Consider the following 72,089-nt stretch of genomic DNA (forward strand, 5'->3'; position numbering starts at 1 on the left):
TGTGTGTGTTGGGGGGGAGTGTATGTTAGGGTGGTGGAAAGTGTGTGTGTGTTGGGGCAGCGCCGTCTCTTTAAGCAGAGCACTCAGGAGCCTGAACGCATTTTCAGCCAGCAGCAGTTGCTGTCGGCAGCACTCACTTTTGAGCCAGCACCAGACAGGCGTCCCCTGTTCCCTGACCCCAGATGAGCGGCAACTGGGTACACGGGTGGGCGAAGTGGGACTCCCCAACATTAGCCCCCTCACACCGCCTCTGCACAGCAGAGGGAGGCAGGCTCCCAGTCCAGAGCAACTTGGCCAGGGGCAGCTCCATGGGGTGGGGGAGGAGTACCAGTAAAGTTGCTATAAAAATCAAGACTTCTCACTATAGGATTATTTTCCACAAGCATCATAACTAGCCTCCTGGCATATTGCCAAAGAAATCCACATCAGCGGAGGGAGAAGGTTTTTTTTTTTTAAATGTTGACCTGACTGGCATCTGCTGAGCCACATGCAGCAGATGTTAGTAGAGTCAGCTTTTTAACTCTAAGACGTTTGCTACTCCAGCATTTTGTGGAGATCTTCATTTTGCCATAGCTTCCTTTACAACTCTAGTTAAACACCTCTAACTTTGATCCACTTTCCTTAATAGAGAAATTATCTGAAGCCACTCTCTATCAAACCAAATGACCACAGGAAGGCAAATGTATCTAATCCATAGTTGATTTGTTTCATAACAGAATAGAAATGTGAGATCCTGTTATTCACTCAATATGCTAAGAGGAACATCCCTACAATTGAGAGTAATTGTGTGCCCTCTTTATCAGTCAAGGGCTTTCACTGAAGGAATTTGTTAAGAGGAAGAATATTTCTGGGTTTAAAACTTTTTTGTAATTCAGTGACATCAACCTTAAGGGACAGATTTTCAAAAGTGGTCACAACCACCACAATTCGGGATGGATTTTCAAATAAACTCAGCTTCCATTACAGCACTTAATGATTTGGCCAGATTTTCAGAAATGTTCAGCACCCCGCAGGTTCTGGTGCTCTCAAGGACAGCTGCCGGATGCTGAGCTGTTTTGAAAATATGGTCCTAAAAATGTCAGAATGAGGCTGTTTGGAAAGCAGCATTTTGCAGTTTGCCTATATATATCACACAAGCCTTACCCCTTGAAATTCGTTCTCTTTCCCCACAGTTTACACAGGAGACTATTTCTAAGCAGGTTTCAGAGTAGCGGCCATGTTAGTCTGTATTCGCAAAAAGAAAAGGAGTACTAGTGGCACCTTAGAGACTAACAAATTTATTAGAGCATAAGCTTTCATGAGCTACAGCTCACTTCATCGGATGCATTTGGTGGAAAAAAAAACCATCACCAAATGCATCCAATGAAGTGAGCTGTAGCTCACGAAAGTTTATGCTCTAATAAATTTGTTAGTCTCTAAGGTGCCACTAGTACTCCTTTTCTTATTTCTAAGCAGTACATCAAAATCATTCCTATTCACCTTCCTCATGTTTTTTAAAATCAAATCTTCTCCCAACATCCATGAACCCTCCCAGCCATCGCAGTCATCACCAGCCTATAGGAAACACACTTCATGCATCCAGCATAAACCACCATATGCTGCAGTGCACAGTTTTGTTTGATACTTAATATACAAAGCTAGGGCCTTCTCTTGAGAAAACACAGTGTGAATCCATGATGCCTTCATATTTCTAATGATTTGCTTCCAGTCAACTTCTAAACGGCTCCATCTCCCACCTCTCCAAATATGACCAGATTATGCTTTCTCTGATCCCCACATCTATGCATTGTGTGGCAATTTTTCTTTGACATCATGTTGTCAATAGCAATGTCCATAATCACAGAGAGATAATGTGTCCTCTAGTCCTAACAACTTTCCAACCTTGTCTAACACATACAATACACACCTTGCTCAAGGTAGGGAACACTGCAGTGGGCCACAGTACTGCACAAGGCAGAGTAAGCAACAGATGAACATAATGAATAAGGATTTCACCACAATCTTACATAGAGAGCCCCAGCGACAAAAACGTGCATGTGCAAATCCATGTGTGAATGGGCAGACTAATTGACTGTGTGTGCAAATATCCATCTTGCAGATGAAGGTACTCAGATTTTAACGGATCTGTGTGTGCAAATGAAGGTTTGCATGGGCCTCATCCTTTATGTCTGAAACTATGTTTCTTTTTAAAGCATATGAATTAGCTACACTCTATATACAAAAATTTAAAGGCTAATTTAGGGCTCTCTTCACACCTAACTTGCTAGAACAGAGATGGGGAAACTACGGCCCAGGGGCCACATCTGGCCCGCAGGACCCTCCTGCCTGGCCCCTGAGCTCCTGGCGCCTCCCCTGCAGCCTCTCGCTGCCGGCACAATGCTCTGGGCTGCGGGGTGAGCTCCTGATCCGGTGCTCTGTGCTGGGCGGTGGCGTGGCTGGCTCCAGCTGGGCGGCACAGCTGCCTGTCCTGGTCCTCTGGGCTGCGCAGCTGTAGCGCCATCAGCCACCAGTGCTCCAGGCAGTGCGGTAAGGGGGCAGAGGGGTTGAATGGGGGCAGGGGAGTTCGGGGTGATGGTCAGGGGGTGTGGATGGGGTCAGGCAGTCAGAAGGCAGGGAACAGGGGGGTTGAATGGGAGTAGGGGTCCCTGGGAGGGGCAGTCAGAGGGGGTTGGATGGGATGGCGGGGGCAGTCTGGGGCAGGGGTTCTGGGGGCAGTCAGAGGACAGGGAGAAGGGGGGGTTGAATGGGGCAGGGGTTCTGGGGGGCAGTCAGGAAGGAGAGTGTGAGTTGGATAGAGTGGCGGAGGGCAGTCAGGGGCAGGGAGAAGGGGGGGTTGAATGGGGGCAGGGGTCGGGGGCAGTCAAGAAGGAGAGCGGGGTTGGATGGGGTGGCGGGGGGCAGTCAGGAGCAGAAGTTCCGGTGGTGGTCAGGAAGAAGGGGTGGTTGGATGGGGCGGGTGTCCCGGGGGGCAGTCAGGAATGAGAGGAGGGGTTGGATGGGGCGGCGGGGGTCCAGGGACAGTCAGGGGCAGGGAGTGGGGGTGTGTGGATGGGGTAGGGGTCCCGAGGGGGCCATCAGGGAACAGGAGGGGTTGGATGGAGCAGGATCCCGGGGGGAAGGTGGATAGAAAGTGGGGGCCGGGCCACCAACCCCTCCCCTAACCGGCCCTCCATACAAAACCCGATGCGGCCCTCAGGCCAAAAAGTTTGCCTGCCCCTGTGCTAGAAGATAATTCACATATTCATAACTGTCACAGTTTCAGGGTTAACTGCACTTTTGACCCCCTCCACTGGTCTTCCTAGAGGGCACCCATTTTAGGTTTTAGGATTCCCAACCATCTCTTCACTTGGGGCAGAGACCTCTGTCTCTCTCCCTTCAGACCAGGGGTTTAGGTTTCCACTGCGCCTCACTGCAATTTCCCAGCAGGTCTGACTGGGGTCCAGCACCTGTGGCTAACTCTTTTTCCAGGGGTCATGACAGTGTATACCAGTTACCAACCAACCTCCACAAAGCAAACTGTGTTTATTCTTAGGGCAAAAGTACTACAGAGAAAACATAAAAAAACAGTGAAGGAACATACACAGGTGCTAAAAGTTTACCAGAGGTCACCCCAGCTCCAGTGTAGGCTTTGGTAGACGTCAGTCTTTCAAACCCCACAACTGGGTTTTTCCCTTTGGTTACAAGTTCCTATCAGTTCTTAGATCAGGAACCAGAACCAACTGGACAGTTCAACTGTTTCTTTATACACCTTGGGCCTTTGATCTGCAGTCTTTGTGAACAGGTACTTACCAGTCAATGGCCCTCTCCTGAAGGTGTAGCTTCAAAAGACTGGGGGTTTGCATAACCACATTTGTGGAATTTGTATTACCCACTCCCCAGGGATTCCCCAAGAAACCCGTTTAACACGTATTGTCCCAAAAGTCCATGCCTTTCTGGCACATGTCAGTATAGTCATTTGACCTCATAAACCTTCCCAAGTCCCATATCTGTCATAACAACATCCATATCAGTTACTGTACTGTACATTTATTGTACAAATTTCAGAAAAGCCCAAAATATACATTGCAGCAAATTCTCCCCTCAGATATACATGCACAACTTCCACTAAACTCAGTGGAGTTTGCATATGCAAAACTATATATTTTTCCCTTGTTAAGCTAGCCCCTATTGAAGGCCCCTTGGATTATTACCAGGCCATACACTTCTCTGAGCACTCACTTGCTATGACACTTGGAGCCTTCTGAGCACATAATTATTTAGAAACGTTTATTGGCACCCACAGCCAAGCATTGACATTAATAAAACAAACACAAAATTATAAGCCTTCCAACATAAGAGACCCAATAATTAATCCTTCTGCCCTTGCCCCAAAACAAAAGCTCCAATCACATAAAACAAGCCAATAAGTTTTCTGTGTGACCATACTCTTAGATAGTTGTCCTGCAGATCATTTAGGGCTTCATGCAGAATACCAGTACCTTGACTTGTGCCCAGAAATTTTAGGGTGGTTATAATGCTGTCCATCACTGTAGTGGCTTTCTGCTTATTTCTCAGACACATAGAATATAGAGCACAGGCTTTTGAGAAAAGAGTCGCTGCACTTTGCACTAGCTAAACCACAGATCCTTTCCAAACACCTGTCCATCCACCTATCTATACTAGGCTGCGATTCACAAAGGCATCCTTATCCAGGAAAGCAGCTATGCTTGGACCAGATCCTCAGCTACTGTAAATTGGCATTGCTCCATTGACTTCAGTGGTGCTACACTGATTTATACCAGCTGAAGATCTGGTCCAGCATTCTTAACTTTAAGCAGATTCTTATCTCCCATTGAGTGTTACACATGAAGTCAGTGGGACTTGAAACACTTCCTTGAAGTTAAGCACCTGCTTATATGCTTTCCTGAATCAGGGGCCTATCTCTATACTCACTACCATGGTAATCAATGCTAAATCATAGCCCCGAGAAGAGCAGATTGCAGTAATCCTACTCTAAGGTTCAAAGGATGGATCGCTGGAGTAAGTGCCACATCAGGGAGGGATTCTCACAGCCATAGATTATATAATTTACTATATTCCATAACTGTCACTGTACCTGTGAATCCAGTTGAAACCAGTATTACCTCAATAGAAGTCACATTCACAACCCTCACATTATTTTTCCAAATGCTTCACATTACAGCACCTACTGGCATCAGTTCCATTTTATCTGGGCAGAGCTTAAGATAGTTTTCTCCCCTCCATTTTTTTATTTCTCTTAGGCATTGAAAGATTACAGAAACAACAGTATCCTCATTTGATGACAATGAGATACCATATATGTCCAAGTGTCTTGCAAACCAAGATGATTTACAATTTCCCCTACAGACTGCACATATAAAATGACCAGCAGGGGGGACAAGATGGAATCCTGCACACATGAGCATCCATGAAGATGAAGAATGAATGCACCAAACTAGGTGCCTTCAGGGACTGCGATGAGAGGAAGGAACAAATCCACTGAAGGGCCTCAACCCACCCATTCCTGCAAAACTTTGCAGTTCAGTCACAGAGTCACAGAATCATAGAAATGTAGGGCTGAAAGGGACTTCAGGAAGTCTTCTACTCCAGTCCCTTATGGATAGGCAGGACCAAGTAAACCTAGATCATCACTGACAGGTGTTTGTCCAGCCTGTTCTTAAAACCCTACAGTGATGGGGATTCCACAACCTCCATTGGAAGCCTATTCCAGAGCTTAACTACCCAAATAGTCAGAAAGTTTTTCCTAATATCTAACCTACATTTCCCTTGCTGTAGATTAAGTCCATTGCTTCTTGTCCTACCTTCAGCAGACATGGAGAACAACTGATCACCGTCCTCTTTATCACAGCCCTTAACGTATTTGAAGACTATCAGGACCTCCAGACCTGAGGAAGAGCTCTATGAAGCTCAAAAGCTTGTATCTTCCCCCAACAGAGATTGGTTCAATAAAAAACATTACCTCACCTACCTTTCTGTCTCTCATATCCTGAGACCAACATGGTGACAAAAACACTGCAAATATCAGGACATCCCCGCATCCATCTTCTTTTCTCAAGACTAAAGATTCCCAATTTTTTTAACCTGTCCTAAAGTGTGGTACCCCGCAGTGGACACAGTACTCCAGCTGAGCCCTCACCAGCTCAAAGTAGAGTGGGACAGTTACCTCCATAGTCTTCCATACAACACTCCTATTAATGCACCCAAGAATGATATTAGCTTTTTTCACAGCTGCATCACGTTGTTGATTTATCTTGAATCTCTGATCCATTGTAACCCACTGATCTTTTTTAGCAGTACTACTGCCAAGCCAGTTATTCCCCATTTTATAGTTGTGCATTTGATTTTGCTTCCTAAGTAAAGTATTTTGTATTTGTCTTTATTGAATTTCATCTTGTTGATTTCAGACAAATTCTCCAATCTGTCCAGGTTGTTTTGAATTTTAATCCTGTCCTCCAGTGCTTGAAACTCTTCCAGCTTGGTGTCATCCAACAAAACCTTGTGGTCAGTGATATCAAAGGCAGCTGATAATCTATTGCAGGGATTGGCAACCTTTGGCTCACAGCCCATCAGGGAAAGCCGCTGGCGGGCTAGGACAGTTTGTTTACCTGCAGTGTCCACAGGTTCAGCCGATCCCAGCTCCCACTGGCTGTGGGTCGCTGTCCTAGGCCAATGGGGGCTGTGGGAAGAGGTGGCCCAGCCCACACTGCTTCCTGCAGCCTCCATTGGCCTGGAACAGCGAACTGTGGCCAGTGGGAGCTGTGATCGGCCGAACCTGCGGACACTGCAGGTAAACAAACCGTCCCAGCCCGCCAGTGGCTTTTCCTGACGGGCTGTGTGCCAAAGGTTGTTGATCCCTGATCTATAGCAACAATAACTGAAAGGACATTTTATCAGTATTCATCTCTTAAAGGAGATAATCATCCACAGTAAGCTATAACATCTCCATACTGGAGCATACCCCATGTCTGAAGTTTGACTCAAGGTGTGATGACTGGAGCTGTCCAAGCACTATTCTCTCAGTAACTTCCCCCTACCTTTTAGGGTAGAGACTGGGTGAAAAATGGCAAAGTTGTTAATATCAAAAGGTGTCTCCTTGACCCCAGACCTGACTGTGCTGTATAACAAGATGCCCCCCACCGGTGGCCAGCATTAGGGACTCACATGACCTTAGCAGTATACTCAAGGGCACTGCAGAAGCATAGCAGAAGTAAGCATTTACATGGCAAAGCACATTGCCTAGCAACAGCTCAGGGGCTCTCCAATGGCTGCCAGCTCATGAAAATTTCTTGGAGCAAATGGAATTTGAAATGAAAATGCTTGGAATATTCTGTGTGCAGCACTTTCAAGTTTTAAAATAGGTTACACAAAAAGCCTTAATGTATATGATTCTCCCATAAAATAATTTACAGAAAACTAGAGTTCAGCAAGATGTATTATCTGGTTATTTAACAATAACGAAAAGAAACATACAGTGTAAGCACAATGAACATTTAAGTAACTAATATTAAATTTTGTTTCTTGATTGTTAAAGCAGTAGTAGAGGAGGGTGGAAATTGATTTACAACCTTTGGGCCAACCCCTAAAGATCTTACTCGCAATTTAATATGTTGTTATTGAAACAAAACTCCATTGAGTTCAGCGGGAGTACTGCCTGAATAAGAACTATAAAAACTTACCATGGACTTCCATATTTGTCTCTTTCCCATTAGGCTCCAAAGTGAATTGTTTAAAAAATGATGGTACTTTATAGCAAGAAGGTAGAAGTCGGTTTTGGTGGTCCTTGTAAATAGCAAGAGTTTCTCTCTATACAAATGGTAATCATTTAGAAAGATGGACTTAGGCAAATGCATGCACCTTTATTTTGTAAGTCCTCCCTACTTGTTCCTCCCCTGAATTCATGTTGTTGCACCATGAACTTAAACCTAACAACTGGAGATGTGTAAAATGCTATTGTCATGGAGTCCCTCGCACATTGGTAAGGTCCCACAAACATTTACACAGACCAATAAAGAAATCTTTACCAGCCTTGGCAAAAAAAAAAAGTGAGAACACTAAAGTAAGACAAATATTACGCTTGGCCTGTAGCCATACTACCTCAGGATGTGATCTCAGAACCTAAGCAGGTTCAGTGCTGGCTAGTTAGCTCCAAGGAAAATCCAGCTGCTGAAAGAAGTTGTATTGTTGATGGACAGAATTTGTAGCATGAACCAATATTAATATGTAATGTACATTGAAAGATGTAACATCTTTCTTATAATTTTCTAAAAGAGTTCCTGCCCCAAAATATCTAGTTACTATTAATGGACATGATTCCATATTGCATCCCTCAGGAGGCACCTCTCTGGAGTCAACAAAAAGGTGGCTTTATATCACAAAGAAGCCAGTTGCTAAGGGAGATGGCACAGCTCGTGGTCATAAGCTAGGGGAGGCTTAGGAGGCGTTCTCCAATGAGTCATTGTGATCACTTTACAATCAATCTGTGCTGCCAGAGCAGTGTAAAGAGGCCGTGTGGGGGCCTAGAATGTGGCCCAGTGTTGCTAAGTGCAATTTAGGAGAAAACTCACCATTGAATACATCAATATCAAACCCCAAACATCAACACAAGCCATTATTACAAACAGCTCTCACCACCCAATTTACATATGCATTCCCACCCGCATTAAACAGGAGCATTTTTAGTGACCCTGTATCAAAACACTCATACTAAACACAAAATGCGGATGAACTTCATTGATTTATTCTCTCAGAACTCTACAAAAAAAACAACAACATAGACTCTACAAAACAAAACAAACCTAGATTTTCCACTGGGATTGGTGATATTGGAAGCCCAACTTGAGACATCTTGAAGGGGCTTGATTTTCAGAGTCCGGAGTGCCTACCCTCACAAAATCAGGATCCACTGAGGTATCTCAAACTGGGCACCCAAAAATTGATGAACCCAAAATCACACAGGTAAATCATTCTTCATTAATCTTTACATACATTGTAAAAAGTTCACTCACACATCCTCATAAATGGGTTGTAAACATCTGGCCTCTCACAAAACCCTATATAAGCCACAAAATCAAAAATGCTTTAACAATTCAGGACCACTAATTGTAGCCTATATAGGGTGATCAGATAGCAAATGTGAAAAATCGGGATGGGGGTGGGTGGTAATAGGCGCATATATAAGTAAAAGCCCAGAATATCGGAACTGTCCCTATAAAATCGGGACATCTGGTCACCCTAAACCTATACATATAGGTATTTGCTAGGTAAGGAATAGGTATAGGTATACGTTAAGGCAGTGACGCAATGGGACTACAAGCCTCAAGGCTATAAGACAGTAGCTTAGCTAAACTAATCAAGGCATAAGGCCCAAAAAATCTTACCATAAGCAGCAAATAAGAAGTAACCCTAGATCATAAAATATTACAAGATAGAGTGTTGTAATAAATGGGTATGACTAAACTGCTTACAGGTAACTACAAGATACCAATTTATACCAACTTGAGATATTTTAAGTTAGGAACATTAGCAGATATCCAGCCACAAGAATACCATGATAACTAATGGATACCTATGCTAATGAACTTGCGATAAAAGGTCTAGTAACCTGTGGGAGAAGAGCACCCCAACATTAGTAGGATGAGGAAATACGCATAAGGAAAAGGGGCTGAAACCCCTACTGGATACTTAATAGGCATAGTGGGCATCACCGTAACACATTATGAAAGCTGAATACTGGCATGCATGCCTTGGGAAATGCCAGGAAAATGATGACTGATGGTGGTGATGATGGATGAGGATGATGATGAAGATGATGACTAACACTTTGGGATTTTCCACAAAGAATGGTTGTGAGTATATAGAGACTCAGACACACATTTTATATGATCCCTACCTCCCTTGCTGGGTTGAAGTGTTTGTGATTTTGATAACTGTGCTAATAAAAATATTACAAGGACAAAACGTCTTTCCTAAATGTAAATGCCTCTCTTGTATACACTGGGGTCTTCATAATAACTCAAACACTTTTGGATCTGGTCATGAGATAGAACCCTGCCAAACTACAGAGTGTTAATTGACATATATATTTAATCAGTATAACTAATACACAATCAATAGACCAGGCAACAACAATATCTAATCAAATCTATCTCTATGTACAGAGAATATAAATACATGCAAATTGCAAGCCTCTTATTTTCTGAGAAAAATAATTCCATGTACCCTAATTAGACAAACATGATCTGAGACAAAGGTAGTATGAACACAGACTCTTATTCCAGGTGATAAAACGATGTCCATTATATTAAAATAGGAACTGTTCATATCATCAACAATCAACCCTGGTACTAGAGACTAAATTGTATTTAGCTGTATCTATCTCTATATATACATACAAACACATAAAAAAGGAACCAAATTTGTAATGTCAAAAAGTATAAAAGGGTCCAATGTCCATTAAAGTTACAGAAAAGACTAATGTAAGCTGAATCAAGCTCTAAAGTAGTGGCATAGGGGCAAAATTGATTTTCTTCAAGTGCTAGTTTCTGAAAAAAATTATTTTTAATGGTATTCTCTGGACTTGAGTGTTTAGGTGCTGTCAGGATTCTTTATGTAACCTTGGCTTCTGATTTGCTTAGTTTGGTATTTTCCAAGGCTCATGCTAAGTTCACTGATTAGCTTGTGTTATGGGCTCTCTTCTCTGCCCAGTCTACACAGGATGTGAGTCTGTTACTGCCCCCTGCTATAGTGACTGACTCTTTAGCTCACACTCTGGGTTTTAGCTCTGGAGGCTTCTAGTTCAATCCCCAGTGTCAGGCAAGATGGTGATCTAGTAGATGTCTTCTCTTGCATTGCACTTAGCAACCTTAACTCTAACTAAATGATGCCTTGTTTTTGTAAAAAATCTGTGATCTAACATGATGCCAAACTCCTGCTCTATATACTGACCACAAAATGTCTGAACATGAGTTACAACTTTTCTGTGCTATGTGAGGAGAAGCGTCTTCCCTAGAGCACCATAGCTTACAGCAACCTAACACAGTGTCTACATGATGCTATGTTGGCAGGAGATGCTCTCCCGCTGACTTAGCTTCTGCCTCTCGGGCAGGTGGAGTATTGAAGTCAATGAGAGAGCGTTCTGCCATCAACTTATCAAGTCTTCACCAGACCTGCTAAATTGACACAGCTACATCAATCGCAATGGCGCCAATTTAGTATGCCAGTGTAGACAAGTCCAAAGACTTACAATTCATCAGGTCTTCGGCAGCAAAAAAGTATCAACAGATATCCATGCAAATGAACATTCACCACTCATGGAGAGAAAACATTCTAAAAAGAATTGCAACCATTAACAAAAACAGCCTCTGATCCCTGATCATACCACAAAGGATCACTTGGCTTTTCTGAGGTTGATCATTTCTGTTGTCATAAATTCCTCTGGTTTGTTAATGCCAATCTTTCTGTGTTACTTTTTCACTGACTATGCCCTTCTTTATGTTTCAAACCTCATTGACCTCAATTTCAACTACAAGCTACATTTATTGTCCTCCAGCTCCACCCTATTCTCTGCTCCTAGGGCTTAAAAACATTGCCAAGGCAAAGCCTATTATCTGGCTCAACAGTGTCCCAGATTGATTCAATACACAGCAATAAAGATGGAATATCTAGGTATAAAATTGGTATGTTGCCATTAACTATCTTACAGTATTACTCATTTTATAAAGTTTTAATTTGTGTTGTACATAGACCATAATTCCTGGAATGGTTATTAGGTGAATTATAGTAAGGGAGAGTAACTACTGTACTATTTAGAGGTACCTTGGGCTCCTAACACACAGAATCACTATAAAAAATGCAGTTGCTCTATATACTAGAACAGCATATTTTCGCTTTATCCTTCCCTCAACTAAGGAAGTGAAGGGGATGCTGAAGCAAATTTCTCTGTCTGTTGCTATACCTGTCCTGCGTCAGGTACTAAACAATTTTCTATCTCTGTTCTTTTCATATTCATTTTCTTAATCAAAACCAGCTGTTTTCTCCTAAGAGCAGCCTGGGAAATAAATATTGTTTAGTTAATCCCCACCCCCCTTTTCCCAAGCCCGTACATTCTTTGGCTGAGAACTGACTGATCCCTTGAATGATTTACATCCCTGTTTATTCCAAAAAGGTTTTATGGTTTCCCATCATTTTCTTCTTTCTATTGCAAAAGGTTTTCAGAGCAGCAAAATAATCACCTTTCAGGCAGGTGTCATTAAGCATATTTCTTTTCCAACAAGACATTTTAAAGATTAGGAACATAATTTTCACAGCTCTTTGTTTCTGATAAATTTGGAAGAAAAAAAACGCTCTGATAAATTTGCTCTACTATATGGTTTTCCACTATATTCTTTTTCTCTCCTTCAGACAACATTTAACCCAAATTTATTAACTAAAAGCTGCAGGGCCAAATTCTGGGTTTGTATGGGCTTGTGCAACCCCACTGACTGTAGTAAAGTTTCACAGGTGCAAATGAATGCAGAATTTGGTCCAGGAACTTCATATTGCAACAGCACAAAACACCCTGCTACAGAAAGCATAACAGAGTATACAGGCATTATTCTCTTTGTCTGATATCTTTAGGGAATTTGATATCTGTGTAAAAATATTTTCGGTCATTTTTAAAGCCACTGTTGTGTTTAATAGCACAAGGTATTGCATCCTGGTCTATACAAATAACTATGAATCTATGAGGGTTATAAAGAGGGAATAGGATCGTTCCCATTGGAACCAGGCCATTGCTCTGTTTCATTCCACCCCTCAAGGTTGCAACGTGCTGCCAGATTCTGTCAAGACTGGAGCATGTGGAAAGGGGAGTGGGGACCTGACAAAGACATTCATGAGAGGATGTCTGTGACTGTGGGTGGTGTGATATCATTCTAGTTGGAGAATCCCATGGGGGAGTTACTCAATGAGGTTGCAGGAACCTGAGTGGAATAAGGTGCTAGGGGAATGTGCTGGTTGAGCTGTAATCAGAGACGGTTATAAAGAGACAGGTCATTGATTCAGGGTGATCTGAGATCGCTTGATAAGGTGGTTACAAGCAAACACTATGTGTTTAAAATATGGCTAAATGTAAAAGTATACATCTAAGAATAAAGAATGTAGGCCAGACATGACTCTGAAAAAGATTTAGGGGTCATGGTGGATAATCTGTTAAACATGAGCTCCCAAAGTGATGCTGTGGCCAAAAGAGCTAAGGTGAATCTGGGATGCATAAACAGGGGGCTCTTGAGTAGAAGTAGAGAGGTTACCTCTATATTTGGCACTGGTGCACCCACCACTGGAATACTATGTCCAGCTCTGGTGTCCACAGTTCAAGAAGGATGTTGATAAATTGGAGAGGGTTCAGAGAAGAGCCATAAGAACGATTAAAGGATTAGAAAACATGCCTTCTAGTGATAGATTCAAGAAGCTCAATCTGTTTAGCTTAACAAAGAGAAGGTTAAAGGGTGACTTGATCACTGTCTAAAAATATCTACACGGGGAACAAATATTTAATAATGGTCTCTTCAATCTAGCAGAGAAAGTTACAACATGATCCAGTGGTTGGAATTTGAAGCTAGACAAATTCAGACTGGAAATAAGGTGTACATTTTTAACAGTAAAAGTAAATTTACTAAGGGTTATAGTGGATTCTCCATCACTGATAATTTTTATATCGAGATTGGATGTTTCTCCAAAAGATATGTTCTGGGAATTATTTTGGGGAAGATCTATGGCCTATGTTATACAGGACGTCAGACTAGATGATCGTAATGGTCCCTTCTGATTATCTTCTCAAAGGAGATCAGGTTGGTCTAGCACGATCTACCTTTAGTAAAACCATGTTGTATTTTATGCCAATTACCATTCATCTCTGTTCTTAACAACCCTTTCAAAATTTGTTCCAAGATTTTACATAGAATTGACGTCAAACTAATAGGCCTGTAGTTTCCTGGATCACTTTTTCCCTCTTTCTTAAACATAGGAACTATATTTGTAATTCTCCAGTTATATAGTACAACCCTCAAGTTTACAGAGTCATTAAAAATCCTTGCTATTGAGTTTGCAATTTCATGTTCCAATTCCTTTAATATTCTTGGATGGAGATTATCCAGGCCCCCCTGATTTAATCCCATTAAGCTGTTTGAGTTTGACTTCCAGCTTGGCTGTAATCATTTCTACCTCCATATCTTCATTCCTATTATCCAAACTGCCACTAGCTCTACACTCTTCATTAGCCTCATTAAAAACAGAGGAAGAGTATTTGTTTAGATGTTGGGCCAGGCCTCCACCCTATCCCCAGTGCTTAGTGGTCCCCCTTCTTCTTTCCTTGTTTTCTTCTTATGTATATGGCTGTAGAACCTTTTACTATTGGTTTAATTCACATTGCAAGGTCCAACTCTGCCTGGCTTTTAGCAGTTCTCATTTTATCCCTACACTTTCTGACCTCCAAGAGGTAGCTTTCCTTGCTGATCCATCCCATCTTCTATTCCTTGTAGGCTTTCTGCTTTCTTTTAATTGCCTGCTTGGGATGCTTGCTCATCCAGCTTTGTCTAAAAACCTTCCCGATGATTTTTTTTCCTTGCTTGGGATGTAGGTTTCAGATAGATTCTGAAACTTTGACTTAAAGTAATTCCAAGCCTCCTCCACATTCAGCTCTTTGATTTCTTCAGTCCCATCCATTTCCCTAACTAATTCTCTTAATTTATTAAAGTTAGCTCTTTTGAATTCAAGGATCCCTGTTGCAGATCTATTTTTGTTTATACTTCATTTAATTTAAAGTGAACTAACCCATGATCACTCGAACCAAGGTTGTCCTCTACAACCAGTTCTTCTCTGAGGTCCTCACTACTCACCAACGCCAGGTGCCGGGTCCTGACTTAATATTAGACAATCATGTTTTTACCTCCAGTTTTCCTTTGTTGTGCATGAGCAGGAACTCCACAATTCCCATTTATTACATGTTATTATTCAGGTCTCCTTGGTATCAACCTGAAACCTCCTATGGAATCTCTCTAGGCTCTCAGAGTTTCCCTACAGATATCATCAGGTGGTTTGATGATTATCTGCAGATAGACCTAAGCAATTCACATGAGACAAAAAAAAAATCTAACATTCATTCAGAAGTTAACTGGTAGGGAGCCCCATGTAGGCTTACCCCAATCTGTTCCAAAATGTATTTCAATATAAAAATATTACAATGATGTAGTCTGCAAATCAGCTAAATGAACTGTCAAGTTGCAAAGCATTGTTTAAATGAATTTTAATAAGAAGACTCACATACTGGTTTCATGTTTTGTAGGACATATAGTTATTATGTCTCTTCTACACTTGATCTACTGAACTGTACACATTGATGACTGCATGGGTGTAAGGAAAAGTAATAGGTCCCCCATCCCAACTTAATAGGCAGCCTACCCTTCTGCTGGGAGAGTAAACTGGAGATACCTGCCTAGTATTTCACCCAATACAGGGGAGATAGGGGAGCATTAGCAGAAGATGGTGTAGCTATCTGCTACTGTTATGAGCTAATAACATGACTGTGCACCAGGGCAGCAAAGAAGGATTCATGTCTCTTTGAAACAAACAGCCTGAACAGCCCTATTAGAGACACAAAATATATTTAGATCCTTCTCTTCTGAATGTGTAGTGGGATGTGTTTTCAAATGCCTTTAAAAAAGCCAAACAGATTTTCTCTTACATTTTATAGTAAGATTTCCTCTGGCACTAAGTCCTCATATGCCAAATTTTCATATGCCTGGAGTGATGTTTTACAGTCAAATTGTAAACCCTTGAACACAAGGACTGCTAATGGAAATACTGACACAGCCTTAACTATAGCAGAACTTGGAAGCGCTGCTCTAATTACGCTAGCGCTGTATAAATCACAGCTTTCTGCCTTGATTTTTCAAGGCCACATTGTGAATCCAAAACAGTTGTGGAGATGATAGAAAGAAAAGCCACAGAACACACCTGAGCTCCCATTTTCTCATGTTCAGTGATTATTAATGTGAGAATGCCAGAATGATAGGAAGTAGCCAAAGTTCTAGTAGAATTTATAGCTCCCAGCTTTGGTCTCTCGGCCTTCAGCAGCTGTTACACACCTGGAAGTGGAATACACAAACAGTCCTCTTCAATTCATCTCTTTTGGATTTGTTTCTTACAGAACTGAGGTGACAGAGAGCTGCATAGCAGACATCTAAACATCCACCTGCAGATGACTAATTCTGTGCGGTAATGCTCTACTGTGCTCCAAACAGCTTTCCAAACTCATAGGGTTTTTTTAAGCTAGTCAGGGGAAAACTAATTTCTACTTTTGCTAGATTTCATCTCAAACAAGTGTGGTGTTGGGGGTTTATTTTTCAGTGCTTTACATATTTTTTACTATGGTAGAGTAATCAAGGTGAAAGCTGTTCCTCATCTCAGTCTTGCAAACATGTGGGTAACTTTTCTCACATAAGTTGTCTCGTTGACTTCAGTATAAGTTGAGGTCACTCGGCATCACCTGAGGAGTTACTCCACACACTTTGAAAAACCCATCTTTTGCTGCTCAAAGCCAAGAAGCAGATTTCTACAAGTCAGAGGACATTGGCGGAAAATTTCCAGAGGGGACGAATGATTTTGGGTGTCTCGCCTGATGCATTTTAAAAGAAGCAATTTTCTAAAATGTGCAAAGTCCTGCCCTCTGTTTTTAGACTCTCAAGCTGGGCAGCCAAGAAATGAGGCATCCAAAATCACTAGTTACTTTTGAAAGTTTAGGCCAATGTGTTTGTCTCCATAGAATTCAGAGTTCAAGATATATAAAATCAAAACAAACTGATGAACATAAAAAAATATTCAGCTCAATATAACATTCAGGTCAACATGAAATTATTAATTCAACTCCATACCCTGAAAAACATCAGGGGTGAGATCCTGACTCTACTGAAGTTAATAGCAAAACTCCCAATAACATCAGTGGGGCAAAGATCTCACCCCACATGTTTTTGTCTTAATGAATATTTAAACACTTTGGCTGGTACAAGATTTTTGTTTTATTAGCATTACAATTAATTTAAACTGAATGATCACAGGCTCAAACACAATTGGTACAGTATATCTGATACAATTCAACAGAGATAACTATTGGAATAATGTGTCTAACTAGTTTGTTATGAGAAAATACCCTATTGCTTAGGAATCCTAATTTAAAAATCTCTCTTCATCTCATGTTCTCTACTGCTATTTATGTAATGGTCAAGGGCACAAGAAAACTGGGACCCAACACAATGCAGATACCCTGTATCAGGCTGTTAACTGTTTACTGTTCTCTCTTACCCAGTCAACTCACTAAACTCATTCTCATTTATCATTGTGCTTAGTGGTCAACAAATGAATAAAAATTTAAGCCTTTATCCAATTCTTTTATTTTGTTCATGTGTGAGAATCATTAGAGATCAAACAAGCAGATGCAGGTTTACTTGGAAGAATAACTGAATCATTCCATTTAAACACATGGAATTCTATTTTTAGTCCTATGCCATTTACTCTTCTTAACACAGCCCTTATCTCTTCCTTACATATTCAAGCTGTTCTCTGAACCAGGACTGGTGCTGCAGTTGAACTGATAAGAGGAGGCAGGAAAATAACAGTGTTCTGCAACCCATGCATCACAATTAGAAAGGTGACTTTTACCCAGATGACTGTAACACTTTTATGAGGTATCTGGAAATGCTATTGCTTCAAAGCTCTGAACATATAAAATCTATGGACTTGAACTGAGTGGAAAGATGGATTAGCAGGCTCCAAGACTAACTTGCTCTAGTAGTAGTACCATGAACTAGATTCTGCTGAGTGAAGGGAAACACAGATCAAGCAGCAAAAGATATTGCTGCATGTAGCAAAGCAGGAAAATAACCCAGGTAGGGTACACAGAGGTAAGCCTCTGCCTCAATCCCATTAAGTTCAATAGCACAGAGGAACAGAATTTAGCTCAGCATCTGTAAGGTGCACCTTCATTTTTTTTTAAAGTAATAGTACATGGATCTAAATATATAACAGAAACAGAAGTACACCTGGAGTTAAATGTCTGATGTGATAAATGTGTCATCACATCCTAACATTTCTTCTCCTGATGTATGTTGTGCCTATATAATAGAAGTACACACAACCTTGAACTACTACATCTTTGTTCCTGCATAAGAAGCAAGTTTGCTCTTTTTCCCACCTTATTACGTACTGCAGTGTCTCTGAATGTGCTTACAATAATTTCACTAATGGAATGGTAAAATATAATGTGGACTTCTAAATGAGTTTAATGCAAATGCAGAAACAAAGAAGTGGTTCGTGAGTATTTTTAAGGAATCCCTAGCCACTTGGTTATAGCCTTTTCATGCCTTGTCTGAGATCTTGAAATAATTTATTTAATAAAATGACAGCAGTGACTCACAGCTTCTTTAATAGAGTTGTTTTCATTTATGTTGTATGCAGAAACAGCTCTGTTAATAGAAACCATATATAAATAAAGTAGCTCCAGAAAGGAATGTTGATTCGTATAAGAAACCCCTGGGCAATTAGGAACTAATGTCTGTAAAATATCCCATTGCCACAAGACACACACAAACTGATTGAAGACAGACATTTCTGTGAGAGAGGCCACAACTTTCTTGAGGACAGCTTTATAAATAGATGCTAAATAATAGTAGCCAGATGTTCAAAATAAATTGTCGTCAAGCAAGGTTTTTGGTAAGCAAGTTTGAAGAAAACCATCAAAGCAGTTGTTTCATGACATCAGATCAAATACTTAGACCTTTTAACCTATTGTCAAATGATGGTCATAGATGAAGTGCCGTCTCCTATCAGAAAAGCCAACGCTTCTTTCAGAAGGACCCCTTCTCCTCAATTGAACCAGCTCAGGTAGGAAGCTCAGTATACAGGCATTTTTCTATCACTGTACATAGGCTTGGAAGGATTAGATTTTTATTGGTAAATGTTGATTTAATCACATACACACACACACACACACACACACACACAAAACAACAAAAATATTTCCATCAGTAATAAGCTCAATTTATGGATCAGCAAAGAAAGAAAAAGGCTGTTTCTGAATATATTACAGTTTTTTTCAAGGATGTTTATTTTGTATACTTTGACATGTGATATTCACTATTTGCGTTTTAGTGGCTATAAAGTTTAACTTTTTAAATCTCAACATCTACCGTCATGAAATCATTGTCTGACCCCCACTCATAATTTCCCAACTCTGAAAGTTCAAATTGATAAAAATAAAAGAGCTTAAAAATAAACATAGATATGATCTGTGAAAATTATAAAAAAATTAAAATCTGCAAAGCATAACTATACAGTATTTCTCTATAGAGGTGACTCCTGTGTTTGTCACTGCAGTTATGTTCAACAAACAGACAACTTTCACAAGCTGTATGGATTATAGTTCATAGGATATTGGTAATTTCATCCACGTCAGCTCTAGTGTTGAAGGCAGCAGCTCACCTGAGCAGTACTACACAACAACTCAGGACAGAAAGTAAGCTATATCTTATCCAATAGGGAAAGTAGGAAAAATAAATTGCAATTACACCGTTGGAATTTGGCCAGGACACAATCCTGTTCTCAGGAACAGTTCCATAAGATGTGTAATGTACACTGTCAGCATGACCTTAGTTCTAGGTCTTATATAGAAGTTATACCACCAGCAGGTTCATACCTCTAATTATAGGGTTATGGGCTCAGAACTGATTTAGTGGGAAGAAAGCTATTTTTTGATTTACCAGCACCACTTCCTGCAGCTCTTAGGTTTTCCCCACCAGGAAACACCTTCCTTAACTTCTGAGATCTGACAAGATCATGGACCAGGGAACTGGCTGCAGACCAATAACAGTGCAGATCTAGGAAGAAGAACACATGGCAGATGTGATGCTTCTGAGGGTCACTCAGGATTGTGAGACATCTTGCTACCCTCTGCCTAGCCTTGTCTGTGGGTCAGCTCTCCATTTCCACTGGCAGCAAAAGTACTCCCCTTTAGGCCCAGCTGTTACTTTCCAGGTTAGCAACTTATACACCCCAATCCTTCAGCCCTCTGAGTGTTTCTCCAGCGTGTCCAGCCTCTGGTCCACTCAGATTTGCTGCTTCCAAAGAAACAATACTTCCCAGCTTACTGGTTCCACCTCAGATCACTGCTCCACTTAACACACACACAGCACTTAGACATATTTGTAGTGAAATTAACTATAAATTCATGTAATAAAGCATAGAGAGTCAAGTAGTAGCAAGTAGAAGTATTGGAAACAAATGGCCACATACAAAACAAAATCATAACATGCATTCTAGAGCCTAGACTTAATTAACAAGATATTCTCATTTCTTGTAGAGAGTTGCTTGCTCACCCAAAATCCTTGCAGCATTTGATAGCCAGATTAGCTGTCAACCTCCTTTCATGAAAAAGGTACGCAGACCACTTGCCCCCAGTTGAAGGATCCAAAATGTTTCTTTTCCCTTCCCAAGATATCCCAGTCCCATCCATTGTCTTTATTCACAGACATCTATCGCTGTTTGTTTCATATTGTAGAGTTCCTTTCCTGTAAATTTTGCAATCTCTCATTTTGCAACTGGTTTTTTTTGTAAATAGGTGTACAGTCAGGCATACAATACAAAAACAGCCAGACAGGGGGATAGGTGTCTGAATCCACCTGCCTGAAAAGGACCATTTCTGAGATGTGTCATCTCCTGGTGACTTGCCTTAACTCCAAAACCTTAAGCATGTTATTTTAGTGTAGATATGTAACTCCTTATGTATAATCCCTAGATACATTGCTCAATGACTATGATGATCAGTGAGCTATTGGCTCTCGGTAGAGATCTCACGTGCCACCCTTTGGTGAATTATTATGCATATATCTGACCCAGGGGATCCCTGTAAAACCCAAAGCATCCCTGTGCTCTCTGGCAGTTGGGGTCCCTGGGCTACAGCAAAATATACTAATTAGCCATGCACTATTTGAACTAGCTCAGACTGCTGATTAAGACAGGCTTTACACGGTATAGCAGTGGGCACTCCAGTGTGAGGTACCCCAGCATGGTCAGGGTACATCTACCCTGGAAAAAAAAAGATCTACAGCAGCAAGGTTTAGAGCCCAGGTCAACTGGCTTGGGCTCACAGGGCTTGTGCTGGGGGCTAAAATGGCAATGTAGACATTCTCACTCAGGGTGAAGCTTGGGCTCTGAGACCCACTGTCCATGCCAGGTCTCAGAGCCTGATCTCCAGCCCCAGTGGGAACATCTACATTGCTAATTTTAGTCCTGTAGCACAAGCCCTCTGAGTTGACCCCGGCTCTGAGGCTCACTGCTGCTGTTTTTTTCTTTTGCAATATGGATTTACCTTTGCAGTCATGCTAATTGCCTCCCGAAGCGAAATAACTCCAAAGATCTGCCACAGGTGTGATGCCCACCATCATCTCCCCTTGAGTGGCTGTGTCTTTAAAAGCCACAGCCTGGATCAATACATTTTAGGTAAAACTTTTTCAGTGGCCTTTCCACATGAAGAACTTGTATATTTATTTATTTGGATTTCTTTAAAACACCCCCATCCCAAGATCTGGGGTGTGTAGTTCTCCATATTTAGGCAAGGAAAGCTTCTGTTAAACAAATAAATTCTTTTATATTTTAAACTTTGCAAGCACCCAGCAGCCACAAACCAGAGCCAGGTGAAGAGTGACCCTTTGAGTTCTCCAGCCACTTATCACAGTTTTACATAATGGTAGCATCTTCTCTGCACACAAGACACATGCACGTATTTGCAATAAAAGCTACCTAGTACCATATCATCTTCGACCACTGTCCAAACTCTCCTGGATCCTCCAAAACTAAGACTTTCCCACAACCAAAGCCTGGGAGGATAGATAAGCCTTGTGGCATGACCTGAAGGTCAATACATTCAACTTCTGGGGGACCAATGAGGGAACCAAATTTCAAAGCTGAGTCCTCCTCACTGAAAATGCCCTCTATCTAGATACCTTCCATATAAACCAGGAGCTGCTCTATCTAGATACCTTCCATTTAAACTTCAACTGATCTCAGCTGCTGTGGGTAGTGTCACAAAAGAAAAAGGAGTTCTCCTTGGTCCCAAGGGACCAAACTAATTAGCACCTTATGATTAGAATGCACTGCAGTAATCCAAGCAGTGGTGATAAAGGTGTGGATAACATAGTCCACACCTGAAAGAAAAGGTTGCAACCTCCTTGCCAACCATAGATTATAAAAAGTATTTTGCCCCTCCTACCAGAATCATATCCAGAATCAGCTGAAGGTCCAGCATATTGGTCATATTGTGAGCTTGAGTAACAAAAGACGAGCAAACTCTCAACCAAAGGAGTTGATAAATATCTGTCATCTCTTCTGGTTGTTTTCGCACTCTGCCAGGGTTATCTCAGTCATATTTCTATGTATCCCTTCTGCCTGATGGAGTTGGCAGCAACAAGGGCCGGGTTCTATATCCAGAGGTCCATCTTAACAAAACAATACAGAATCAGCTCGAGTCCCCACCCAGTAAACTGGGAAAATTACACCCAACTTCCTGGGTGCCTCTAAAAAAGCAATACTTCCCCCTCACAAGCACAGAATCTGAGTATAGAAAAGAAACTTTTAATAGAAGGAGGGAAGTAACTCGGCATTAATCTGGGGAAATGCTGCGAGCAGGATTCATAAAGTATTTTGATAACCTAGAATTTTACCAAAAGCCACATCTTGACAGGACAAAAAGAAAAGGAGTACTTGTGGCACCTTAGAGACTAACAAAAGGTGCCACAAGTACTCCTTTTCTTTTTGCGAATACAGACTAACACGGCTGCTACTCTGAAACTTGACAGGACAGTGATCTGGTATCATCCAAAGTGTGAGATCCAGAGGGCTGCAAGTAATGATGATTTGCTAGCCATATTTTAAAGGTTATTTGGATTTTGTTTTGTGATTCCACTCAGCTGAAATGCATTTATAATAAGGAGATTTGCTAGGAAAGGAGCAGGATGATCCTCCATTTCAGTGCTATTTGAGTGTTAAACGAAAGAGCAGCCAGGATATATTATTATTGTTTGTTAAGTGCTGACAGTGTGCTTAGCACTCCATGCAACAGATATTTTCATGCTTCCACTGAAGTCAAAGGCAAAACTGCCATTGAGGTGACTGGGAGTAGGATCAGACCCTTATTTTAAAGTTCCGTATGTTGAAGTCAACAATATCAAGTCAAAGGCATAAAGCAGGCACAACCACATATTTCTATGAACTGAAGATGCCCCTTCAACACTTATAAAATCTATACTATAGGCTATTTCAGAAAAGCTTTATACTGTGGCACTCCACAAAAGTGGAACAATCTATGATGCTCTGTCTTTTGGTGCTGCATTATAATACAGAGCACTGTAAATGTGAGAGAGCGAGCTGCTGGTGTGAGAGAGTGAGTTGCTGGTTTTTTCCCCCATTCAATACCATCCATAGCAATGCTGCTCTCTGTGCCTTTTGCTGTTTCTTGTTTGACTGCAGATCACATGCAGAGAAAGCTGGGGAGATTTCTTTCTTTCTTTCTTTTTCAGGTTAGGCACAGGGGGTCAGAAATCTAAAACATTTTGCATGTCTAAAACCCAGCATTTGGCTGCATTTTTAAAACACCACTTAAAAATTATGCACACAGTCTGATTAGAAAGAGGATGCAAATACACATGCAATTAATTCAGGACCTTTCTTAAATAGATGGAAAGAAGCATGGATCTGGGAACGTAAACAAAATCTCAAAAAAAAAATTATGTTCACAGCTTCCTTTCTGGTCAGCAGACTTTAGATGGCTGGAGCCCACAGCTAAGAAAAAATAAATTTCCTGTAATTGTATAAATTACAACAAGAATGCCTGTAATTGCCCACATTAGCTGCCAAGATGCCTCTACAGGTTTAGATTAGAGGAAAGAGGATCTCTACAGGCTCAGGAGGACAAATTAACACAGTGGAGGAAAACAGTAATTATTAAGTTTTGGACATTGCAGAGGAAAAAAGTTTTTGTTAAATGAACAAAATAGTAATTAAAAAAAAACCCTCCTAATTTGCACAGAAATCATTGATTACTTTTAGTGGCAAATAATCTTTTAAGCAACAGACTCATTGAAAACCCCAGCAACACACAGGTAAGAACCACCAGGGTTTTTGCCAGGTTACTGAGGAGTCCCTTAAAAAAAATACTTAGCTCTCACAGAGCCCATTTTATCTGTAGATCTTAGAGGGCCCTATAGGGAAAGGTAAGTACCAGCATTCTCTTCTAAAAATGAGAAAGCTGAAGCAGGGAAAGGCAGTGCAACTTGCCCAAGGTCATAGAGCTGATCAGTGGGAAAGGTTAGAAGAAAACCTGTGTCTCTTACCTACCCTTCTAGCTCCCTATCAGAGCACAAGATGATTCTAGTACAGCTGATTGAATAATGAGAAAATGTGCTTGTGAATGTGCACACAAATTTCAACTCATGATTTGATTCCACTGTATTCCTGCCCCTGGTGGTCAGTTTTTCTCTGCCTATGAATGTTTATGGAAGCAACTATTATATCTATATGGATACACATATTCATACAGGAACAAGTGTATGAAAAAAGTACTCCTCTGCTAGTTATTATTCATTATTCACTATTCATCACTAATTCTTCTCTTGTTCAGAAAGTTTCAGATGCCCAATCAGGGAACAGGAACAGGGATGAATAATCATAGTACTCCATTCACAGATAATACGCAGGCTGTAATTTGTTCAGGCAAATGATGTGAGGAATAATTATAAATAACTAGATGCAGTGGAGTGTCTGATGTACAGTGTTTTCTCAGGTGCTTGAAGATCTTGCCCACAATAGAGGCAACAGGAGAGGTGAAATGTTCATTCTCTAATTGCAGCCAGTGGCTCTGAGCAACCAACCATGGGGATCACAGCATGTGAATACCTGGTAGATCCCTACGTGCCACTCTAGGCATTATGGGTTTCCTCCTGACAATGGCTGCACAGGAGAAAGTAGTGTTTTGTCATCTCACACTGACCTTTACATCTCTGTCCCTCAAATATAGAATGGTGGCTCTGAGTCCAGGAATGGCTTAAGAATAACTGGGACCCAGGTCCAGCAAGGCCAAATGAAAACTGATTGCCTGTTGATGGGCAGTTCCTACTAAGCTTTCTGGCATCCCTGGCCACCAGCCTGCTATTTGAAAGGCAGGAACATTCCATAGCCTATTGTCCCACTCCTATTCTATTCTGATGGATGGAGAATTAGTTTATGTGCTGCCACCACAGCCCCATTACCTGAGAAGGACTTTGTGCCACTCTCCATCCTGCTATGCAAGTGGCATGTGGTCGATACTGTGCCATTTACTGTCCTTACTAGAATCTCGCTCTCGCTGTGTAAGGGGCAGCTGGGCAAGCAAGATGTAACCAATTTGCCTGTAAGCAGCCAGGAACGCCTCCCATTAACTGATTTTAAGGCTAGTCTGATCTCCTGCACAACCCAGCTCCACAGGACTTCCTGCTACTAGTCCAACAGCTGAGCTTGAACTAAAACATCTCTTTTAGAAAACCTTCGAATCTTGATTTTAAAATTCCAAGTGATGGAGAATCTACTGCAACTCTTAATAAGCTGTGCCAATGATTAATATTCCCACTGTTAAAAATTCCCTCCCACTAGGCTTACTTGCCGAATTGCAGCCTTCACATGTTGTGAAGTGGGAGACCACAAAACACAGCTCCTGGTCTTATGGGATGCCCCAGCTCCATTTTCCAAGTGTGTGAGAGAAAGAGAGAGAAGATGGTGCTGTATACTATCTCCCCACATCTGCCTCCCACATGTAATGACTAGGTTTGGCAATCTTGGCTTACCTAGTCCTGGTAAAGGAAAGGACAGAGTCTAAACTGCACAGCTGGCAGCCAATTATCTAAGAGATGGGACTCAAAATACCTGTGTCTATAACCCAGTCTCCATTGGAGGAGGGAGAATTTAGGTGGAAGGTTATTGGAAAGAGGTGGGGGAAGTATTAGGAGAGGAAACAGGGTGGGCACAAGAGAGAATGAGACCTGAGCATGACTGGCTGGCAGAAGAGGTGGTCCAGGGAGAGGGACATGTCTTGTCATTCACAGATCATGTGTCATGACCTAGGTGGCCTACAGGATGTGATTGGTGTGCAGCGAGGTAAGGGCATGCACATGGCTGAAGCCTGAGTGGGGGGTGAAAAAAGGAAGTGAAGCAAAGGGGGAGGGATGGGGAGGCTGGAGAATGGAGTTCATGGCTGGTGAGAAGGAGAGGGTACATAAATCAGGCTGGGGAAGAGGAAGGGGATAAGTTCAGGTGGGAAGAAGGTTTGTTTCAGTGTAGGAGCATGGCTAGGAATAAGCATCTAGCCTGAAGCCCTTAGAGTTTGGATCAGGGTGGGTGGTGCCCGGAACTGTGTATACAGAATTTAAGTTCCATGGAAGGATGCAGGAAACCACTATCAGTTAATCTGTGGGCTTCTCATAAACATATGAATATGTTTTCAAGAGCAAGTCAGTTGATTGTTTTCTTCAGGAACCAATATATTTTGGGCTGCAGTTATAGCTACCTGCCACTTTGGGGGCTCCCGTTGTGGGCAGTTTGAAGAAATCAATAACTACTTAATCAGGAAAATTCCTGGGGAGTGAGAAGTAGGGCTAGGAGATACGGTCATTGTCCTAGCAGCTAATGCAATTGTTCGTTTGCTCTAACTAAGGAAGTTAATGAAAGATTTGAGCTTATAGCCACTACCTGATTTTTTTGGTATTGTTTTAGTTGTCTGGGGTTGGTCAGCCATCCTCTTAAAGAGGTTACTTAGAAAAGAGCATTGGAATATGCTACACAAAGTGCATGTGCACATTGCCTGCTGGGAGTTCATGAGATGTTCAAAGAAGCTTGGAAACTTTTATTTTTAATATAAGACGATTTCTTTGTGACCCAGCAGAAAATGTTTGGCTCCTGCAGAGACTGTAAAACTGGAGGATTAAGGACTTGTCTTTGCTACTGTGCTAAATTGGCATCGCTGCCATCAATGCTGCAGTGCCAATCTAGCATGTCTGGTGAAGATGCTTTATGTTGAGAGGAGAGAGCTCTCCCGTCAACATTATTGCTCCAGCTCAATGAGAGGCAGAAGATATGTCGGTGGGAGAGCGTCTCCAGCCAACATAGTGCAGTGTAGACACCACTTTAAATTGATGTAACTTATGTCAATCAAGGGGGTGAGTTTTTCAAACCCTGAGCAACATTACTTACATCGATTTAAGCAGTAAGATTGTAAAAAAAAAAAGCCTAAGATTGTAAAACCACCTCTCATCCTTGCTGTTATTTTTTTCTATGTGCCACTCTTTGAGAAGCGCTTGCTACCCAGTTTAGATCATCAGTAAAGATAAGACCTATGACGAGAAGAAGGTGACAACTGAAAAATGAAATAGTAATCCAAAGAGATATATGGGATGGGATGTTGCCTGACATAGCACAGGGTTCCCAAACCCTGGCAATTAACGGAGCTAGACAAGAATCTGATCACATCCCCATTCAACTAAAACCATGCACATACTTTGTTCACTGACTATGGGAATGAGAGAAAGGTAAAGGCCAGTAAATGCAATGCACTTACTATGTGTTATTTAGCATGGGACACTGCATAACACAGGCAGGGGTAACTTTACCAAAGCCCCCTTGCCAGAGCTCTGGCACAGAAGCAATTAAACAAGCCAGACAAAGGTGTGAGTGCACACTTCACAGCTAGGATCGAAAATGCACCTTGTCACTTGTGTAAATGTGACAAAAGAAAATCAAACTGAAACACTGAACACAGCCAATAAACCTAACAGTAGCCTAGGATGTATATGAATGATGCCTCATACAAGGCCTGGAAGGCCAGGCCAAGAAAGGAAAGAGAGTAACATTTTCTAAATCTCTTAGTCCCTAACTCTGCTTACCTTCTACCTTTCCCTGAGAAATTCAGAATCACAGGGGATTCTTCAAGTCTTCCTCTTGATTACAGACCTGAGTTAAAATCCACCAAAAAGTCAACAGAAAGACTCCCATTGACTTCAGTTCTATATGAATAATACTTGTCTAATCAGAGAACAGAAAAAATCGAATATGATTTATGTGATGAATTACTTTTAGTTCTCAGGACAGACTTCCACTGTTTTCTCACACCTCTTTTCTTTTTCCTGTCTCCCTTCATGAATGCTTTACCCACTCAAAACAAGTAAAAGACCACATTGGGAATCAGATCTTAGTCAGGATCCTTATTCCGCCCACCGCCTCCTTTTGCCTCAGCAGTTCTTGCTGGCTCCCTAAAATGAAGCAGTTGGGATTTCCTGTCAGCTTTGGTATGAATTTTTCCCTGTGGTATTATTTGGCTTCTGCAGAGAGGGAAGGACATTGGGCTTGAGGGAATAGTGGGTGTCATTAACTTGTGATAACTGCACCATTAACACATGTCACCCTTGTAACCATGTGCTAACATTAATCAAGCCCAACTCAGTCCTTTTTCTGTCTGTTGACATTATGCTCAGACAAAGAAAGGGAAAATGTGTGTCTACATACTGCAGTCTGTATAACCAGGATATGCTGCCTGGGGGAGATTATCTTTCAAATAATAGTATGAACATTATTTTATAGTGGAGTTGTCCAGTACTGATAATCAGGACTAAAGACCTGTAAATCCATATTTCTCAGCCAATGAGGCCTGGAAGAACACACCTTCTGCACACTCAAGCCGGGGAAGATCAAGGCAGTATTGACTGTTTACTTTTATACACTAGTGATTCAAGTTAATTAAGGGAGATATCCTGCAATTTCCCCTGAGATACATCAATGGCTCATGGTAGTGCAAGATATTGCTATTGGAAATAATGACTTGCATATGCAGTAACTCACCATAATGCATATTTTTACTGTAGTCTGTCACATTAGTTCATGATGGGACATGGTATTTAACTCATGGCATTGTAATACATTAGGGTGCTCCCTTCTGCTTTTTGTGCGGATTTCTGAGTGCCTTCAGTTCTCATTATTAAAAAGAGGAGCTATTGTCTAGATAAAAGAAAATGTTGCACAAGATTCATCATCAAGCTCTGCTTTCAGTTTCATCTTTGACCCAGGCCAAGCTAAAGCAATCCAGGGCTCTAGAACAGTCGTTCCCAACCTTTAACAACCCGCGAACCCCTTTCACTAAATTGTGAAATCTCGTGAACCCCCTCCTAAAAATGAATATTTCCAGGGATTTAAGTTTAAACTTCCTCAGTGCGATGGATGCGCTTGCTTTGCTCTGCATAGCTCTTGGAAGTCCGGAACCACTGGAGAAAGAAGAAGTCTCAGGTCTGATTCAGCATCAAGTCTGTTTCTGTATTTGGTTTTCAGATGTGCATACAAGGAAAACGCTTTCTCGCATAAGTATGTTGTTGAAAATGGTAACAAAAATACAGCAGCTAGAGCACTGGGGTTCAGGCGGCCAGCTCCCCTGCTGATAGGGGCAGGGCTCGGGCTGCCAGCCCCAACTGCCGGGCCCCACTCTCCCTGGGGCTCGGGCTGCCAGCCCCGTGTGGAGCACTGATGTTCAGGCTGCCGGCTCCCCTATTCACAGGGGCAGGGCTCAGGCTGCCAGACCCAACTACCCTGCCCTGCTCTCCCTGGGGCTCGGGCTGTCTGCCCTTTAACTGGGTCCCACCTGCTGCCTCCAATGCCTTGGGTCCTCTGGCCGCCATTAGTGAAATTTTTCTGGCGAACCCCCTGTAATGTTCTGCGAACCTCCAGGCATTCGTGAACCCCAGTTTGGGAACCACTGCTCTAGACACATCATGAAATAAAACTCTACTGTGATTTCAACCTCATAGCCCCTGGCCATTTGGAATGGGGTGGCATGGGGCCACTTGAATCTTCCAGAAGTGGTAGCAAGGGCCTACTCTCTTCCCTGGAGAGGCAGCAGTGATAATAATGGAGAGGACCAGAACATAACCCAGCTGATGGGATATCTGCTTGGGTAGATGGGCTAGGCCAGCTATTCCTCTTCTTCTGCCACAGACAATCTTCTTCTGAGATGGTGTTGACAGGCACCCAGAGCACATGGATTCTCCAGTTGAGATGAATGGGACAGTTCACACCTCTCAGAGCTATTTTCCAGGCTGTCTACAGACTCAGACAGATGTCTCTACATTGGTTACACTCAGGCCACTTTTTCAATATTTTCTTTGCGACTAAGCACTAAAAATTATTTTAAGCTGATAGCTGAGATTGTGACACTCACATGACTCTGGTAGCTGGGACCCTACGGCGCACAGACCTACAATGTTAATTCCTTAACCCTGTCTTGCTTCTGAATGATCCAACAAAGGGATGTCAGTAGAAATGATTTAAAATTTTGAATTTAGTAAGAGGCAAGCCATGAAATTTGCATGATTGTTAATGTAAAATCCTAAATCTTTCCATGCCCACTTCAGTCTTTAAACCCAGGCTCTAAGGTGGCAAAACCCAGCTGCCTCTAGAAAACCTTTTGACAAATCTCATCTGGCTTTTGAGTTTGTAAAGAAACCTGAAACCAAGCAAATGTTATTTATCTATACCCAAATTTCCATTATAACAGGTGCTGTGGTATTTAGACACCAGTTTCTCTTTGTTTCAGATTTCATTGTCCACACTTTCCCCAGCTCTCTTCTTTTGATCTGCACAAGATCTTTCAAGCACTGTACATTATCCTCTTTCACTATAATTTTGCTGGAGTTTTTACATATTGAACACTGTTATCTAAAAAGGAAAAGGAGGACTTGTGGCACCTTAGAGACTAACAAATTTATTTGAGCATAAGCTTTCGTGAGCTACAGCTCACTTCATCGGATGCATCCGATGCATCTGGTGAAGTGACCTGTAGCTCACGAAAGCTTATGCTCAGATAAATTTGTTAGTCTCTAAGGTGCCACAAGACCTCCTTTTCCTTTTGTGAATACAGACTAACATGGCTGCTACTCTGAAAACTGCTATCTAAAGGAGCCAAGTCTCCTCTCATTTACACTGGTGTCAATCCAGAGTACATCTGAAGCCAATGGAATTATTCCAGTTTTACACAAGGGCAAAGGAGAGTAAGATCTGGCACAGCATTTTTTATTACTTCTAAAATTCCTTGCATTTGACAAATATTTGGCTATTATCTAGTTCTCTAGGTAGGTTCTTATGCCACATCCACTGCATGGTAAAAACTTCACAGTCACGAGGGCAAAGGTTTCAATTTCTACTGGATTACCAGCAGAACACAAGCAAATGCACAATATTGAAGAGAAAAGAAGCCATGAAGAGTGCAAATAAAGGATGATGGAAAAGCACAGATCACTCATTTCTTTCCACTCTATATCTGTGGCCACAGTTATTTCCCTGGAGATAGTAAAGGCATGCAAGGTTCATCATTTTTCTCCCGTCCAGGGAGACCACATGAGACTGGGATGAGCAGATGTCCATTCCTATAAGTCAAATGAACCCTCTCAGAAATAAGATGTACTGCATTCAAAAGAATGAGGGAAGCTGTGAAGAAAACAAATTAAATGGCTTGATTTAAATGCCAATGGAGATGCGTTAAGGGATGGATATTATTTAAAAATAGAGGGTCAGATTGCATCCAGCTTCTGTGGTGAATGGTTTTGAGGGGGGAGGCAGAAAAAGTTTTTTCCGTTGTGTTATTTCTCTGGCCTCCAAAGTTGTGCTTACAAAAAACTAGAAAGATCAGTGATTTGGCCTGCGCTGTGTGCGGAGACTGTAGCATTGCTCCATGTCTGAAGCAGGATGTCAGGCAATAGGGCCTGGGGAAGGTTCTAAGTGAAAGTTCTGCAACAAATCATATAGAAAGACAAAGTAGCTTTAGGGATTAAATACCCTTTATTCTACTGAAGTTCTCTGTTCAGTGTTAGAAGAAAGCAACACTGATTTCTTTTTTTACCATTGTCAAATGACACACAGCCACTGTCAACTACCACCCTGCTGACTCGTTTAGACTCACTTCATCTCATCTGATCTTGTCCCCCTTTAGCGTACTATACACTAATTGCTGCTGCTGGTAGAACTTCTCCTTCCTGCCATTTTGATCACATCAGGCCTACCTTTGAGTCCCTTTGCTGGATTTCACTCACCTTTGGCATGAAGTTCAAGTTTCTTGTCCTTACCGTCAAGGTCCATTAAAATGCCCTTCCCCATAGCTCTGATCTTTGTTCTCCCTACCTCTACCCCCTCTTATGCTCTCCTGAAGCCTCCTTCCTGATGTCACTTTTGAAACTTTTCCCCATTCATCTTGATGCCTTCCTTCACATCACTTTTACACTTGGAATTCTTGCCCCTCATCACTCAAATCCAGCCTTAAAAATCACTTCTTCCATTAAGCCACCAAGAAAGATAAATTTATTTTCATACATTTGCACCACATTAAGATTGAGCCCATTTCCTGCATATGAGATGTCTGAACTGTATAACTCTGATCTAAATTTTAAACTTCCTGAGGGAGAGAGAACATTCTTTCTATGTTTGTACAGAACCAAACATAGAGTTGGTTCTCAATGAATATTACCAATAATCAATAACAATACAAATATGGCATTCAGAACAGCTTTGCTTTAGTTCACAGCTTTGATTTTTTTCTATCATTAGTTGTACTGAAAAAACACACGGACTTTTTGTTTTGAATTTCGGAAATTTTCTAGGATTAATTTTTGATTTCCAAAGTAATAAAGCCTTGAATTGTAAGCATTAATGTGAGATTATAGGACCCGATATTTCATTACTCATCTGAAGCTTTTCTGGATGATACTTGTAAGAAAAGCTGTTCTTCCATAAGTTAAGTGACTGGTAGTATTGGAAGTTAAGTTGAATGAGTTTGGGATACCTGCATTATTGCTTCAGCCCTATAACCTTGCAGCCCTATCCCTTCTCCTCCATGGAGGAAACTCTGATTAAAGATTGTTTCCAGCTTAGCCAAGGAGACACTCTGAAAATCAATAAATCCTTAATTAAATTCTCAGCCAAAATTCAAGAAGGAACAGAAACTAATTTTGTTTTAGGTGTGTTTTGCAACAAAGTGACACACAAGATCCTCAAGGGGATTTAGGTGCCTAACTGAATTCCCTCATGGAGTTTGAAATAGAGATAAATCCCTTGAGGATCTGGTTCAGGTGACTAAGAGAGCTCTGAAAAAGACAGGTCTGTTTGATGTTGGTGGTTTGGAGGTAACACTTTTCCTTTTGGGTTATTTCTGAATTCATGCACCAGCCTGGTGTTAAAGGTTTTGTGTTACTATTATTCAATATATCTCAGACATCTGCATCAAATCATAACCTGTGTAAGTTTGCAATTCATTACGTACTGCTCCATAAAATAACTAAATCATAGAGTAGAATAGTCCTTATAATCAACAAGAGCACACTGTGGATTTCTCGGGGGAAGGAAATATAAAAAGGGTGAGAAGGATGGAGAAGAGGAGAGACAGGGAGGCTGGTAATAAAGAGAGTGTGGCAGTGGAGAAAGCATTAAGGCAGGCAGCTGACATCCATAGTCATAGAATGAGGCAATATCACTACAGTCCAAAGGCTGTGAAGGCATGGGCTGCTCCTTGCTGATGGGAAATGGGATATTCCTGAGAGTGAAATCCTGGTCCGACTGAAGTCAATGGGAGCTTTGTCACTGACTTCAGTGTGGCTTGGATTTCACCCTGATAGTTTAACCCCATCCATGGGAAGTGCTCCTTCCCTCCAATTCATGAAGCTGTGGGAGAAGGGGGCCCACATGGGGTCCTGTAGCTGTCTGACCAAGGGCCCTCCAGCAAGGTCAGTCACTCTCCCCTTGCAGAAACTGGTGCTCCTTTCTCAAAATAAAAACACAGTCCACTCTCTTACAGTGTAAAAGTATCTTTTCAACCAGATCCATCTACCCAGTACGCAGCAAAATAAATGTAAAAATAGTGTCATTACTTTATAATGTTGTTTGCGGTGCTTAGGCAGAAATGTTAGTTGGTTGGGGGAACATGACAGACAATCTGTGAGTCAGACCCCTGAGACAATAGTAAAAATACCACTTAAAAGTTATTTCCGATTCTAAATCTCTTTTGTTGCAAATTCAAATAGTGAAGACGCATAGCATCAAAACCCTGAAAGGAAAACAAAAAGCTGCATTGCTTTAACTACAGAAAAACAAAAGTAGATACACATGGCACATCATTACATCTGATAGCCACCATTACCTTTGTCCTGGCAGTAGAAAAGGGGGTTACTAAAAAGTGCATTCATCCCTTCCGCTGTCTTATAGTGCCATAAAATGAACTTTTGGGAGACCAAGCACAAAGCCCTCATTTACTTGCATCTTCTTGTCAGCCTGATTACGCTGAATCACCAAGGCAACCTTCTAGCCTTTTCTTGACTTGGCCTTGTTAAATCTGTCTAGCTTAGGTACTTATGTGGTCCCCATTATTGCTATAGTACCTGAGCACCTTGTAATCTGTAATATATTTATCCTCACAGTGCCCCAGTGAGGTACAGAAGTGCTATCATCCCCATTTTACAGAAGGAAAGCTGAGGCAAAGATTGGCGAAGTGGCTGGCACAAAATCCTGAAGGACATCTGTGGCAGAGCAGGCACTTGACCCTAGGTGGTCTTAGTCCTATGCTTATGCCCTATCCACTAGACTATCTTTCCAATAGGAAGGCCATTTAATACCACTGTTAAGTGATAATGTAGGCACATTACAAATGTTTATTCTGGGACACTAATGTTTGTTCTTGGTCCTGCTTCACTAGACTGTGAAGGGCTTACATTATTATTTACAATAGTGTTAGTTAGCACATATTAACTGGCAATTACACATGTATTATAACATGACATAAAGCTCTAGTCTAGACAAGACTTAATACTGGAGTGTACTAGATTGCTTGCTATTGATTTTCTCCTGACATGCATAATGAATTAAGTACATACAATACCACCTATAATATTGGACCAGTGACTTTTGTCTTTGAGCGCATTTTTACCTTATAATTGTCTGATTCACGGAACAAGTGCAAATCAGCTACCTTTAAAATATAATATAAAATATTGGGTATTTATGGTGAATTAATGTTTGTATGGAGTTTCAGGTTGGGTTTTATTTTCCTTTATAATCTACCATTAAAAAAATCTAGTTGCCCAATCCTTTAAGAACTCAAATTCACCAAATACTCATAGAAATGCTCTGCTGTTTCCTGTCATGTTCAAACACCTAAATTGTTCACTGCTCAATTTCTGGAACCTTTAAGCCTTCTATTTCTCCACAGGTCAGGCAGCAGCAGCAATCTGAACTGTGCCCACGCTGAAACGTTTCCCTTAAAAGTTTGAGGGGAGTCTAACTAATTTGTCCTCGGCCTCTCACAAGCTGAGACTACCACTTGAGTCCAATTGTATAGTATGTCTTTGTGCTACTGACCTACAATCTACTGAGAGCTGAACTGAGAGCATCTCACCTAGTTCCCCAATGGATTTCAGGATAATGATTTTGAATGCTTAGTGAAACATGTAGCCACCTGATTACATCTTCAGCATTTTGATTTAGGAGGGATATTAGGCACAGGCACTGGGAACCTCATTGTTATAAAGAAGATTTAAGATACGCAATCTTTACATTGTGGAGGAAAGCAACATTTAGACTTAGATGACTTTAGCCATGGTAAGGGTCTGTGCATGCATGCACACACACACACACACACACACACGCACAAACACACACACACCATTCCCTATGACTCTCCAGCTCTCTTAGGATTCTGAAGCAAATTCTTAAACTCTTACCTAGTTGAACAATCTCATTGACCTAAATGGGATGTCTCATGTGGATGAGGTTGGCAGTTGGACCCTTAATTTACAAAGCTGCCATCTCAAAATAGAATCCGGATGTTGGACATGACAAACAAAAATCAAACCAAATTGGACTTGGTGTTCAAATAAACCAGCTACAAATACTGAAGCAGGCCAAAAAAAAAAAAGAGGGGGTGGGGGAGGGAATGTGTTTCAAAAGGAAGATGTATGGGAGAAAAAGCAAGCTAAAACAGGAAAAGTAGTAGTCACTTGAATAGCAAGGCTTTGTACTGAGTTGTAGGGTACATCCTAAGGAAATAAGTTCCATAAATATGAGCCTTGAAGAAGGGCAAGACGACCTTGATTCTCACCCAGTTCAGATGGACCATTGAGACAGAGAGCCAGGGCAGTCTGTACAGTTGTAATCCCAGGAAGTGATATCAGAATGGCAGGTGAATGTGGTCCAGATCGCATTTGTTATTTGTATTACCCCAGCACCTATGAGCCGTAGACAAGGATCCCATTGTGCTAGGTGCTGTAGAAGCACAGAACATAAAGATCATCTCTGCCCTGAATATTTTTTGACTTGCCCTCAACAGACTAAGTATTTTGTAGACACAGAGGGAAAATAGATAAGCTGAGGATATGAGCAAAGGCGTGGTATAAGGATTACCTAAATGGGGCCTGGAAAGATGTGCCCGTTCATCAGGGCTGGTTGAAAATGTATAATCTAGCCCTTTTTGCTTTAAATCACCTTCTCTCTGGCATATACTCATCAGCTTCCTAAAATCTCTGAAAAAATAGTTACAATTGTAAATATTCTGTATACACAAAGGAAAACGAAGTCCTGCAACTACAGAAAGCATTTCTGAAGTGAGTCAACATTTGTAGTCATTTTTTACTAATTAAAATATTTTCTTTGTTTTGCTCATTTTTCATGTTTGAAGTTGATGTTTGGAAGGGGTATGAAGTAATTCTCTTAAACATAAATGAATGAAAATGTGGCTTTCGTTAGTAAACTCTTGGAAGTGCGGGACTTCTGTGCGTTTCAGTATTGTATTTGAAAACATTTGAAACAATTCATCTCTGCATATTTCCCAGTTGTAAAACAAATGGTCCCTTTAGAATACTGTGTAGGGTTATTCAGTAAGATTAAATATATATGACAGAAAACAATTAAAGCAGCAGCACCCTCACAATTATTAATGTGAAATAAATATGGATTACAGATGTGCACTTTCATTGTGAAATAAAACGGATGATTTATAAATTGTCAGTTATTGCACTGAAATCCCAATCTGCCCTGAGCTTCTGAGCTGGATTTATTTTGAAGGAAAACACCAGAGCTGACGGCTTTATGGGTTGCTGTTGTTCTCCTTGTAAACATTTATGAGAAACAGCATATAAATCACGTGCTGTATACAAAATGTTGTTTACATGCATTCAGTGATTTGCTAAACTAGTACAAAAGGGACAAAATGCCCGTTGGTTCTTAGTGGGAGTAGTTTAGGAATTAAGTTATATTTTCTTTTAAGGAAGTATATTCATAAATCAATTCATGGTTCAATTCCTGTGGAGAATTTGTTTCTTCTGAGAACCTTTTCTATGTCTTTGTGTTTGAAGACAAATGTAATTGATTTTACAAGACCAATCTTTTGATCAGATTAAGTTATTGAATTAGCCTTTTATCATCACCAGGATTTGTTTGTTTTCCATGATGCATTTAGTTAGGTATTTTATCCAAGGCTTTTGCACACTGCAGAGATTCTCTCTGACAAAGTGACAACTTTCAATTATTTTCTTGGAGTAGAATTTGCACAGATAATAAATGAAAAGTTATTTAAGGTTCACAAAGAATCATAACATAATTTGGTATCTTGAGGGTTTAGCTGGTTAGTAGTTTCAAAGAAGAACCAGCCCAGCCTTCTCCCAACCTTTGGGTTGAACCCAAACCAAACCTTTTCTGAAGTTTGAAAAGGCTTGGTTAAATCGTCTTGCCTTTCTCTCTCATCTGAACTCCCTCATTCCCAAAGCATAAGCCCAAACACCAAAATGCTGGTATGAAGACTGTTCTTATGGTATTTCCACTGACAGCAAGTAGGAAGAAGATGAAATATTGCCAAAAAACGAAGTAAAAAAACCTTATATTTTTGCAACCCAGTTTTGCAGACGCAAGAGGTTCAGATGAGTCCATATGTTTGATCCCTCTCCCCACTCTCTAGAGGCTCATCATTGGCTGTTGTAGTAAAATTTTTAAAGGTGGGTACCTCAAGTTAGGCAAATAAATCTTTATTCAAGAATTTAAATACATGAACTGATTTTCTATTATGCCAACTGTCCACAACTTCCAATGACATTATTGTGTCACTATTCGTGAGTGCCAGAATGTTTGTGCCATACGGTATGTGTACACACTAGCACTGGTTGGCCTTTCTTCAACAAAAAAATTTAGTCCCAAAATGATATGTCCATATCCAAACTTTTTGTGGAAAAGGTGAAGTTTCAATGAATTTCTTGACCTGAATTTTTTTTTAAATGTCTACATTTTTGAAACTAAAAAATGTGATTCTCCAGTGCAAAGGAACTTTTTGTTTCAAAATTAGGCTAATTATAGTAAAAAATATTTAAACTAAAAACCAGTCAAAATCTAAATGAAATGTTTCAAAATTATTGAAATGTTTCGGTTGGCTACAACTGAAATTTTTTTTGTGAATTTTTTATTTGTGACAATTTTTGAGATTTCAGCTTTTTGTTCAGATGGAGGACAGGAAAAATGTGTTGAAACCTCACCAGATGGTGAAACTATTTTCTACTCAGCTCCTGGATACACTTTTAGTGCACATAACTGAAAATATAATAGAATATTAGATTATCATACAGGAGTTACCTACCTAATACATCTCCCTAACAATGCAGCATTATTCTCTAATGTGTTTTGTCTAAGACAATTATGACTGGGGCTTCTATACTTCCTTTCCACAGTTTAAAACATCTCAACATTGAGAAACTTTTTCCTTATATTTACCGGAGAGTGTGTTTTATTTTAGTGAGGGAGTAGTAAAAAAAGGAGGCAGAAATTAACATGAGCTCAAACAAACAATTTGAAACTCCAAGAATTAATGCAAATGGGAAGTTTCAAAGTAGCAGCCATGTTAGTCTGCATCCGCAAAAAGAGAAGGAGTACTTGTGGCACTTATGACAGGTTTCAGAGTAGCAGCCGCATTAGTCTGTATTCGCAAAAAGAAAAGGCGTACTTGTGGTACCTTAGAGACTAAAATTTATTGGAGCCCAAGCTTTCGTGAGCTACAGCTCACTTCATTGGATGCATTTGGTGGAAAAAACGGAGGGGAGATTGATATACACACACAGAGAACATGAAACAATGGGTTTATCATACACACTGTAAGGAGAGTGATCACTTAAGATAAGCCATCACCAGCAGCGGGGGATGGGGGGAAGGAGGAAAACCTTTCATGGTGACAAGCAAAGTAGGCTATTTCCAGCAGTTAACAAGAATATCTGAGGAACAGTGGGGGGTGGGGTGGGGTGGGGTGGGGGGGAGAAATAACATGGGGAAATAGTTTTACTTTGTGTAATGACTCATCCATTCCCAGTCTCTATTCAAGCCTAAGTTAATTGTATCCAGTTTGCAAATTAATTCCAATTCAGCAGTCTCTCGTTGGAGTCTGTTTTTGAAGCTTTTTTGTTGAAGGATAGCCACTCTTAGGTCTGTAATCGAGTGACCAGAAAGATTGAAGTGTTCTCCAACTGGTTTTTGAATGTTATAATTCTTGACGTCTGATTTGTGTCCATTCATTCTTTTACGTAGAGACTGTCCTGAAGGACGACCCATCACTCTCACAGATCTTGAGAGACAGACCAGTCCTTGCTTACAGACAGCCCCCCAATCTGAAGCAAATACTCACCAGCAACCACACACACCACATAACACCAACCCAGGAACCTATCCTTGCAACAAAGCCCGTTGCCAACTCTGTCCACATATCTATTCAGGGGACACCATCATAGGGCCTAATCACATCAGCCACACTATCAGAGGCTCGTTCACCTGCGCATCTACCAATGTGACATATGCCATCATGTGCCAGCAATGCCCCTCTACCATGTACATTGGTCAAACTGGACAGTCTCTATGTAAAAGAATGAATGGACACAAATCAGACGTCAAGAATTATAACATTCAAAAACCAGTTGGAGAACACTTCAATCTCTCTGGTCACTCGATCACAGACCTAAGAGTGGCTATCCTTCAACAAAAAAGCTTCAAAAACAGACTCCAATGAGAGACTGCTGAATTGGAATTAATTTGCAAACTGGATACAATTAACTTAGGCTTGAATAGAGACTGGGAATGGATGAGTCATTACACAAAGTAAAACTATTTCCCCATGTTATTTCTCCCCCCCCCCACCCCCCACTGTTCCTCAGATATTCTTGTTAACTGCTGGAAATAGCCTACCTTGCTTGTCACCATGAAAGGTTTTCCTCCTTTCCCCGCCATGAGGCTGGTGATGGCTTATCTTAAGTGATCATTCTCCTTACAGTGTGTATGATAAACCCATTGTTTCATGTTCTCTGTGTGTGTATATCAATCTCCCCTCTGTTTTTTCCACCAAATGCATCCGATGAAGTGAGCTGTAGCTCACGAAAGCTTATGCTCTAATAAATTTGTTAGTCTCTAAGGTGCCACAAGTACTCCTTTTCTTTTTGTGGCACTTAGAAACTAACAAATTTATTTGAGCATAAGCTTTCGTGAGCTACAGCTCACTTCATCGGATGCACGACTACATGCATCCGATGAAGTGAGCTGTAGCTCTCGAAAGCTTATGCTCAAATAAATTTATTAGTCTCTAAGGTGCCACAAGTACTCCTTTTCTTTTTCCAAATGGGAAGAATTTTCCCTGCTAACTAACTGTATTTATTTGATACACCCAACTTCAGTCGGCATATAGTTCAAAAACAGTTGCCTCTTTTCAAAGGGAAAACATGTCCACAGATATTCTGTTTCCCCTGAAAAATGCATCTTTTTTCAAATCTTTCACGTCACATCCAAAGCAGGTTGCAGGCATCAAATCATGTTGCATTTGTCTCAGTCTAATACAACATGAAAGACACACCTGAAGTGATGCACTACCATGTGAATTGTCACATGTGGGAAATGTATCAGAAATTTTCTGAGAATAGAAAAATACCACAATTAAACTATGTCTATTTTGAATATAAAAACATTATTCTTGTCATTTTCTTCAGTTTACAGGTGATCCTTTGATCTTGGGAAAGAATCTCGTTTCCTATTTTCTGGTACATAAAGTAGTCCAGGACAGAAAACTCCATCCATGGTAATTGGCTTCTGCAGGGACTTGGTGCCTTGTAGTCACCAATGTTCATCCTGTGAGGACTGCTGCCATCCAAAAAACAATTAGCATAGCTTTGTTTGAGGGATTGTTTTTTGGATGAGACATAAAACCTAAGTCTTCCTTACCTCTGGTCAGTAAAGACTCCATGGCCCTTTCTACAGGAGTAGGTATGTTGATTCTAGTGCCCTGGCAAACTTCTATTTAAGGAAAATATGTTCTACCTACCCCCTGCAGTTTCAACTAGGTGCAGAATTTTTTGTCACTTCCTATCCAACTTTTGTGAAGTATTTCTGGGATGGACTTGGCACTTTACAAATGGCCTGGAAAACAATGTTTGAGGCCCTCATAAACATAATTGATGCCATGACGATCCTTCCATTTTGCTCCACTTTGCACCCCCATCTCCTAAAATCCTTCATTGCAGTCACCATCCATGTGGCCCAAGAGGACTGCATGGGATTCAGGTTGGAACCCATCATGATGCCATTTCTTAATCATCCTGACATTAATGGGGAGTTGTTGGAGCTCAGAATCTTTGAAAATTAGACCATTTTCAATGGGACTTGTGCTCCTATCTCACTCAGGTGCTTTTGAAAATCCACCTGCAAAAGAAAACACTACTTAATTCCAATGTTTAAAAACCAATAGAACAGAGCTTCCTGGAAGGTCGAGTGTTCTGCCCATCATACAAAAAATATGCCAATGACCACAAAATTTATGCTTGTTCAAGCATAGACATAACCTGTTGCTCTACATGACTGCAACAGCTGGACCCTTTAGGCAGTAGTGTAGTCACCTGCATAAACAAAAAATAAAAAGAATGTGGAACAAGTCTGCAGCTGTGCATTTTTGAGTATGACTATTGGAGATCAAGAGAAGGAACGTGTAATATTTCAGATACCTACTAGATGAAGGAGATATAGAGCCTATGTGGAGAAGAGGGTATAGGAAGAAGGCAAAGACAGATTGCCTTCTCTGCAGAGAAGGCAAAGGATGCAGAAGCAGTGTGGGTTGAATATGATAGAGAGTAAGATGAGTGGGCAAGAGTGGAAAAGGGAACTGGAAACAAAGTGGAAATATAGCACAAATTGATGTTTGTCTCTACCAATGAAGACAGCCTTTGTTAATGATTCACAACCCGGTAACAACACTAATTGGTTATGGTCATAGACAATGGGATACCTGCTTATGCAGTACGAAGAGGAAAACAGCAGCTGTAATTCTGTGGCAAAGGGCTGAAAAAGGGCAATAGGAAAGAGGAAACAAGCTACAAGCTATTTCTGCCGCCACGTACTTGTCTCTACCTTCTGAGCGGCTACTACAGATCTCAGTTCTATTGGCAAGGGTGGGTGTCGGACTATTTGTTATGGCATGTTCTATTAGAACTCCACTGAGAATTATGATACTATCAGTATGTATTTGGAGCTGGTCATAAAATGATTTTTCTTCCTGTAAAAAAATTTTAGGCTTTCATCACAAAACTGAAAACCTAAACATTAAATATTTTGATGATGTTTTTGACAAACAAAAACTAAGTTTCCAGTTTAAACCAAAATTTTTTGGTTTTGAGTTGCAGAACACTGAAAAATGTTCAGTTTTTTCAGTGAAACCTCAACATTTTTAAAGAAACCCCAAACTTTTTCATTAGAATTTCCATTTAAACAAAAAGCCATTTTCTGTCATAAATAGTTTTGATGGAAATGTTTTGACCAACTCTACTTGTACTTCTGAAGAAAGTATTATAATAGAAATAGTGTATCAAAATGAGTGCACAATCCTTATTCTATCCTCAGTCACTACACTGCCTCAAATCTCCTGACTGGAGCTGATTGGATAAATTTGTAACTAACTGGTCAGTGTATTTTGCATCTTTTTTCCTCTTTCTATATGAACAATTTTTGAAATTCATTATTTACAGATTTTTTTTTGTTATTTACACATTTCTTCAGCGAATAAGGTTTGCAGGTCATTCACAGCTCACTCTGAATACTTGAAATGTGGAATTCATGTTGCGTCAGTTATTGAAGCCATTTATTTGTTTAGGTTTAAACAAGAAAAATAATTCCTATACCAAAAAAATGATAGGCCACCCTAACAGTAAAAGTTATTGTACGTAAGTTGCATGTTATATTTCTTCTATTCCTTATTGGATGAGTTGGGTAACTATCTACATTTTGAATAGTATTTTTGGATATAAAATAAGCGGTCTATATTTGCATTAAGTGTGCAACTTGCCTTTGGCCAATAGCATTCAGGTAAAAAAATGTTACTTCTAAGTAGTTGTACTAATAAAGCTCATTCACTAGAGTATTTGTGAAAAGTCAACAAGCCACTTAAAAATTCAAGCGAATACTTGTGAGAAGCTTTTGCAACATTGACCCAACTGTAATTGTGACATTATCACATCATGAAGGACACCATTCTGAAAGTGGATTGGAGTCCCAAGTATGTGAAGAGGGGTAAGACCAACTGCTTTCCCATCTACACTACATCCTGAAGTGCAGCTTTTCTTGATGTAGAGTCACAATATCAACATCATGACAACACAGTTTCAAAAGATACTGACACCTTAGTTTACCCCTGAGTCTTGCCTTTTTGGGTTCATTCAGGACTAATTAGTATGTTGCAGATATGTCACTGTAGCTGGTTTCTTTGACCCATACAGGTTAAAGAGTATTTGGCATATTAAATATCAAATAATAAGATATCATGGATACTCCTCAATACCCAATCCAGTATATAAATTCCTACGTTCCTGTACCTTGATAAGACATCTGTGCTGATTTTGTGCTTCAAAGAGCAATGTACGTGGACCAAGATCGACTCTGGGGTAGGTCTAAGATATTAATGGTGTTCCATCAGCAATGAATTTGGGCCTACATGGTTAAAAATGTTTTCATAAGATCCAAGTGAAAACAGAAAACCCCATGAGCTATTTTAAATAATAAAAGAACTAGTAAATAAAAACATCTGGTAGATGATTAAGATCTACATATTGAGCTTTTATTAAGAGTATTGGATGTACCTTTAAGGGAGAGCTTGCAAGTTAGCAGCATTCATTTACATATAATGCCTGACTGAGAGCACTAAGGAAATGCAGAGAGGAGGCAATCGAGTCAGTCTGATAATTCTTTAGGAGGAGAGAGCAGGAGACCCATTTCTTTCAGTTTTATTTTCCTTTATACAGTGTTCTGTTTCTTCAGAAAAGATGTTATGAATCCCTCCCCCGAAACAAAATTATATGCATTGGCTGCATTGAGTTTGACATTGACATCTGCCTGCCTTGGAATGACTCCTCTGGTAGAAAGGAGGTTTCAGCCAACACATTTTTCATAAGAGGTTCCCTGAGAAGATCTGGACACCTCTAGCATGCACATTCTGAACACATCATTTCTGGTACGTGCCAGCTTTAAAGGTAGACTCAGAACAAATTATAGTAACTATAAAAATGAACATTTTGGGACGAATATTTGTTCTTTTTCTGTGACTAGGTCACTGGATTTAGAATCTCTGTTTCTCACCATGGTTCCTTCGGCAGATCTAGATGAGCATGGATCCCAGTTGGAGACTTCCGTTCTTGGGAACTATGCAAACAGCAGATGTTTTCAGTGACACAGGCCAGCCTTTCTAAAACACACGTTATTTAACAGACAACAGGAATACAATATTTAGGGACATAGGGTTAACAAGGTACAGCAAAGTCTAACAACACAACTCTTACCCCTGACCTGGAATGCAGACTGCATACTTGCAGCAAACTCCTTCTGACTCTATGTGTATCAGTCAGTCCCAGCCTGCCATATTTCTCTAGGCCCCCAGCCAATTCTAGAATGGTCTCTCTCTTCCCAGTGTGCCTGTATACCTGGCTTCTGTGTTTGTGGGGGTTGCTCCTTATCTGGCCTATTGCTTCACTTTTGCTACTCAGCTTTTTTTGATCCCTTTTGATCTAGCTCTATAGTAAGCAACCATAAACAAACAGCATCACGTACCATTTTCATAAAAAATTCATGTAGACATTTCCCAGTTTGTCACAGAGAGTAACAGGCATTTGTACTGGTGACATGCAAGATGGAAGAGAATCCAGCTTGCTCATGAATAAGGTTGATTCTGCACTGTTAACAATAGTGAAACTTGTTTGTTGTCAAAGGGCCAGATGGTGTAGTGTGCAGAGATGGATGAGTTCAAGGAGTCAGACACAACAGCAATCTCTGGCTTGGACTAGCATAGGGACTGCTCCCTCTCTGCACCTCCAGATGTACCAATGAGTCAAGGAAAAGGCATGCCCAAGGCCCTCTTTCCCTTGCCTCATTGGCATCTGGGTAAACCAGTTGCATGAAATGGGAGCGTGCTGAGAGTGCTTCTGTAAGTCCAATGGATGGTGGCTTGGAAGCAACTGACTTGTCCACTCCCCTTCCCCCCCGAAAAAAACCCAAAACAATAACAACTCTGTGATCCACTTGTGGAAGGAATCCTATCTGGATGAAATCCAAGAGAAGAAGATTGTGCATTTACTAAAAACAGAGGTGATGTTGATCCAGTAGCTCAGTGGGAAACACAGAGAAAATCAAATGAAATCAATTTGCTTCCTTGTCTTTTATTAGATGAAGTTCTGAACTAGTGACACTGGTTTTCCCCATCATCTTTTCACAAACAACCTGCACAAAGTGCTTTCTGCTGGGCATGTTCTTGAATCATGTTATTCAGGGGTTTTTTTAGGGCTTAATCCAGCAAAGCCTCATTGAAGCAATCGGTAACATTGACTGGAGCACAACTATGCCTGGGAGTACGGAGTACTCATTGGAACAAGGCTATGTAGGTTTATGCCCCAGATCCCTAGTAGAAAATGGCATGCAGAGTCAAGGTTTTGTGGACTTTAACACTTTGCTCACCTTTCAGCAGCTAGATTACACTTTACAGAAGATGAAACTAACAGGATAATTAAACAGCCTGAATGTAGCATGGGGGAATATTTCAAAAACAAATATTGCTATCCATACACCGCAACAGAATGTACTAAAGTAAACAAAATGATAGCATAATTATAGTCGTTCCAGTTATGTTAATTAGGCTGTACATTCGCTTCATTGATAAGCAACTGTGCTGCAAAGAAGAGCTGTAAGCTCGATATTTCCTCTTTTAGCAGCTTTGTTGCACATATGCTGCTGTTCTAGTCCTGGTTATGTTAACCCTAAGCAAAAATAAAAGAACGATATGGTGCATATCACTGCAGAGGGAGCCTAAGATTCAAGTAGAATGGACCAGACTGATTTTTATGACACCCCTTCGTTAAACCATCTTGGAACAGACGAACAGCATAACTCCTCCCCAAGCCAGCTTCCCAAATTAACCAACAGAAAATACAATCTGGGTCTTAGGGAGACCATTACTCCTGTGCTCCACAGACTACTATAGTTTCCAGTTATTTGAGGCACAATTCAAGGGGCTGGTTTTTTATTACAGCTTCTCAAGATTTTTTAACAAACTTTTTATGCCCAAAATGGCTTTTTAAAAAAAATGAAACAATGAAACATTTTGAAAAAAAAAAAAAGGAATTCCACCAGGATTTCAACAATTTCCATCCCACCATCAACCTCAGCCTGGCCAGTCCACACAAGAGATCCACTTCCTGGACACTACAGTGCTAATAAGCGATGGTCACATAACCACCACCCTATACCAGAAACCTACTGACCGCTATACTTATTTACATGCCTCCAGCTTTCATCCAGACCACACCACATGATCCATTGTCTATAGCCAAGCTCTAAGATACAACCACATTTGATCCAATCCCTCAGACAGGGACAAACACTAACAAGATCTCTATCATGCATTCTTACAACTACAATACCCACCTGTTGAAGTGAAGAAACAGATTGACAGAGCCAGAAAAGTACCCAGAAGTCACCTACTACAGGACAAGCCTGACAAAAAAAGTAACAGAATGCCACCAGGCATTACCTGTAGCCCCCAACTAAAACCTCTCCAGTGCATCATCAAGGATCTACAACCTATCCTGAAGGATGATCCATCACTTTCACAGATCTTGGGAGACAGGCCAGTCGTCGCTTATAGGCAGCCCCCCAAACTGAAGCAAATACTCGTCAGCAACCACACACCACACAACAAAACCACTAACCTATCCCTGCAACAAAGCCTGTTGCCAACTCTCTCCACATATCTTTCAAGGGACACCATCATAGGACCTAATCACATCAGCCATACCATCAGGGGCTCATTCACCTGCACATCTACCAATGTGATATATGCCATCATGTGCCAGCAATGCCCCTCTGCCATGTACATTGGCCAAACCAGACAGACAATCTCTACGCAAAAGAATAAATGGACACAAATCAGACGTCAAGAATTATAACATTCAAAAACCAGTCGGAGAACACTTCAACCTCTCTGGACACACAATTACAGACCTAAAAGTCGCAATTCTTCAACAGCAACAAAACTTCAAAAACAGACTCCAACGAGAAATTGCAGAACTGGAATTAATTTGCAAACTGTACACCATTAAATTAGACTTGAATAAAGACTGGGAGTGGATGGGTCATTACACAAACTAAAAACTATTTTCCCATGCTAATTTTTCCCTACTGTTACTCATACCTTCTTGTAAACTGTTTGAAATGGGCCATCCTGATTATCGCTACAAAAGGTTTTTTTCACCTGCTGATAATAGCCCACCTTAATTGATTAGTCTCAGAGTTGGTATGGCAACCCCCATTTTTTCATGTTCTCTGTGTGTGTATATATATATATATATATATATATATACACACACACACACACACACACAGCATTCTTATATATATTCCTACTGTATTTTTCACTGCATGCATCTGATGAAGTGGTTTTAGCCTATGAAAACTTATGCCGAAATAAATTTGTTAGTCTCTAAGGTGCCACAAGTACTCCTCATTCTTTTTAAAAAAACATTTTTTTCTGTGAAATTTGGGGTGAGGGGTTAAATTAAAAATGTTACTTAAATGGCCATCAAAGGAAGCTTTTGGGTTAAGACAAAAATCCAGTAAGAGTTTTGTTAACATTTTTTATAAATATTTTAGGAAAAATGTCTGTTAAAACAATTGTATGAAATAATTCAACACAACTAAAATTGAAGAACCCTATTCTGCAAACCCAAGTGAAAAACCCAAGAATTCCAAACCCTGTGAAATGCTACCAACTCTGGTTTTGATACATCAAGCCTTTCATTGCTTGGGTCCTTTGGATCTCTAATCATTATTTACTTTGGCAATTAAGATCACTTGGGATGCTTGAGCGGACAGTATTCTGAATCTTTGACTGGGGCTGAGGGCAGGGTAGTTCTGGAACTCACACTCCAATTTAGTTCAAACGACATCAAGTGTGTTGACTTTCAAGATATGTTGTAAGGTCTATCTACCCTGCTATTTTTTTCTGTGGGGTGATGGGGTTTTCATGGGTGAGAAATGTGCTTTTTATTTTGACACTATAGAACCCAATTCTCCACTATCCTTCCCCTCCTGTAGTCACTTATACTTGTACATGGAAAGTATGAAACACCACTCTGATTTGGTAGAGGCTTATGACCATTTTGAAGAGGTGTAAACAAACATGGAAGCCTGATTTTTTACTGCCTGGTCCACTGCCTTTTTTGCACGAGTACTTAAATGTTAAAGGCCACATTTTGATTTCAATGGAGCTATATTACTTTACACCAGCTGATATGTGGCCCAATAATGCAACACATGTAAAAATCTGAAATATTGCAATGGAGAATTAGGCCCAGAATTGTATGAGAAAGTGAAATTCTTCATGGAAACATGTTATAATGTAAATAAATTAATAAAGTTAGAGGAGGGTGAACATAAACATTCCCCTCAACATTTAGCTCACATTTGTGCAAGGTGGATCATGTTTTATCTAGTTCCATCAGCAGCTGGTCTCTCTTTTACATATTAACACAATAGGGGTAATTCTGTATTGTAGGTTTTCCTTTCCTACAGCATCACTGTATGTTGCTTTTACTTTAGGGAGCAAAGGCACTTACTTTTATTTTTGCCAGTGGGTTCTCCTCTCTGACCCCTCTCCCCCATCTGAGCAGTGGGCAGTGCCTCAGGAGGAAGAGGACAGGTTGGGGTGAGGCCTTGCGAGAAGCATGGGTGGAGCAGGTGGCGGGGCCACGGTCTGGGGACTGGGTCCCACAAAACATTAATCTGGTCTTGCAGGTGCTGAGCATGCCCTATGTTTTTTTCAGTGAGTGCTTGCGACCTGGAGCACCCACAGAGTCAGCGCCTATGTTGGGGAGGATACTACTGCTTGCCTCACTTCCCAGGAGTCAAGCATCAAAAATTCATGAAATTATTTTTTATAAAAGTAATAATTTTAAGCTAGTGTTGGATTCTTTTTATTTGCCTTCTTTTTCTGTGCTTTAGGGCTCACTCAGATCATGTTCACTCAGATCAAGCTTTTCTCAGCAATAGGCTAGAAACTTAAATTTTTTTAAAAATGAAAACTGAGATTTTTCACGTAATCACTTTCTTCCCAGAGCTAGGACTTTAAGAAAATCACCAAATGTAATGAGACTCACAATAAAACCATGAGAACTGGCAACACTGTGTCTGCTTTTCATGCTACCAGTTAAGATTCCCAAGACTCTGCTTTTCTATTGCACTGGTAAACACTGATATTCTTAATGCTTTGCCCACAAAATATTGCTGAGAAAACATAATACGATTTTTTAAAAAAACTATTAGAATGCTTGTGAAACAATAAGGACAAATGTTCTACTGGAGTTTTATTTAGTATAGTTTGCAAAAAATCATGAAAACTGGTCACTTTTCTGCAGAAATTATGAGTTAAAATCCAAAGATTTGGTCAGATGTATGCAAAATATGCCCTGTCTTGCAAAGGCATAGTGCTTACGACTGTGAGTAGCCAGTCCCATTAAAGTCAAGCACTGTTCCTAGGAGTAAAGATTCAGAGTGCTGGACTCTGTATGTATTTAGGTGTAAAATAAATAATGTGATGTCTTAAAACAATAAGAGAGGAGGGTATATCAGTCATTATACCATCTAAAAATGGACAAAGCACTACAACACAATGTTGCACTGATGAACTCTGTAACCGAGAAGGTCATCTCAAGCACCTTTCATTCTATATTATTTCAAAAATCTGTAGTAATAGAAGCTTTAGATTTCAAGTGTGCCTCAGCATTGCATGCCCAACTTGAGATACTGTAAAGGGGCCTGGTTTTCAGAGGTCTCAGTATTTCATGAAAATCAGACCCCTCTATGACGTGCCATAACTGGGGCATTTAAAATTTGAGATACCCAAAAAAACCATGAGTCCCATTTGAAAAGCTTGGCTCTCATGTCTTTCTGAGATATGCACGCCAAGGCAATGAATATAAAATGAACCACAAGCCATACCAGTGTAGAAAGTATATCTTGTAAAAATTATTCTAAACTGGTCTGCTTTATTAACACAGATATCTCACTAACGTTTGGCTCACGAGAGCTACTTCCTGGGTAGTAGGTTAATTGTTCCTTAACTGGGAATATGATTCTATCAAATAAGAGCAACAGCAGAAAAATCCTACATCTCAGTGTCCTCCACTTAAAAATTAATGTTAACAATTCCCAATCTAACTGGTAGGCTCAAAAATAAAGAAAACTCTACTCTAGGTTATACAAATAAAGGGGCTCGATCCTGCAGGCTGCTGAGCATCTCCTTTGACTTGCTGAACAACTCTCAGGAGGCACTCAGTAAGTCCTTTCCCTAACGGCATGCTTGAAAATGTGAATCATAATTAAATGTGCATGTGGCATTTTTCACAATATGCTGTGTTTTGTGGTTTTAATTATCATCATAAGCACCATATTTAATCTGTAGTTCGACATGTGAAAGTGTTTATATAGTTTTACATTATGGCTTGGTAACACATATAAACATTTAGGCATAAAAGAAAGATCAAGGCTAGTCCGAGGTTTTATGAAACCTTATGTCAGACATCTGGACAGCTATCCCAGCTGTCTCCATGCTTGTGACTAGGCCACCCAACCACCTCGTAATTCTGACATCACCTTCTCTAGTACTAGCAGAGAGCAAACCTTTCTGGGGTGCATATTAACCCACTAGCATTCCAGGTGAACAAGGGAAACAAGGATGGGAGCCAGTAGGAAAAGATGTTAGTATAGTGCAGAGCCCACCGGAGCTCGACTAATAACAATAATGAGTAATTACGGAATGACAATAGTCTTTGTCCATAGTTAAGGCTAAAATTAGCTTTCTGCACTAACTCTAATATATGTCTGGCATAGTGCCTAGCTCATTCAATATGCTAATTCCAGAGCATGTATGATCCCTGATTGGGGTCTCAAGTTGATGTAATAATATCTAGGAAGGTGCAGGGAGGTTGAGCTGCCAGGAAGAGGCAGTACTGGTCAAAGAGCTCGGATGAGTTGTCAGTGGCACTTTCAGACATCTGGCCCTGGGTTCAGTTTAAATTACCACCCAGAAGTCTCTGTGCTCACCCAAATGGCATGTGAACAATTCAGCATCTTTTCTCTGCTAACGTGGGATGAAATTTGCACAAGGACATTCTTTATCTGAAGACCTCTGGTTCTTCTTGCTTCCAGCAGGGCCATACAATACTGCAAGAACAGTCACTCATGGTATTTTGGCATTTCTACTTCTAGTCCTGACTTGAACCAGGAAGTAGAGGGGAAGGTCAAAATGCAAATTGATTAATTATTTAATTTCACTGACCAAATATTTTTGAGCTTCAAAAAAGGTTTGATTTTAGTTCTAGACAAAAGTTTGACTCGGTCCTTATTTTAGCCAGACTGGCTCATCCATGGCTAATGTGGACATATGCCTGCCTCCCTCAACATAGTTTATTCCAGGCTTCTCTTTCATTGCAGCCAACATTCATCCAGTGCACTACATCGTCATCAGTCAGTTCAAGGTACTCTTGCACATACCATATTTTCCCCCAGTAGCCAAATAATAGGCATAATCTGGCAGAGACTAACTATATCATTGCTTAGGCAATGGACTGCAAAAGGTGCCATTTCTAATCAGCAGGACTCACATACAAAGTATCTTCTGACCTGCATCAAGAAGCCTATAAAGACTTTACATTGCTCACAGAATTATTCACACAAACAGGCAGAATTCCAACTATTCTTTCCTTCTGATTTGAACTATTACAACTGCAGGACATTTGAGCTGTTAAAGTTATCACAAAGTATCATGGACAATGGGCTATATAGCAGTGGCTGAAATGTTCTTCTGCATACAACTGTTGTCAGGGTTCCTACATGCTTATTTGCCTTAAGCTATTCTATCATGGATAATCACCTTTATCACACAAACAAATTCCATCACTGCACATCTGCCTGACTGTGACGGGGCATCTGCCCCACACTGGCCCTGATAGGGTTCCAACCTGGAGGGCTGCAAGGAAACAGCCAGTTAGGGCAGTGGCTGGACCAGCAAATCAGGGCCCAGCTGGCCCATATAAAAGGAAGCTGCAGGCCAGAGTAACTCAGTCTGCTGCAGAAAGCCCAAGGGAGGGGACTGGCTTCCTAGAGAGCTGCAGAGACTAGGACCATGAACAGGGTTGCTAGGACTTGCAGGCCTGAGGCCCGGGGAAGAAGGTGAAGGAGCCAGAGGCAGGAGTGGAAGGTGCTGGGGCTCTGGGGAAGTGGCCCAAGGAATTGAGACAGACTGGTAAAGAAAGGAGAGGCAGCAGGAAGCTGTTGTTTACAGGGTCCCTAGGCAGGGACCCAGAGTAGTGGGTGGGCCTAGGTCTCCCCACTGCCAGCCTTGCCACTGAAGAAGTGGCCAGGCTATGGGACTGCCAAGCTGCTGCAAGGAGCAGCTAGACTGTTGTGGAAGGAGTTCCCTGGAAGGAGGAAACCTGGGTTGTGACATGGCCAGAGGGCTATGCCACGAAGCAGAGGCAGTGAGACTGGCAGTGGGTCTGCAGGTGGAGACAAAGACAGGAGAGCCACCACCACTGGAGGGGCACACCCACTGATCAGAGGTAATTCCTGAAATGGCCAGGAGTGATAAGTGACCCTGTGACATTGATGATCAGAGGTAATGCAGAGAGAGAGAGAGAACAACAAGAAAGTGACTCTGTCTTCCTGACGCTTTTACAGCAATATGGAATTTTATTCAATGTGTTAAGGAATGATGAAATGACAGATTCACCCTGAGTCACTTCCTGTTATAGCCTTAATGGGTGAAGTAGCTGGTTAGTCTTGCTGATCTAGCATAAAAAAAAGAACTTGACAGGCTAATTGTAAGAGCACCATCTTGTGGCACCCAGATAATACTTATAGGCCTGTGACTGCCATTGTTGTTTAATGTGTGTGTCAGTAAGAACTCTAAAAGAATATTTAATTGGTATGTGACTTTTTTAGATTTCAAGATTTATTAGAAGATGACAGATTGACTTTTGCAGGTTTGATTCTATGAGTCACCAGCCCAAAATGGAACAAAAATTGGACAAGTTCAGTTATGCTCTGAAAATAAAATGTTCTGTGAGTATGTTCTTTAGTGCAACAGAACTGTAGCAGCAGATTTTGATGCTGGATTCTTGCCTGGTATGAATGGATCATAAAGCATTCTACTCTGGAGGTAAAGAGAAATCAAAGTACATTACTGCTGTGAAGACTTCCCTACAGTGAAATGTAAGTGTCTGAACCAAAGGCCAGCAATTGTTAGCTGATCTAGGATTGTGTGGCTATAAGTGAAGAAAGGGACAAAATATGTTCAGCAGTATTTCAGTTAAACAGCCATGGCTGGATGAAGTGATACGAATATGTTTGAGTCCTCATAAATATTTAGGATACTGTTAAACTGTTAGATTAACACAACTGTTGCTGGCCATGTTCAGACATAGTTAAATTTTGTAGTATTGACGACTTGATATAGTAGGTATATTTATTTTCACATATAAGCACATTGCAAAAAATCCAGGAAAACGTTGAAATCCATTTAAGCAATCTTCAAGGGCAAGCTCACAAGGAGTGCACCATCCCAGGCAACAACCTGAAACAGATGCTGAGCTCTTTGAGGCACTTTTTGTACTATAAAGTAGCACACCCAGATGCTGCTACCTGGAAGGCCTTCAGCATCTATTGTTCTTAAAGTAATATCAAGATGTCCAAACATTCTTCAGTGTTGAATAAATGCATCAGAAAATGTAATCTACAATGAGTTCAGCATGGTACTATGCATAATCACTGATGACTGAGTTCTGAGCTTTGTTACACATAGCACAAATATGGCTGAAAATAGGAACATTGTTCGAAAATACAATAGAATGGAAGACTTGTATTGATACTTTTCAGAGGATTGAGGTAATGTTGGTCCTAAAGCTAGTGACAGTGATCGGGAATTGCTTTGTTGAGCACTGATGGCCAAGAATCTTAGACCTAAACTGACAACAGCTAAGATATTATTTTTGCCAAATTTAATTTGTATTATTGGTAGAACTAGTCAGAAAGTGGCAATCCCTTTCAAGTTTTTAAAACAATTTTCATCCTCAAGCATGACAAAGTAAAATACACAACATTTTTCATAGGAAGGGATTTCCAGCAAAAGCAATAAATGCTAAGGCCAGAAGGGACCATTATGATAATCCTGAATAGTGCAGGCCACACAACTTCCCCAAAAGAATGCCTTTTGAACTAGAGCATAGCTTTTAAACAAAATCCAATTTTGATTTAAAAATTGCCAGTGATGGAGAATCCTTCATGAGTCTGGAGTAAATGGTCCCAATGGTTTTACTACTATTTTACTATTAAAAAGTTACACCTTATTTCCAGTCTGAATTTATCTAGCTTCAGCTTCCACCCAGTTGGATCCTGTTATATCTTTCTCTGCTAGAGTGAAGTGCCCATTATTAAATATTTGTTTCCCATGTAGATATTTACAGACCGAAAACCTCACCCCCTTAACCTTCTCTTAGTTAAGATAACTAGATTGAGCTCCTTTAGCCTATCACTGTAAGGCATGCTTTCCTATCCTTTAATCATTCTTGTGGCTATTCTCTGAACTCTTCAATTTATCAACATCCTTCTTGAATTGTAGACACCAAACCTGGACACAGTATTCCAGCAGTAGTAGCACCAGAGCCAAATATAGAGATAAAATAACTCTAAAAGATTCCCCTCTTTATGCATCCCAGGATCACATTAGGCCTTTTGGCCACAGTGTTAAATGGGGACTTCATGTTAAGCTGATTATCCACCATAACCCCAAATCTTTTTCCAGAGTCATTGCTTCACCGAACATTCCAATTTGGGAGAAGCAAAATGGAATTTTACTGCTTGCTGGCTGCCATCTCAGTGTACAGGCAAGTTTCCCGTTTCTGGCGTGCTGGCTGACCATCTGTAGTTATTATCTGTATCACAATAGCACCCAGAAGGCCCCAATTGATTAAGGTGCGAGGCACTCTGCAAACACATAGTGGGAGACCAGAGATGGTCCTGCCCCAAAAAGTTTATAATATAAATAGAGGAGTCACAGGGTGGGAAGAGAAACAGAAGCCAGAAAGGAGAAGAGATTTGTCCAAGGTCACATAGTAGATTAGTAATAAATTCAGGGATAGAACTCTGGTCCCCTGACTCCCAATCCAATACCCTATCTTCTAGATACTGCTTTTCACTTTTTCAGAATGTCTATGAACAGATGCAATTTGTTCTCAAGTTCATTCTTCTAATGTTTTCAAAATACTTAATTTTCTGACTATTTGAAATTTGATCTGTGTTGCTTCATGATTGGACACAAGTCACACAGTGCTGTTTCTCTTTGCTAATTGGTTGACTATCAATTGACTAGCAAGGGTCAACAAAAAGCTAATTTAAAATTCATTTCCCATGATATCTCAGAGCGCAAGCTTATTCAATTCCTTTGAACGTTCATGCCAGTAAAACCCAAATGTACAAGTGTTTGCAAAAAGGGAACATAAAAGGAGAATGACTATTCCTGAAGTTAATTTGTTTAAAATTTTTAATACATATGAACAGAAAATGTTTTGCATAAGTCACTCACATCTAGAATCAGCATTAATGGCTGGCTGCCATCAGTTCTTTGGCTTCTAAAGCAGAGTGGATATGACAAAATGACATTGTTAACTGATGAATTAAAAATTATATTGTGAATTAAAAATATAGAAGCTCTAAAATGAGGGGGCTTTTCCTTTTTAAAACATTTTAAACTAGGAACAGTAGAGCTGGTCAAAAACAATTTTTAAAATGTCATCAGGATTTAACTATCAAAATTTTGGGGAAATAGTTTTACTTTGTGTAATGACCCATCCACTCCCAGTCTTTATTCAAGCCTAATTTAATGGTGTCTGGTTTACAAATTAATTTCAATTCAGCAGTTTCTCGAGTATTTTGTGTGGAAGAATTGCCACTTTTAGGTCTGTAATCGAGTGACCAGGGAGACTGAAGTGTTCTCCGACTGGTTTTTGAATGTTGTAATTCTTGACGTCTGATTTGTGTCCATTTATTCTTTTAATAATTCTTAATTCTTTTAATAATAAATGGACACATCAGATGTCAAGAATTATTAATTATTCCCCAGTCTTATTTTTCCCTGCACTGTTACTCACTCCTTCTTGTCAACTGTTGGAAATGGCCCATCCTGATTATCACTACAAAAGGTTTTTTTTCTCCTGGTGATAATAGCTCACCTTAACTGATCGCTCTCGTTACAGTGGATATGGCAACACCCATTGTTTCATGTTCTCTTCCTACTGTATTTTCCACTGCATGCATTCGATGAAGTGGGTTTTAGCCCACAAAAGCTTATGCTCAAATAAATTTGTTGGTCTCTAAGGTGCCACAAGTACTCCTTTTTATGAATACAGACTAACATGGCTACCACTCTGAAACCAAACATGCTTTAGTTGATCCATGTGAATAGCCCTATTGACTTCAGTGGGACTATTTTTGTGAGTTAAGGTTCTCTGAAGAATTGTGCCTCAACCAGAAAAAGAAAATGTGTACACTGTGATTAGTTGTGCATTCTTAGGTGTCTGGTCCTGAAAGCCATTTGACCATAGTGTTCCCAGCGAACTATGTGGAAGTTCTATGTGCAGATGGTTTGCAGAATAAAGCCCCTAGTGTTGCATTATCAGGGGTCTTATTTGCATTTAATTTCCTTATTTCATTTTTTGGTTTTGATTCGGGGTTGTCTGTTTGTAGAATACAAACAAATTTCTTTAGAATAGTCTTATTTGCATGGTCCCAGTCACGTGCCAAAATTCATAATTCATTTCAGAGAAGGGAGTCTGGAAAGGATGAGTTCCCACTTTTGCTGCTCCTGGCATTGTTTGGTGGAGAGGATTTTTTTCATGACAGAGTTGCAGCAGCATCCTATAGAATTCCAACATGTCACAAGAGCAAAAGCAAAGGCGTAAAATTTTTTAAATGAAAGCTCAGAATTTATACAGAAGATTGTAGAATGGAAAAAGAACTACAGAGAAACTCTACAACTGTGGAATCTCCAAATCAATTCTGCATCTGCCAATTTCTCTGGAACTTGTTCTTCAGTCAGGTTTGGTTGGAGTTTACTATGTAAATGTGTGTTTCACAATAAGACCTATACAATCTTCCTCCCACACATTATCCCAGCTGCAGTCTGTGTGATCTCTTTGGGCATGTCAGATAAGGGGAACGTGCAGTGATGCTACAAAGAGAAAAGGGTTATGTTAGACAATTCTATAATCTTAGCAAATCCGTTCTGAGCAAATAGTTTTATTCTGTTTCCCCAGCTACGTCAAACAAAAATGGTGAAGACACCTTATACCAAGTTTCAAACTTCTTCTATTGTTTACTGTTTCCCTATTCTGAAGGGTAGGTTTAGAATTTATATTTTACAATGGAAAAGTGCATTTTGTTTAGAATTGATTTTTTTTATTGGAAAATGCATTTTTCCACTCTCCCATAACACAAACATTCTGTAACACAGAAGCCTGTTGGTGGTTCACTACTTAGTGTCAGCTACTCTTGTCAGGCCTGATATAGTCACCACACTTAACATACTGTTATCATGATATATACCCAAAAAGTGGCATGTAACAAATCCTTGGAAAATTATCTCATTGATCATTAATATTCTTGCAGTATGTATGCATGTATGGTAAACTCACAAAGGACTTTATAGATAGGGTGACGATATTTCCCAAAGGGAAAACTGGACACCACATGGGGCTAAAAGGGAGACCCAGAGACTGACTTTATAGGTTAGTAGTCAGGCACTCTTTGGGATGGGGGAGACCTGGATTTAAGTTCCTGCTTCACATCAGGCTGAGCAGGGACCTGAATGCAGGGAGGGTCCTGACCACTGAGCTATTTGCTATGATGGAATTGGTTGCTCTTTCTCTTCGACCCCAGTTCTGGACCTGGGAAAACAATATTTCCATGCAGTATGGGAAATGAACAGGAAGAACTTTAAATGTTAGTAAACACAACTGTAACACAGTTGATCAGACACTTGGTGGGATAATACACATGACTGGAATATTGGTATAGAAGGGTACAGCTTGCTCAGGAAGAACAGGCAGGGGGGAAAAGGAGGAGGTGTTGCCTTATATCAACCATGGCACTGAGGTTGAGATGGAAATAGGAGACAGACTTGTTGAAAGTCTCTGGGTAAGGATAAAAGGGGTTATGCTTTGTTTTTGGGTTTTGTTTTTTTTAAAAAGGGTGATGTCATGGTAGGGGTCTACTAAAGGCCACTTAATCAGGAAGAAGAAGTGGATACGGGTTTTTTTTTTTAAAACTACTAACAAAATCATCCAAAGCATAACACTTGGTGGTGATGGGGGACTGTTGGGAAAATAATACTGCAGGTATCCAACAAGTTCTTGGAATGTATTGGAGACAATTTTTTAGTTCCAAAGGTACAGAAAGCTACTGGGGAGAGGCTGTTCTAGATTTGATTTTGACAAATAGGGAGAAACTGATTGAGAATTTGAAAGTGGAAGGCAGCTTAAGTGAAGTGATCATGAAATGGTAGAGTTCATGATTTTAAGGAATGGGAGGAGGGAAAACAGCATAATGAAGCTAATGGATTTCAAGAAGGCAGATTTTAGCAAACTGAGGGAGTTGGTAGGTAAAATCCCATGAGAAGCAAGTCTAGGGGGAGAAACAGTTCAAGAGATTTGGCAGTTTTTCAAAGAGTTTTTCAAGAGCACAAGAACTAACTAGGAAAGATAGGAAGTGTAGGAAAGATAGAAAGTATGGCAAGAGACCACCTTGGCTTAACCAGGAGATCCTCAATGATCTGAAACTCGGAAAAGAGTCTACAAAAAGTGGAAACTAGGTCAAATTACAAAGGTTGAATACAAACATAACACAAGTGTATAGGGACAAAATTAGAAATTCCAAGGCACAAAACGAGATTAAACTAGCTCTAGAAAGTAACAAGACTACATTCTACACATACATTAGAAACAAGAGGAAGGCTAAGGACAGAATAGGCCCATTACTCGAGGAGGGGGCAGTAATAGAAAATGTGGAAATGGCAGAAATGCTAAATGAGTTCTTTGTTTCAATTTTCACCAAACAGGTTAGTAGCGATTGGATATCTAACATAGTGAATGCCAGTGAAAATGAGGTAGGATCAGAGGCTAAAATAGAGAAATTAGTTAAAAATTACTTAGACAAGTTACATGTCTTCAAGTCACCAGAGCCTGATGAAATACAGCCTAAAATACCCAGGGAGTTGACTGAGGAGATATCTGAGCGATTAATGATTATCTTTGAAAAGTCATGGAACACGAGAGAGACTTCAGAGACCTGGAAAAGGCCTTCTATAAAAAGGGAAATAAGGTCAACCCAGGGAATTAGACCAGTCAGCTTAAATTCTGTACCCGGAAAGATAACGGAGCAAATAATTAAGCAATCAGTTTGCAAACACATAGAAGATAATAAGGTGTTAAGTAACAGTCACCATAGATTTGTCAAGAACAAATAATGTCAAACCAAAGTAATAGTTTTCTATGACATGGTAACAAGTCTTGAGAATGGGAGGAAGTGGTAGATATGGTATATCTTGACTTTAGTAAGGCTTTTGATACTGTCTTCCATGACCTTCTCATAAACAAACTAGGGAAATACAACCTAGATGGAGCTACTATGTGGTGGGAGCATAACTGGTTGGAAAACCATTCCCAAAGAGTACTTATAAGTGGTTCACAGTCAAGTTTGAAGGGCATATTGAGTGGGGTCTCACAGGGATCAGTCCTGGGTCTAATTCCATTCAATGTCTTCATTAATGATTTAGATAATGTTAGAGAGAGTACACTTACAAAGTTTGTGGACGATACCAAGCTGGGAGGGGTTCCATTTGCTTTGGTGGATAGGATTAAAATTCAAAATGATTTGGACAAACTGGAGAAATAGTCTGAAGTAAATAGGATGAAATTCAATAAGGACAAATGCAAAATAGTCCATATAGGAAAGAACAATCAGTTGCTCACATACAAAATGGGAAATAACTGCCTAGGAAGGAGTACTGCAGAAAGGGATCTGGGGTTATAGTGCATAACAAGCTAAATATGAGTCAACGGTACAACACTGTTGCAAAAAAAAAAAGCAAACATCATTCTGGGATGTATCAGCAGGAGTGCTGTAAGCAAGACACAAGAAGTAATTCTTCCACTCTATTCCATGCTGATTAGGCCTCAAGTGGAGTATTGTGTCCAATTCTGGGTGCCACATTTCAGGAAAGATGTGGAGAAATTGTAGAAAGTCCAGACAAGAGCAACAAAAATTATTAAAGATCTTAAAAATATCACCTATGAGGGAAGATTTGGGGGGGGGGAAAGGTTTGTTTTGTCTGGAGAAGAGAAGACCGAGACAGAACATAACAGTTTTCAAGGACATTAATGCTTGTTATGAGGAGGGAGAAAAATTGTTCTTGTTAACCTCTGAGGATAGGACAAGAAGCAATCAGATTAAATTACAGCAAGGGAGGTTTAGGTTGGACATTAGGAAAAATTCTTAACTGTCATGGTGATTGGGCACTGGAATAAATTGCCTAAGGAGGTTGTGGAATTTCCATCATTATTTTTAAGAGCAGGTTAGACAAACACCTGTCAGGGGTGTCCCTGAGTTCAGGGGACTGGACTAGATGACCTCTCAAGGTCCCCTCCAGTTCTATGATTCTATGAAAAATTTCAGATTTGAGGAATCAGCATTTCCTGATGAAATAATGTTTTATTGGAAAGTTCCTGAATATAAACCCTTTTCTTACCATAACTGTGGTGGCCGTGATGAGCACTGCTGCAATACATACATAAGCTAAACCCAGTCGAACTGATTTTTGCAAACTGTTAAAAAATACCCCCCAAATCAATTCCATGCTGAAGGTTCAGTAATATGTACAACTGAAGAGCACACACAGCCTTAACTATAGTGATGCTATAATAAATGACCCTTCTGAAATACAGCAACTGATTTCCACTGGTGTTATTAGAATAGTCACCAGTAGTGAAGGAATGAACAAGGACAATATTATTACTTATAATTCAGAGCTAGCTTGTATTAAAAAAAAAGACAAGTGGCATCAGGAAAATGTAATTAATTTGGTGGTGTAAGCTTTCATAAATTATCAAGTATTCCCAGTAGCAGTCCTGCAAAACTTACAGAGAACATGAGCTGCCTTTAAATTACTTAGTTTGCGTGCTACCAGAATTCTCTTAAGGTGGTGAGATACTGACAGTATTAAAGAGGTTTAAGCTATTGCCATGGTTGATTTACCAATCCACCTTTAATTAACACCATAATGTTCCTTTGGGCTATACATAAGACAGTAATCTGTGTCCAGAGGCTGTCACTCTCTTCTCTAATGGACTGCAGCACACAAAAATTAATTATAGGGGAAAGGTTGCTGCTCCAACTGGGACTGGAGCCTCTAGATTCCAAAGCAAATGTTTTGCTGTTGATCAAAATGAGCAGCTGCATTCACAACAGCCAGTACAGTTTGTCACACTGCACTTAACCCTCAATTCCAGCATTCAAATCAGTAAATGTGCTGCCTAAGAGGAGATTTAAAAATTTGTATTTATTAATTCATGGTCAGTTTTATAGTGGCCACCCCCTTAGCATCTGAGAGATTGTTTTCTGGAGTGATTTTGCCTGCCAGCCAAAGTGGGGAAAATGATTTGAAGAATGAAAATAAAAACTTCAGCCCAGAGCTACTGAGTTTGCTATTCTTGTCTGTCAGTGGGTTATAATTACACAGTACATCTAGGTGACTATTTCAAAACATTTTCCATTAATATTGGTCTGAATTTTTAAACAAATTAGCTTAGAAAGTGTGAGTACCCTTCTTGTGTTTGCTTTCAGCAAATATTCTATGGTAAATGATTTTATTAGCAGAGATGTTTGCTGGTACAATATACTTTACGCAAAATTTGAGGAATATTCCTTAAAAGCAAATGTGAAATCTTAATTCTGAGTATTCACACCAGAAACTTCATTACAGGAGTTTGACTCATCCAGTCAGGAAACAGAACCATACCAAATCATTTGTGTGTCCAATCACAACAGTTTGAATATTAAATATTTACAATGAGGTTGTGATGTTGAATACATGCCTTTGATTTCTCACTTTAACAGTTGTTCATGGATACTAATCCCTGTCATATGAGAGGAGTATTAATGTTTTGTAACCCTGAACCATTTAAAAAAAACACTCTTACCAGTACATCTGTGTGTCACATCCCAATTACGTTTACTCAAAGGCAATTCTAGTGTTGTGAGTCTGCCATGCAAATTTCTTGTGCCACCATTACATTCACTGCTCCGTAGCTCATTACCTGCACTTTGACTAGGTCCAGGGTATCAACAAGACACCATGGATAAGGACAAGAATACTTAATATGTGGCATAGTATCAGAGTGAAATGGATTAGGACTTATTTTCACTATGAAATGACTTTCAGGCATGAAGCACAAGTTCTGTGCTTGAACTTGACACTATGTTTGTTATTGTCAAGAAAAGAACAGAGAAAGACAAGCAACAGTATTTTGCAAATATGTAGGATGAAATAAGAGGATGGAGAAGAGAAGAGACAAACTAATCTGCAAGCAAAAAACAACTGAATACAGACTAAAGGAAGAAGACAACTGTGATAGTCCCACCACAGACTTGCCACATGATTTCCTACAAAGAATCACATACATCAAAAGAAGTCCAGAGTTGAGCTACCAAAATGATCTGATTTGTGTAACCCTGCTAAGTAGTGTAAAAACGGCATGATACAGAGGGAAAACTACATTTGCAAACAGTTTCTGAAGTGAATTCTCCCATGTATATTGTTGCCCTTGGATGACATTTACCTTGACCCTTTCCTAAAATCATGGTGCCTTCTTTTCCTCTTGCAGGGTGCCAGTAATTCTCATTGACCCATGGGGAAAACTGTGCTAAGAGGGGTCCCTATTAGTCTGCAGTACCACCTGAGCTGATTAGACAAAGAATGAAACACAGCTGTGAATGTTCAGCAAGGTGACAGTTTGCAATTTGAATAGTATTAGGGAGGAATTAAATATAAATGGAGTCAGCATTAACAAGGATAATGCAAATCAGATGCAAATAGGCTCCTATTTTATTTGTCTTTTTTTGTTTCTTTCTGATAGTTAATTGATTAGGTGTTCATCACTTATTTTAAAACTCAGTGCCTCTATGGTTCAAGAAAAGGTCTTGGAGGTTGAGAGCAGAGAAAGTTACTGTGAACCAAATGAGCCTGTGTCTGTGCCTGCAAATGACTACAAAATGCAAAGCAGGAGTCAAGCACACCATGGAAGTTCCCACTTCATTAAACATCACAGAAAGCAAGTGTTTGTTTATGAAGGCTTTCTTCATGGTGGCACAATTCTGTTGTAGTTTATGAACGCCACTTGACTCTGATTTGCATCTCAAGGAAACAAACCCAAATGATGAACCTAAACATCACAGTATTAGTGCCTAGAGCTGGTCAGGAATTTTTGGGTTCAGTTAGTTTTGTAAGAATGTTTTGCAGAATGGCAGTGGGCAAGATGATGAACTAAATGGACCACGCTGCTTTTCCAGGCTAGTCATTCTTAAAAGTGAATCTATCTTACAACTGCTCTGCTATTCTTTCAAATAGCAGTTTACTCTTATTCTTGTTCGGTATCCTCCTCCATTTAGCTTTGTGCTTTCTACCTAGCCAATTGGCCTATGGGATGGCAGGAGTCTTTTTCAGCTTCCTGTCACTTTGTGGGAAGGTTAGGGGGACAAGTCCTTTTCCTCGCTGGGCACAGCTTCCCATTTTGCCAAAAGCAACGGCAAGCCTCCAACTTAGGATTTTCCCCCATTCTAGGCTGAATGTTTAAAATAGCTTCCCCCCTCCTGAGCACCAGGAGCCCTCCCTCTCTTTCTCCAAAGCCCTCTCACCACTTCTTCAATTCATGTTCCAGAGCTGAAATGCTCCTCCCCGGGGGACTAATTCAGAAAAGTAAAATATAAACAAGAAAAGATCTGTTTGTAAATTCCTTTCAGCCAAGTGGTGCTGGCCTACATGTTTGAAAAGTCATGTCTGTGCTGTGCCGGTGATGCTCTCTATACATGAAAATAGGAGCTATTGTTTGTTTGTTTTTCTGCCTGGAGATGGGACTTAAATCAGGCATGGAGTCAATATTAAGATATTAAGATCTATATCTATATTAAGATATAGATATAGATATTAAAGTCACCTTGGGTGCGGGATCCACCACCTATTCTAGTTCATTGACATTTTCTCTTAATTATCTTGTCTTGTTTATTTAAACAAGGTAATGAAAAGACATTGTCAATGGAACAGAACACTGGCACAGGCAAGTGGCCTCTACCGCTAGATAAATGCTAAAGGCATTTATCAAACAAACGTCAGTGCAACCCTAGAATGTTTATTTCCCATGCATTGGACAGGGATCATGAGACAGCACTGAATCCCATTGGCTTTATAACTATTGGCTCTACAGGCAGACAGAGTGAAAATGTGCACTGTTACTACTGCAGGAGACTGTATGTGCTCATCTCCTGCTGATGGGCACCCATGGAGCAGAAAAATAATGGTTCTTGGTTCATGGTTCAGGTTTAACTGCATCTGGAATACTGTGTTGGATTTGGGCACCACATTGCCAAAAGATGTGACAGATATATATGACAAATTCAGTATCACCAACCTCAAATGTTAAAAAATCACAGGTCAGGCTTACCAAAAATGATGAGATTGGCTTTAAAATCATGAGATTATGTAAAAATTATAGATTTGGTGTTCTTTTTATTCGCTTTTTGAGCCTTTAGGGTGCACCAGGATCACATCTTGAAGCTTTCACCACAGCCATGAGGGGTAGAAACGTCAAGAAAAAGTAAGACTGAAAGCCAAAATCATCATATATCCACTTGACTCCAGGAGCTGGGACTTTAAGGAAAACAATAATTCTCATGAGACTCATCACAAAATTATGAGAGTTGGTAACACTGAAAATTGGAGAGAGCTCAGAGGAGAGAAAACACAAATATCAGGGGCTTGGATGAACTGACTTATGGGGGAAAGAGTTAATTATAGCTTTGAGGAGAGGCTAGGGGAGGGACATGACAAGGAAATAAAAATTATCATATCTAATAAACCAAGTGATCCATCTAATCCTGCATCCTGTCTGACTGCGACAAATAGCAAATGCTTCAGGGGGGAGATAATACCCTTATAATGGATAATTATGGAATAATATGTTTGTGGGAGAACGTTCTTCCTAAGCCTTGGCAATCAGGTGTTGTCTTGTGTCCTGAAGTATGAAGGGAGATGTGCCATATATTTTTTTTATCCTAGCTACTGTAATTGAGGAAGGACATGTTATCCTATACATAGCTAATTATTGTTGAGAATACTATTACATTGTTTACTCCAAGAATGTCTTACAGCTGCAATACAACTGGAAATACACACCTGCCACATGAGGAAAGACAAGCTGGTTTAAATATCACAGCACAGTGGAAGGTCCCAAGGAAGACAACCAAGAAATTTCTCCTCAGACAGGGTCAATCCCTCTAGGCTGCTTGTGCCTCGTGGCTGGGGAAAAGGGGAAGTAATGTGCTGACACACCAGATTGCTCTGGTACCGTGTGGTGGTCCTGCTCTGTGGGCAAGTGCAGGGAAGGAGAGATAAGGCCATTCCCCTGCCTCCTCCCTGCATTTTTCCTCTTCCATGTTGCCAGCTTGTTTCCAGAGCAAAGAGTAAAAAGCCCTCCATAGTGCACCTATGTGCAAGTGCATATCATGGTAAACATCCCATGTGTTTCCCTGTCTGTGTACTGTGGGGGGGGGAAACACATGGCATGTTTACCATGATATGCACTTGCGCATAGGTGCACCATGGAGGGCTTCTTACTCTTTGCCTCCACCCTTGTCAGGCCAAGCAAGGATATCCACCACGCACCCCAATAATATATGGCACTGCTGACCCACTAGGGGCATACAACACAGATTGTGGCTGAATAGGGAATGCTAGAGAGGAAGGATGCGCTTGTGGTTAGGACAATGCGCTGAAAATTTGGGTTCAGTTCCTAGCTCCATCTTGTGTGACCGTGGGCAAGTGACTTAGTCTCTCTGTGCTTCAGTTTCCCTTCTGTAACATGCAAATAATAATACCCCCCCAGGGGGTGTTTTGAGGATAAATCCATAAATATTTGATAGATGCTGAGATACTACAGGAATTGGGACTATATAACAACCTAAAGAGAGGCAAGTTGGTGCTCAATACTCTGAATCATCTTTCATGTATATCTATATACTTTATTTCTCCTCCACATTTTAGCAGCGATACTAAATTCTGACAAAGCACCAATGCTTACAATATATAATTTACTGTACTAATGAATGCCTGATCTTTTCTTTCTGCTCTGTCAGATGAGTTGGATTGCCTGATTAACCATTTGGTGCTGTCCTACCTCAATTACTATTACTTATTAAATCAAGTTTGAAGCTTGAGGAAAATAATTAAATGCTTAAATCAAGGCATTCTGCTTTGTCGCACACGTGGGTCTGTTTGCAAGTCTATGGAACAGTTGTTAATACTGAGAATGAGATGAAAGATGTTCTAAATTTGTCTCATGAATGTTTCCATTCAGCATAATAATGGACATTTGACAGTAACATGTTGTTGCACTAGTCAGAATTATTTCTAAAATGAAATGCATGTACACCTTTGAATATGGTCTCACAGAAACTTGGAACTATCCAGAATTGAGCAGATAAACGTTCATTCACCTGGAAGCCATATTTGGGTTGTCTTATAGCTGGAGTAAAAATGGAACAATTTTCAAATGAATATAAAGATCACATTTAAAAGCTTTCAAATGGGAAGTATATATGTATTTTCCAGCGTTGATATATAAATTAATGTGTACCATCTGGGTTACATCTGGTGTTATAAAAGTGTTGTCTCATGAGCAGTATAGGTGTGAGAACCATCAAGCAAAACTGAGCAGCTCTGGCACTTCAGCTACAAAGGAGACAACACTCAGATGTAGTTCTGACAGTACGTCACCCCATCTTACCAGCTCATATCCTTGGCCTTCATTTTGACTCTTTATTTTCCTTCTTTCCCCCACTGTCTATAAATCCTGCCCTTTTTTTAAAACTATCTACATCATCTCCACAAACCATCCTTCTCTCCCTCTCCATTCCTTTTGAAACCCTTGGTTCAGACCTTGGATCACTTCTGGTCTCCCCTGCCACCCACTCACCCCCAACCATTGCTGCTCTGATTATGTTCAGTCCCTCTGCAAATCCTCTCCCTGGCTTCCTGTCTCCATCTTTATAAAATTCAAGCTTCTTCTCCTTGCCATTAAGACCCTGCACAATGAAGTCCTTGCCTCGCTCTCTTTGTCCTGGCTGTGCAGGGAGAAAGACAAGATGCAAGGGATGTGATTTAATGAAGCTGTAACTTTATTAACTTAACTCACCTGGGCACTATCTTGCAATAAATTATACCGTGCAAGTCACTGTTCCTTCCTTAATGGTTTCCACCTATCCAAGGACTGTGGTCAGCCTGCTCCCAGTCCAAACCTGATCCCAGCCCAATGCTGGGACCCCACTGCCCTCAACTCATATGAGGGTAAAGGGGCTGAGGTCTACTTGCTGTTCCAGACATTAGAAATCCCAACCCCGTTCCTCTGCTTCTTTTGGGGATGCCTTCCCTTAGTCCACTTCCAGCTCTGGTTTATCAGGGAACCCAACTTTTTAGTGAATGCCTACCTACCCTAGTTACCTGCTGCCAGTAGAGCCAGCAATTAATTTGGATGCTTCCCCACATCTGGTTTCCCAAATAGTTAACAATTCCCTCCCTCACATCCATGAAAAATAGATATCCATCAGTACCCCCACCTCAGTGATACCATCCCTGCCACTCCCCCCCCCAACCCAAGGGAGGTAGGGGAACTCAAAAGGCCACAGCCCCTTTCTTCCAGCTGGCCAGACAAAGCCCCCCCATATTCCAGGTTGTGGAGAACACACTTTACTCTCTCTATCCATTCCTTTAACTCAGCCCAATCAGTATGCCTGGTCACCCCCTTTATTTCTTTCTCACATGCCTGTCTCTGTACCCTCAACCACGTAGCCTGCTGTGCCTGGAATCCCTGGCTCCTTCAGTCGGGCATTCACCCTCTCACTCTTAAAGACCATCCTCAGAATGCACTTCTTCCCTGAGGCCTATTTCCTCAGCATTAAGTGTAGAAAACAAACTGTGAAACCCTCAGGATTCAGGAACTACTCACCTAAGTTGCTATGGGACCTTATTTTCATCACCCTTACTCTCCCTCCTTCCACAACCCAGTGTTTGTTGCTATCTTTTCTTATCAGTGTCTTAATTTAGATGATAAAACCTCCAGTCTAACAGGGAGGAGTTTCAGAGTGTGCAATAGTCTTTCCAAGGGAAACCACATCACATGAGACACTTTAAAATATCATTAGACCAAACACTGGAGGAGATGTTTGTATGAGGATGGACATGAATATCTGACGGGTCATTTCTTCTTCTAATTTCAGTTTCTTTATACGGTGAACTTTCATCCCATGAACAAATTCCCATAAACTCCTGAGAATATCTGTTTTCTCATGCAAATACTTGTGAATTGATAACTTCCACACAGCTGTTCTGCTAACAACAGCAAAGCTGAAGTTGTCTGGCACCTCATTACGCCAAGATATCTCGAGGTACTTTACAAAAGATGTGCAATGATTTCAGCATGCATTCCACAATGCCAAGGTAAAGATTGAAAGCAGAGGAAAACAAATCTTCTCTGTTGATTTAAGGAGTGAATGAGAAGCAGTAGCTCTACCCTCAAACAATCCCAGGAGATCAACAGCACACACACTCACCATGAAAAACAGCACAGAGAGGGATGGAGGTATGGAAGAAAATCTCACGAGAAAAATGGCTAATGTGCTACAGTATACACCACAGGCACTACGCATCCTGAAAGGTGCTGAGCAATCCTCATTGCAGGCAATGGCAGCTGCAGATATTCAACACTTCTCAGGCTTAACCCAGCAGTTTTACAACATAACCTCACAAAAACTAAATAATTCAAGATGGTCAGAAAAATAAAGATTTGTCTCCCATGGAAAATTTCCATTTTTTTTGGTCATGAAAAACCAAAATCAATCAACATTTTGATTGTCAGCTTTTGGGGTTTACAATGAAAAAGTAGAAATTTTTGGAGGAAAGCCAACACCATGAAAACCTTAATTTAGTCAAAAAGCCAATTTCCATTAAAAACAGTACAGTTGGAAAAATTTCAACCAACCTTGAAACCAATTGTTTTGTAAATAAATAATCTAAGTAAATAAATAATAAATCTAAGTGCAAAGACAAAGACATGAATAAGCATACGTAACCACTTTGTCATTGTTTTACAGCCCAAAGCACTAAGTGTAGGAAAGCTAACATTTCTGAGGAGGTACTGGTAGCTCTGTAACCTGACATAAAAAAATCAAACATCAGACAACATCATACAAAGGCATTGGACTTTGTTTGGACGCAGATGCTTGGATTCTGATTTATAGCCGGTCAGAGTAAAAAGCTGCAGGAGAAGCCTTGAAATTAGAAGGGAAGTGTAGTACCAGACTAAAGAGAAAGGGACTAAAATAAATTTGCAGTTAATTCCCCCCTCTGATCTGTATGCAAATTGAGTAGACTACTTGATCTGTGCATTGTAAGCAAAGGGTCCGGTGCTGCTCCTTTTACTTATGTTAAGACGCATTTCTACAATGGTGTTATGCTGGTTCAGTTTGTACCCACTATGCAAAAATCTGATCATGAAAGATTAAAATTGTTGGCAGAAATTTTTAAAGGCCTTTTTTGAAAATGTAGCATCCCAAAATCAAAGTTGTGTGCTGTTTAATTAGTTGTTTGGTTCTGACAATGCACTAAGCAATGGAGACATCACAATCCCTGTCCCAAAGAAATCACATTCTAACGTGTTGCTCCACAGCTCACCTTTGCTTTCAGCACCACTAGCGTTGGAATCCTGTCCATTTCACCAGTAATTCTTCAATGGTTTTAGTCACTTAGGGTTTGTCTACACAGACCAACAATGTGCACTGGAGAGGTATGAAGTCTCAAGCACACTGACATGCTAAATCGCCAGAGTAGTCCCTGCGGGCGTGCACTAAAAGTTTCCTAGTGCACATTAATGTAGTCCGGTTTCAAACAGTACTATGTTAACGTGCACTAAGGAACTTTTAGTGCACATCAGCAGAGGCTACATAGGTCAACCGCAGATTGATGTGCTTAAGAATTCACACCTCTCTAGTATACAGTGCTACACCATGTAGACAAACCTTTCACACTTCCAGCAACTTGACAGTCATGATGTACGTTTTTAAACATGGTTCTTGGAAAGGAAAAATAAACACACCAAAAAGCTAAGGTATTCATTCTGATCCAAGGAAGGGAGCATTTGAAACCCCATTTTAGTGCTAGCACAGTGCCTTACCCACAAGATCTTCCTTCCTCTCTAAATTGATTGGAGTTGTTACATGTTCTGGACATGCTGTTGCAAACTAGAGTAAAATTAAGGTGTTTCTTCCACTTAGATGAACTACTGCCCAGGTTCCAAATTTTGTTTGCATTTTAAAATAAGCATTAAAGAAGCCAGCCGAGCAAGGCAGAATATTTTTTCAGCTTTTTTCCTAACCCAAGAGTGGCTGGAAAACCTCAGCAGTTAAAAATGTTTGCTCTGGCTTCAAGTCTAATGCCGCCGTAAAAATGACATTTTAAATAGAGAAAACAGGTTTTGCTCCAACTCCAACTTGGCGTTAAGACATCACATATTTTTAAAAAATGCATTTTAGACCTATATTTTTAAAACTGTGCCCTAATGGCTGACTGAATGATTTGTGTAAAACAACCCACATATTTTAGTCTCCCAATTGCCAGCCCAGTGCCAGTATTTGGGACCTGCAAAAAAAGTTGGTTTGAAAGTTTGTCACTGATTTTCCCCATAAAAATCACAAATGGCTCATGCCTTATGCCAGACATTCAGGGCTGGCGTTTGTGTTATACGAACCCTGTATGCACAGCTTCCTCTGTTTTCAGGATGATGCCAGCTGTTTTTAAGATGACCCAAGTTGGGCTGGAGACTGTAGTGCCAACAAGAATGTCACTGAGCTATCTCCCGTTCCCTCCAAGCCAACTCTTTGTAGCTGCATTAGTTCCTTTGCTGAGTAGCCCATGAGAATCCTGACTAGAAGATGGTGCAACTCATGGATTCTCTTTAGCCTTCTTGGGCAAGTCACATAAC

The 72,089-nt window shown here is 40.5% G+C and overlaps 2 long non-coding RNA genes across 2 annotated transcripts in view; both read right to left on the bottom strand.

Annotated features, from left to right (window-relative positions):
• LOC122458435 overlaps positions 1 to 9,904 on the bottom strand; it is a 10,688-nt gene extending 784 nt beyond the window's left edge. The window contains exons 1-2 of the long non-coding RNA XR_006278484.1: positions 9,893 to 9,904; positions 7,900 to 7,905 (exon numbers count right to left, since the gene is read on the bottom strand). This is a non-coding gene — a long non-coding RNA (uncharacterized LOC122458435). The remainder of the gene's footprint in view (positions 1 to 7,899; positions 7,906 to 9,892) is intronic.
• Positions 9,905 to 29,714: 19,810 nt separating this feature from the next.
• On the bottom strand, positions 29,715 to 51,412 carry LOC122458436. The gene is made up of 3 exons (XR_006278485.1): positions 51,400 to 51,412; positions 50,084 to 50,087; positions 29,715 to 29,869 (listed from the first exon to the last, which is right to left on the bottom strand). It is a non-coding gene; the product is annotated as an uncharacterized LOC122458436 (long non-coding RNA).
• Positions 51,413 to 72,089: the final 20,677 nt, after the last annotated feature.

The sequence above is a fragment of the Dermochelys coriacea genome, chromosome 2, assembly GCF_009764565.3.
Source record: "Dermochelys coriacea isolate rDerCor1 chromosome 2, rDerCor1.pri.v4, whole genome shotgun sequence".
NCBI classification, from domain to species: Eukaryota; Metazoa; Chordata; order Testudines; family Dermochelyidae; genus Dermochelys; species Dermochelys coriacea.